The 72,089-nt window shown below is 40.6% G+C and overlaps 2 protein-coding genes across 2 annotated transcripts in view; both read left to right on the plus strand.

Moving 5' to 3' along the window:
* The first annotated feature begins 409 nt into the window (after nucleotides 1-409).
* ca8 (carbonic anhydrase VIII) lies at nucleotides 410-19,242 on the plus strand. Its single transcript, XM_070845591.1, has 9 exons — nucleotides 410-482; nucleotides 6,087-6,272; nucleotides 6,450-6,574; nucleotides 10,178-10,273; nucleotides 11,101-11,163; nucleotides 11,291-11,339; nucleotides 12,924-13,036; nucleotides 16,010-16,205; nucleotides 18,913-19,242. The coding sequence occupies exons 1-8, from the start codon at nucleotides 410-412 to the stop codon at nucleotides 16,142-16,144; spliced, it is 840 nt and encodes a 279-aa protein (XP_070701692.1). The 3' UTR covers nucleotides 16,145-16,205; nucleotides 18,913-19,242.
* A 27,328-nt stretch (nucleotides 19,243-46,570) lies between these two features.
* The window catches only part of tox (thymocyte selection-associated high mobility group box), a 34,001-nt gene continuing 8,482 nt past the window's right edge, over nucleotides 46,571-72,089 (plus strand). The window contains exons 1-4 of the mRNA XM_070845436.1: nucleotides 46,571-46,781; nucleotides 57,339-57,404; nucleotides 63,373-63,483; nucleotides 67,225-67,509. Of these exons, the coding sequence (XP_070701537.1) occupies nucleotides 46,677-46,781; nucleotides 57,339-57,404; nucleotides 63,373-63,483; nucleotides 67,225-67,509 (567 nt within the window). The 5' untranslated portion in view covers nucleotides 46,571-46,676. The remainder of the gene's footprint in view (nucleotides 46,782-57,338; nucleotides 57,405-63,372; nucleotides 63,484-67,224; nucleotides 67,510-72,089) is intronic.

Here is a 72,089-nt window from a genome sequence, read left to right on the forward strand (position 1 = left end):
AAGCGAGAGCGAGCGAGCACCTGAAGTCTGCAGAGTTGAAAAGAGAGAGAAGAAAGGAAGACAGAGAGGAAGAGGGAGCGAGGGGGAGAGATAACAGCAGAGCAAAGTGGAGAGGGAGGAAGAGGAGGAGCAACAGAGAGAAATAGAGAGAGGCAGAGAGTACCACACACATCATTTAGTAAGAAGACAAGAGCACGAGAGGACTTCAGAGGAGAAGTAGAGGGGAGGAAAAGACAAGGAGAAGCTAAGTCAAAGGAAAAGGCATAGCTAAAAACAAAGTAAAAGGCCGAGGGAGCCCTGCTTGGCTGGGAATCCATCCAGCAGTCTGCAGAGGCTTCAGTTTGTGTGACCGCATGAAACCAGTGTGACAGACTGGTTTCTACCCACAGTGAGCAGACTGCCAAGCACTATGGCTGACAACATGAATGAGGAGTCGGATTATATCCCGGGGAAAGATGAGCTGGACTGGGGCTACGAGGAAGGTAAGACGGTCTTCATCACTACGTGGAGGGATGCTGGCAAGTACGTGATATTAGCTGCAATAAAAGGTTGAGGCTCCAGATGGGCTTTAAAGGGAACGTCAAACTTCAAACTTTATACACTTACTGTGTCGGAGTTTCACATGCTGTTTTTGAGTGAGCGCACTGTCAAAAAAATGTGTGTCAAAACAAGATGCAAACATAGATACATAGATACATTTTTCAAAGAAACAAGTGACGGCGTGGGATAGTTGTTGACCTTTAGAGCTACAGTGAAGTGGGAGGCAGACTCAAGAGGCTGTGCTGAAGGTCCCATAAATGATCATTTATTTGCAGATGCTTTGAGGAAACATGCAAAACAAGAAAACTAAAAACAAAAACTATTGACGTAAGAAACTGAGGATAAATCAAAAAAGGCAAAGCCATCTGTCGAGCACGACCCTCCCCGTGACAACTGAATATACCCAGGCATACCTCTCAGTATGCTGTATCATGGCGTCACCATCCTCACTACAGGGGTGGGCACGCTAAATATCTCAGCCCCAGAACTTACAAACAGGCAGAATCATTCCTTACAGTTAGTCAAAATTCCCACAGTACATGAATGCACCACCAAATGCACTATTCTTCACCATCTCAAGAAACATATGGTTTATACACATTACCTATATCAGCAGATATCAGCAGCTTTCTGACAGCATTGCTCATGTCACTCAATGCTTTACAAGGTGGGAATTGCTGATTGCCCCCTCCCACGCCAACTTCCTGGGCCTTATAGGACACTCAGGAACTTTTCAGAAGTACCTGCAATAAGAACAATATTTGTCTGTCATTATGGTGTTATCCTAAGCACAAACAGGGGTAGTAATGTGTATCATGTGGAACTCATGGCTGACATAACAGGTGCTGAAACAAACAAAGGTGCGGCCTGTCATGGATGCACAGGTACATAAGTGTTTTAGGTGAGTGCACTTTGTCACAGTCTGAATAACTTTTTGCTCCACGTTTTTTTTTTCAGAAGTTGAATATTTAGCTTTCGTCCAACATCAGAGGCACATTTAACAGAAAAACAACATCCTCAAAATTAAATGATTGTGTTCTGAACCTTGATGACATCATCAAGGTTATTTTCTCAAAATTGCTGAAATGTCCCTTTGAGAAACTGCCAAATCAGTCGGTACATTTTTCAGCACGGGATCAAAGGGAGACGAGGCACCACGAAGCGATTGAGGAGAAACTGATCCGGAGTTGACTGATGTTAGCTCAAAGGAAACTTTTGATAAAGCCTTAGAATGATGCATCATTCTTCCAACTTTTTAGTGTCCTTCTTACAGTGTATGTTTTTGCACCCATTGTGGACACTGACCATGGCAGCTCCTACCCTTGGATTCATTATTCAGCAGATTTCAAACCCTGCTCAACCAATTATCCAATGAAAATGATGCACATGGTCTGATTGATTATCTACACTGTTGCCCATAAAGTTGGAATCAAATGTTTTTCACCTCTTCTCATGAAATGACTGTGACAATGTGACTTATTCTTGATAAATAAAGTGTATATCTTCTCAACTTTACTGATCAAACTCTTCCAAACATATCACAGTGAAACATAAACCACAATGAACCTTTGCAAACTGTGTATTCAGGCTTTAACTAAATTGGGGGTATTGAACAATTACTCCAACTTTATTGGCAACAGTGTATTATATGTTGTTTTCCTGCTGCCCTTGTCCATTTTGACTCTGACGCAGACACAGTAGTGTTGAAAGCCTGTTTGCACAATTAAAGCCTGTGAATAAAACCTTCATCCCCTTTGAGGTTTACCTGTAGAGTAGGTACATGCAGGCACAAGGGAGCAAGATGTGAAGTTAGGGAATGAGCGGGTAACAATGATGGAAGTCATTATTACTACTAATCTATATTTTAACGTGGTCTTGTGACAGGACAGAAAACCGAGCATCCTCCACAGCTGCCTTGGTTATGAGACGGTTTGCATTTACTCTAGAAACCTTATCCCAACAAAGCTTTTCTGCCCTGTGTACTCCATAACAACAATAAACTGCACCTTGTATAACTGCTGTGTCAATCCACACAAGCCTGAACCACTTCAAGCTTCTTAAGTCCCCTGTAAGTCCCCTGTTGTGCCCCATTAGTAGGTCTCCTTTACAACATGCTCAGGCTATGTGCCTACAGTATGTTCATGAGCATATTCTTTCCCCTTTTTAAGTACCTCACATTTAAAAACAGAACTTTGTAGTTTTTGTCTCCTTTGTATTATTACCTGTTTGTATGGGAATTTTCAAAATAAATCAGACAATTACTGCAGAACTCTTGACCCCATCTGCTCCCAAACTTCCAGCTTTCTTTCAGTCCTGGACTGTACTTTTTAATGTTCAAATAAATACCTGCTCGTTAAAAGTTAACATCAGATTGTTGTTCAACAGTTCATACTGTGTGATGTTATATTTCAATTATTTAATTAAAAAATACCCACAGTATAAATATCTAAAACATTTTCCAGGTCGTTACCCCCTTATTCTCTGACTTCCCATCTCATAAGTACAATACCCAAAGCAGTTCTGATTTAATGACTTTTCGATTTCGATCATGTTGTTTCACTCTGTCTTCTTTCCATTGCTGCCTTTACTGAGCATCGAGGGATGCACTGTGATACTGAACTTGAATCCTTAATGTAAGTATACTGAATGCTATGTGACACTTTGCACACGTGAATTAGACACTAATGTGTGACTTGTGAACACCATCTGTGTCCTTCTGTGAGGAAAAAGTCATGGATGCATCCCTTTTAAAACTTTTTAATCAGTTACTCATAACACACACTATCATGCAGAGAACAATTTTGTGCACGTGAGATGAAAGACTTTCTGTAGGACACCTGCGATGTTGTTAGTCTATATGGCCTTCATTAGAATGGACTGCACTAAAGAACTGGCATTGTAAGGATAGTAATGTAAGATCATGAATTGAAAAATAAAAGAACATAAAACTTTAAAAGCATTAACTGTAAAGCAAAGAATAAATTCTGATCCCAAAAGACCTCACTACTACTACTGCTTGTGGAGAAATAACACGTCTGTGGTAAGTAATAGTGAAAGCCTTACGCAAAACTTCATTCAAAATCCTACTCACAATTGCAATTATGCCAATAACTAAAAGTCCATCTCTGCAGCAGGACCTTTCTCAGCAGTACGTCGTGTGCGTATAGTATATCGTCATATGTTTAGACTGTAAACATGATTGTTGTCAGTTGACCAGAAGCACTGTTGGTTAGCAGTATTGCAGATGATTTAGCAGTACAATCTAGTACAATCTAGTGTGCACACACACACACACACACACACACACACACACACACACACACACACACACACACACACACAACAGTGCACAGCCCTTTTATGTGTATCGTAGATGCAATGAAACCATTGCTGCCTTTACTCAATTGTTGTCATGGCTTTAGTTGCTTAGGAAAGAGGGAATGTTATGGATCCCCCTCAGCCCTCACTGCTACAGAGTAAGTAGTCAGCCAGTGTGTGGAGTGTGTGTCTCTGCTCTAGCTGCAGTAGAAGTGCCCGCTGTGAGGAATTGAGTTCATTTTCTTGGAGGGCCATGGGTGCACTTGGCTTTTCTGGACATGACACTCACCAAATGTGCTTGTTTCCTCCTTTCAAAAATACACGTGGGTTCCACTCATCTTACAATGTTCTCATTGTGCCGTCAGATTGCGGTCAGCCAAGCAGAAGCGAATCTAGATCAGTGTGTATCTTTATACCTTTGGTGCCACTTAGTATCGCTTTCTCTGCTCAGTGTTTCTTCACTGTCTGCCAGTGTAACACAACATAAGTCTAGCAAAAGCACCGCTCTCTTCCCCTAAACACTTCTCATGGCATTTGGCACTGGCCTCAGTATAATTTTGTTGCTTGAGAGGATGATGAAAATGGCAAGAAAATGAAGAGAAGAGCAAAGCACTGTTTACCCTACCTGACCTCAAAGTCTACTTACTAACTTTTTCAACAGCTTTTAATCGCATCTCATTGTCTTAATCTCTTCTTCATGTCAAACATGATGAAGTCTTGTTTTCCAAGATCAAGAATAGAACATTATGGCAACTTAAAAGTGTTATTTTTGTCATTTGGCAACCTTGCCTGAACATGGACACACTTGGTCTCTTGGTATTTATTAACCTGTGAGGCCATATGGAAGACCAAAAATGAACATTAAGTTTGTACACTGATATTTCTACATACATACGTTTTCCTCTGATAAAGGCAGAGAAATATGTACACATTAAAGATTCTATAACATGGAAGAGATGTTCACACCTTAAGTACTTCTAAACAGACTCAGAACACATTCCAGGCAGTCACTGATCTCTTTGTCAAACACTATCCTGGCTTTTAGATTCTACACCTAATGGCAGCTTACAGGTGTGGCAGACTAATCTGTTGAGCCTGTCGGTCTGCGTTTGATTGCTATTGTTTTTTATCGAGGAGTGTCCATTTGTTTTACAGCCTCCACCAGGTTTATCTCTGTTTTGACAGATGGAAGTTTGGACAGGCACCTAGTGGAATTTATCTTGGCTCTTTTACCGTCTGGTGCAGTAGAAATGTGATTTTCTCATGTTCTAACTAAATTACTCACTTGAAGCCAGGCGGCTCACTCCTCTACGAAGGTTTCATTTAGCAGTGTCAATCATACATGAGATGCGCCTCAAACAAAAAGTACAATACAGATTTCACACAAATTCTGTATTTCCCCTCTTGTTTAAGATAAATCTTGCATTGGTTAGGGTGCACTAGTGACCTTTAACACGCTCATTCACTTGCATGCAGTGATGAAATGAAAGTACATTTACAAATATAATGCATTGTAATTAATTTCCATTTGTGACATATCACCATAGGAACAACAAAAGTGTACATGATAAAATTAATCATGTCTACTTCAGTTTCAGGCTCCTGGTATGATATGATCCTGGGCCATCTGAATAGAAAGGAGTCACCATTAAAGTTATTAGTAACACTTGTGCTTTTCCTCCTGTAACAAGTCAAAATGCCTGCTTTGAAAAAGGCTTATTGCTTCAATGTATTCCTATTTCATAACAGTTTATGTTTAAGCAACACCGTAAATTTCCATACTATAGTCTTACAAAAATGAACATTACATTTTGCCTCTGCTTGTAATTTGGCTCACTGTTTCATTGCTAATGGCTACGAATTGTATACATACTGTCAAAGCAAGACACTGCCACGCACTACCATCTAAATACAGATTGGAGACCTGACACATTATTCAGATAGCATGAGCCCACATAGACAGGTTCACAACTTGCATACGTGTGATGTGCAGATAAGATGAAATAAGCAACCGTTCACTCCTGATGGTGGCTCACCTGGCTTTTAAAGGGACGGGGAAATGACACTGATTGGTTTAGTTCGTGTTATGCCCAAAACACACCTATGAGAGGCTAAATACAATCCCTTTGTGCCTGTATAGGGGCCAAAGACACGTGTGTGTTTTGTGTAAGTGTGTGCATTTGTGTGCACATGTGTACGTGTCCCTGTTTTTTTATTCCTAGGTGTAGAATGGGGCCTCCATTTCCCAGAAGCCAACGGCGAGTACCAGTCTCCAATTAACCTAAACTCCAGGGAGGCTCAGTATGACCCGTCCCTCCTGGATGTTGGCTTATCACCAAACTACGTGGTTTGTCGAGACTGTGAGGTCATCAATGACGGACACACTGTCCGAATCATTCTCAAGTCCAAGTCAGGTGACATGTCAATACTCACCAGTCATTTATTTCATTATACTCACGTGAAAACAAATATATATCTTGCCCACTTTAAATGACCCCTTTTCCTTCAGCTTCACTTTCACTCTGACTGCTTTGATGTGTCTTTTATTTCCTGTGCATGCTTGGTCACAATGCCCCATGTTCCGGCTCCAGTGGTTACCGGGGGCCCGTTGCCCAGCGATCATGAGTATGAGCTTCATGAGGTACGATTCCACTGGGGCAAAGAGAACCAGAGAGGATCAGAGCACACTGTCAACTTCAAGGCTTTCCCTATGGAGGTAGTGCAAACACACATACACACACACACACACACACACACACACACACACACGACCATGGAGTGGGGGTGCACTAAAGGAACACAGTTTTCATATGTTTAGACTTCTAGCATTGACATTTGTCCTTCAGATAACATCGTAGCTTGCTGAGTCCTTGAACACAAAAAGTGTTTTATGTGTAACAGTGTAACCTGTAACACTTTCCACATCTGAGGCTGAAAATACTATTTTCACAGGCTGAAATCAATATGTTTGTGTTTAGGGAACCTTTAGTTTGGGTTGGGACGTGAGCATGAGCTGTCCTCAAAGTAATTGCTTATTCACTTTATTACTGAAAGTTCGAAGAAGAAGGTTGAGGGCAAAGCACTGACTGACTGGGAACAGTTTACTTTTAAAAAGTGACCTCAAAGTCCACTTACTAACTTTTAATCACACCTCATGGTCTCAATCACCTCATCATATCATCATCAGTCACTGATTTCTTTGTCAAACACTATCCTGGCTTTTAGATTGTACACCTAAAGACCTAATGGCAGCTTACAGGTGCGGCAGACTAATCTGTTGAGTGTGTCAGTCTTTTTCATTGAGGAGTGTCCATTTGTTTTACAGCCTCCACCAGGTTTGTGTCTGTTTTGACAGATGGAAGTTCGGATAGGCACCTAGTGGAATTTATCTTGGCTCTTTTACCGTCTGGTGCAGTAGAAATGTGAATTAGTGAGCTTTTTTGAACTGTTTCTTTGAAGATAAAATGTTGAACTCTCTCAGACTGCATGTCCTGACATTACTGTCTGATATTTAGCTGAAACATTGACAAAGGTCAAAACTCAAACCTTGGAAATGCCAAATGCTATGCCAGCTCTCTCAATTTAAAGATGTTTGTCTACAAGTTACCTGTTGTGGCCATGTGCCGCCCAGAGTCCCTTGGAACACTTCTGCCTGATTTACATCCAGTGCAACAATGTGATGTGATGTTTATGCAGTGGGGGTGGGGCAGTTTTTAATGCAGTGCTGCCTAAAGGATCATGGGTGTTCAATGTTGGTTTTTGGCCTCACTCCTTACAGTCAGGATTTCTCCAGATTCTCTGAATATTTTATTGAAGTTACTGTATGTAGATGGTGAAATCCTTTAATTCCTTACAATTGTTTGTTGTGAAACGTTGTTGCTGTTGGACTATTAGGCCAATGCAGTTTTTTCACAAAGTGGTCAACCATGCACCATTCTTGCTTGTAAATGACTGAGTATTTCAAGAATGCCCCTTTCATAGCCAATAATGATGCTATGATTTCTTATCAATTCATCTGTTTACACGTGGGATGCTCCAAACTGTTGATTTGGGGCCTTCCACAACTTTCCCATTTCATATATTTCATATAATCATTTGTTGTTGATGTAACGTTTGTGGAAATTCCAAATGAAATTACCTGTTTGGCCTTGTACACAAACTCTATCCCAGTTCTTGCTAATATTCAAACCATTATTGTTCCCATTGGCGTAAACGATAGTAGACTTAAGTAGTCAATTATGCTCCAACATGAGACACTGACCGATAATGTTCAATGCCTTGAAAACCTCTGTGCTCCATCAGGCCCGATTCCCTGGAGATTCCCAGAGGAGGATGTGAAAATTTCACTCATCTTGTCAGCGCTCATAGGACCTGTGCAAGAGAGATGACCTTTGTCCAAACCACAGAGGCACTAGACTGCTCACTAAAAACGTTGTCCTCAATTTAGAGAGATGGGCCGGGAGACTAGGTTCCACAAGTAATATAATAATAATAATAATAATAATAAATTTTATTTTTAGGGCGCCTTTCAAAGCTCACAAGGTCGCCATACAGAATACACAATATCCCCAACCCAATGATCCACAGACTATAGATATGTATCCCTATCCCAGCATGCCAGTAGGCGTTCTCATTTTATTACACAGAAAACTGGATGTAAGTCAGCGAACCATTAGATATGGCTCGTATTAAAGCCTCTCTCTCACTGACTACGGTATCAGCTACTGGGCTTACTTACTTACTTGCTTTATTAAATGTGAGATCTCTAAGTGGAAAGGCTACAACAGTTGAACAGTTGATTCTGGTGTCTGGTGACTTTAATACTCATGTAGAGACTATTATTCTAGAGAGCTAAATAACTCATGACACTATCGATCATGGTGTTTTAATGAGAAGGCACACGCATTGACCTCAAGGTGGCAATGTCACAATCGAGTTTAATATTTTCACATTTATCTTGAGAACGGCTCGGCCTAGAGTCAAATTTCTTCATTTCTTCATTTTAATCTCTCAAGTCTCCTGCATCTTTGCTTCATTGGTCCTCTGCTCTAAAAATGTCAGAGTACAGTGTGAGTACTATATTTCCCCAGTGGCGCACACAGAAGGCCACCTTCTCTGTGGCTACGAGGGTCCAGGGTTGGAGTCCCCAGTTGGCTCCAAGTCAAGTGGAGTGTTCTCATCATTTTAATCTTTAAAGTCATCTTTACTAAACTGGTTTCTTTTCTAAAACTGTAAAAAAAATCTTTAATCAAAATCTTTCTTTCAAAATGTCATCAGAAACTGCTGGGCCAGTTATTTAAGTCATCTATTTACTTCACTGATCTTTCTGTAAGTTTTTAGAGGGATTTTGATATGACGGTCCATTATAATTGTACAAACCAGTCACTTTTAATCAGAATAACTACAAATGTAGTCATCAATGATGGTCATAAGCTGCACGAAATGTTTCTGAAAGTATATTGATATACCTCAACAGAAAATCAGCATATAGTGATGACCAGCATGTCAATGTTGTTGTTTTGCTTCTTGACAATTAAATTAGAAACAAGCGTCCAAACGCTCTACAGCTGCTTGAACCCCGATCACTTGTGGCTGTATTTGATATTTTATTGGTCAACTGTTCATCTGAATTTTTATTTTACTCAGTTTAAATTTATTCTTACTTTTTAATGGTTTCAATTCATTTGCCTTTTTTTTGCTGATTGTTGCTGGTCTTAATTATTTTAATTTCCATTCTTACTTCTTAATGGCTTTAACTCACATGCATCATTAATTTGTCTGTTTGAATTGTGTTTACTTATGTCCGATGCTTTATATTTTTTACTATCCACAAAGTGTTGGTGTTTGCAGGTTCTGCGGTAGCTCACATATTGTGCAGCACATTGTGCTAATTACGTTTAAAAAGTTAAGACATTCAAGGTCATGTTACTTATTTCAATAGTATTCCAATTACTATATGTAGACGTCAAAACAGCTGTTGATGTCTTGTGCAACTCAAAAAACCAATGCTCAATGGGAAGTCTCAGCTAAAACTACTGATATATTGAGGTTTTCTGTATTTATTTTCCACTGTCTCTATATCACAGTAAGTAGTAGCTTTCAGTCTTATCGAGCACAAATCTGTTATCTAGTCTGGTATTAACCTGTTTCAGGGGAGCATTGTTCTTGTTCTTTTCAGACACAAGTGCCCAAACAGAAAGCCCTCAATCACCACCAGCTGATGGTTTCTCACCCTCTTACTTACTACTGCTCCTTTCACCTGTTTACAATGGCCTCTTAGATACAGGTTGTGTCTTGTTGTGTCTCCATCTGTCTGTAGCTCCACCTGATTCACTGGAACAGCACTCTCTTTAACACTTTGGAGGATGCTCTTGGGAAGAAGAATGGAGTCCTCATCATAGCTCTCTTCGTGCAGGTAACATTCGCATCAAGAACCAGACGTCTGCCGCCATGGTGGTGGGTTTTCCTCACAATGTCACACTGCCAATTCAAAAGAGATCAACCTTAGTATAATATTCACATTTGAAAGATTTGACTTTTATGGAAGAAATGTTGTGGTAGACAGTAATGGTAAAATGAATAAAGTGCACTGTTAACAGGATGTGCAGTAATGTGACAAATGTACAGGACATGTGTAATGAGAACCAGTTGTAGAAGTTGTGATACTTTGGAGCAGGACTAACTGTAATGTGTGATCTGCATTCATTTTCCCCTCCAAGGCCCTCATCTTTTTAAAATATTGACTTTACAGCACACCAGCAGCCTCAGAGGGTTTTTCCTTCCTGGGATTGTAAATGTTGCTTTTTCTTTTTAAATGAGCGAACGGGTTCCACACTAGCTTGAACCTTTCTGTTACTCAGAGTGAGTGTGGCGTAAGTTGGAAAACGCCTTCTGCTACATTCCTATGAAATCAGAGTTTCCCTGCTGGGAAATCTCCTAAAGTTGTGCAAAGATCTCAATCACACCAGCTGAGGAAACGCGCCCAGTGAAAAAATACCAGCTATCGGTGTGTTCCTTCTGGTTTCACCCCAGGTAACCCTGACCTCCTGAGGCCACAGTCTTAGCACAATCAGCCTCACACATCCTGTGTTTGGCAGCTCCTTTAGTTTCTACTTCCTGTAAGAAGTGAGAACTGAGATCTTCATAAAAGACATTGTTGACATCTGCAATTTATGATAAGAAATCTTCAGAAGAAACACTGATAAGTGAACTGAAACCCAACATGTGTTGTGTTTTCATTAGATTGGTAAGGAGCATCTGGGTCTTAAGGCCATCACTGAAGTTCTACAGGACCTGCAGTACAAGGTGACTGAAAAGATCAGATTAGACAATAATGTATTATATCACATAAAGACAACGGTCAAATAAAGCGTCACAGTGTTACTTTGGATACATGATAACAATCATTATTGTGTTGCTGAATTTCCATCAGGGGAAGAACAAGATAATTCCCTGCTTCAACCCCAACACTCTATTACCTGGTGAGCAGAAAACATTTTGATTTCAAATACATAATGGATACGAAGTCTAGTGAAAAATGACTGTAGTTTGAGTTTGAGGTTATGTCACCATAGTTGAGTCAAGATGGCAGCCTGCTGGGTCGCTATCATCCACACATCACTTCATTCATTCTATTTTTTTTTACATTCAAATTTTTATGTCACTTCTCACTGTGAGACAAATTGACATATAGGCAGTATAAAAATAAAATATGGTACAGAGTCATGCACACAAAACAGTAGAAAACAAGAGAAAGAAAACGCTATCTTGTACCAGGAGTGCCTTCTCACAGTCGTATTTCCATTTATAGTTATGTCTCAGAGAACAACAAGCAAGGGGAAAGAGGAACATAACTACATACATCCAGGGAGAGAATCATCTATATATGGATGCAAAGTAGTGTTGCACATACGTTAGTTTAAAGTGCACGGACCTTAAAGGGAGCACTTTATTCATTCTAGATGCCAGTTTATTCTCCAGCACGACTGCTAGTCTTCCAACAATGTTGGTGGAAAAAGTAGACGGTCAAGGATATGGTTGGGGTTTGATAGCATTTTATCAAATGTTTGTCCAGGTCTGAATCTGATTACGTAAACTGACTCCCTCATCAAATCTTTTTAGGTTGCTTGTTTGACATTTCTTAGTTATGAAACATGTACTTATTTTTTCTGGGATGGAAACTGTGATGTATCAAAGCCAGAACAGCGTAGAAAAAAAATATGTAAAATTTAACGGAAATAACAGAAGAAGAAATCAAAACTCAAGTAAAGCCAGGAAAGGCTGGTATGTTTTAAAAAGGGACTTATAGGAGATCACTGACTCAACTGACCTGATTTCAGGTTGTTCCAGAGCCTTGGGGCAGTGACTGCAAAAACTCTGTCCCCTCCAGTTTCCTCTAGTGGCCCCTGCTGACACAAGACCCAAGGCCTCTGCCCAAGCATCTCAGAGTTTGCAGCGGCACATATGGTATTAAGAGGTCAGACATATTGCAGGGAGAGAGGCCATGAGGAGGCTTGAAAGTAATCAGTTAACAAGCTATTCTAAAACATACTGGGAGCTGCTGAAGAGGCTAAAACAGGAGTCATATGGTCTCTTAGTCTCTTGGTTGTGCAAAATGGTGTTTGCTTGGTGCTACAGCAGCATAGGCCATAAAAGCTAGTTAAAGGTACAAAGAAAAAATAACTAATTACAATTTAAGATGAGATGTTGAAAGAAAGATTTGACAAGGGACTTGTTGTTTTAATGAATCTGGATAATTTACCAAGTAAAACTGTATTTAAAATAGCAGTTTTCTTTTAAATAGTTACTAGTAGAAGCCGTCCAGAGTCAGTGATGTCGTTATTGAAAAAGAACAGGAATACCTTGAGCTGCCCTACTCTCCTGGGAACATAACTGTAACTAAAATAATGCATTTCTGGACCTTCAATAATTTTTGAAGATCGTGAAGCACCCACTCAATCCACCTTTTATTTTTCCAATTCACCAGCGTCAATATGTTGCTTTCTCTGAAATGTATTTCAAAGCGTTTTAGTGCATCTAATGTCAAGTATTTGATCTGCCCTCAGATCCTTTACTGAGAGACTACTGGGTGTATGAGGGATCTCTGACTACGCCACCTTGTAGTGAAAATGTGACCTGGATCCTCTACCGGTATCCTCTCACCATCTCACAGTTACAGGTAAAACATGAATAAAAACCAAACCTGCAGACTTTTAAAGGCCGACTTCACAGATTTGACATCAAAGTCTGTTTATAGGTGTTGGGGAGCACTACTGCACTACTGGGAAAACGCTGAATAAAGCCTTTTTGTGAATCCAGAGGGCTCTGTATGAAGTCTGATAGATGTCTTAAGTCAGCATTGGTTGAGGCTCAGTACTACATGCTCACAAATGACAAAGATATGGGACTGTGGAGTTCGAAAAAGTGAGGTTACCAGACCTCAGTAGCCCACTCCTCAACTTTGCTTATGGTTGGATGTAGATTTCCTACATCGTTTTTCACCAAACTCTGGAATTCGGCATTGCAGAATGTTCCCGTGTCTCATTGGCAGCTGGTTTCAGGGAAAGCTCTAAAAATGTACAAGATGAAGATAAAATCCACAAACAGGATCCTGGCATATACTCCTCAGGAGTCCAGGAGGATGAAATAGAGGGCCATGTTTGATACATTGTCTACAGGGAGCGAAATCCTTTGGTCCGTGGATTCTTGGACATGGGCGTGATGGTGATGGTCTGAAAGCAGAAGGTGTCTCCAGTGAGGTGTTAAAGATTGGAGACCATTATTGGAGACAGCTGATCAGCACAGTGCTTCAGGGTGGAGTCTGCTCTGGCTGCTTTGCAGGAGTGCTGCCTGTTGAACAGGCTGTTGACGTCTGTGTCCAGGATAGAGAGAGTCATTGTGGTAGGGAAGGAGGGGGCCTTTTAGGAGGGCAGGTGTGGAAAGGCCCAGGTCCCTGTAGTGGTGGGGGAGGGGGAGCTGGTGGGCTGGAGGAGGTGGATGGAGTCAGTGCAGACAGTAGAATTCATTCAGGCTGTTGGTCAGGCAGAAGCTGCTAATGGATTGGGGAGCTTTAGGTTGGTGGTTGGCTGCCTTCCAGACAGATCCGGTCCCAGTGCAGCATGGGGGCAGTGTGATGGGCACTGCTCAGTGTGGTGTAACAGTGATTCAAAATATTTTCTTTTCTCTTTGGCATTCAATAAACTGGCTTTATTTAGGGAATTAATGGCTGAGATGAGTTTTGCTGCAGACAATTGCTCAGGAGTCTGGGCTTGTCCACTCAACACACAGCGTCTGGTCAGCAAACTGTGCCTCCTGCACATTGTTCTGCAGCTAAAGAGCAAGATGTTTCGTCTTAGGAGTTGGTAGAGACCAAACCAGAGCTAAAAGACACTGCATATTGAGACTTACCCATTCAAGATCTACAAATAATCAATGTTGAGCTCTTCTGTGAGGGCACAGGGCCACAGGACCACAAAACTGAGGCTCTCTGGCAGTCATCACAGTACAGGAAACCTTTACACTCAGTGCCAATCAATTAGATTGTCGCATTGTCTTTGACAGATATAAACTTTAATCCAGCCTTTGCCTGAATCATAGCTCTCGTCAAGCAGGTTGCTGTAAAAGAGGTTGTCCTCTGACATTTATTTCAGTCTTTTATCCTTGCTGGCCTCCGGCCTGCTGACCCTTTGAAATGCTAACAGAAAGAATGATGACTGGCTGTTGTCTTGCTTCAGGCGATGTCATACAGTTCTAATGTGGATGACGACAACATTTTGCTTTACAGGGACAATGTGCATTAAGCCACATCACTGTAACGATGTCAGTGTCAGCCACAAGGATCATTTTCAGCTGTTGTCCAGATACTTATTAGCCATCAAGAGCCTGAAATCATTGTCTGATTGGCTATATTTAGACACAATTGATGAACTTAAAGTAAATAGAGGATGTAAGAACTGAAAGTGAAAGTTACTCCCTTGGCAGCTATGCCATTTGTTAAAAATAAGTATATATACTGTATGTAGGAGCAGATTTTGGAAAAAGCTAGTTTTCCCACAGACAGTCAACGTTATATACTGTATATATTACCATATTTGTACGTAGCTTATTGTAGGAGCCCAATTTCTGTACCATGTTTCAGCAATGATCTGACTGCTGAATGCAAAAGTGTTTTAAAACAGCAGGCCATGTTTACCTAGACTGCACACCTCTAATGGACTGCTAAAAGACCAAGAGCATGTGTACACAGTGCATATGTACACGCAAAATTGTGTGTGTGTCATTCAACAGTTGCTATGTCTACAGAATCCTGCATCTGTAAGCCAACGGCACAGGAGCTGTTGTCATGTTTGTTTTGGGCCGAGGTAACCACATGTACTGTAATTATACAGTACTGTGACTACACAGGACATGTGAGTAAAGACGATAGTATCTGCAGTAGCCCCATTTACACAAGAACAGGAAGTAAGATTTTAGATCCTTTGTGTCACATCTCGGCGTGAGCAAGAAAACAACGAAAGATGTCCTCGCAGACAGATCTGTCAAAGCCTCGTGTTTAGTGCTGGAGAAGCAGGCAAACGTTGTGCTTGTTAGGAACAGAAATCACTGTAAAATAATAGCTAAGAATACTCTCACTGTTCTGCTGCAGTCTCGACAGCCATGAAAGCTCCCAGCTGTCTTCTGATTATCGTATTTCTTTCCCACACTATCATTATATCATTACGGGGTCTTTCTCTGTCATTGGGGACTCCACATGGGTCCCAGTCTTCTAATCTCTTCCAGCCAGGTTCCTTTTACTCAGCACTGAAAGCTTTGTCACCTGCATGTCTAACAGGCTGACCACTGGAGAGCAAATATTTGAGGTCACATGGAGTACTTCCATTTTCCTGTGTATCTATAGGAAGTCAAAGGGCAAAAGCGGTATGTCATGTTCTTAAGTAGGGAGCAGATTATATAAAAGCACTACCCAAAGTTCAGACACTCTCCTAAAAGGGCAGTGGATTCACTAGATGCCACGCAAACTATGATAGTAAATAATGGCCATCAGCCACTTCAGTCCACGGATATCAGTAATGTTTTTTTTCGTTTGAAGCCTTGAGATATACTGTATAATAGATGGGCCTCGGAAATGAAATCTTGTCTCTTTTGTCTGCAGATTGAAGAGTTTCGGAGGCTGCGGTCCCATGTCAAAGGGGCAGAGCTGCCAGAAGGAAACGACGGGTTGTTGGGTGACAATTTTCGTCCCACCCAACCACTCAGTGACCGGACGGTTCGTGCCGCCTTCCAGTGACTCCCACTTTTCTACTTCCAATTCAGAAAAACGATTCGACCTACAGATACAAGAATAGAAGGTAAGGGTGTTAAAATGAGTCCTTCTCTATCCATCATTTGTCCATTTACACGTCCACTGGAGACAGAGCAACCTTAGCAGTCATTTGGAGTCACTTTGCTCCACTGTGTTTAGCCAGCTAGTCTCTACCTGTGTTTGCTGGTGCTGGTGCTGAGCAGGTAATTTAGAGTTGGTTTATCAGATCTGCTGCCTTCTGCTGGATGCTGATGAGAGCGGTGAGAGGAGACTAAAACAGTTTGTGGATGTAAAACCAGCACAAAGAGCTGAGAGACACTAGATATAGTTGGTTAAGTTGAGGGGAAACCTCAGAGTTTGGTTCTGTGTGTTCGTTACTGTCATTATTAAACCTTTCACCCTTAATTCATTGTTGGTATAAAAACACTAAGTAGTGCAGCTTTAATTCTGCATGTACATGAAAAGTTAGACAGTAAGTAAAGATTACTGCAGGAATTAATAAAAACTAACCAGCTTTTGCTGAACTTCTCACCAAACACCATTTTCTGTACTTTTAGTTAGTTCAGCACATTCCCTCACAAAGGACAGACTTTTAATGGAAGTAGGCATGCTGTCCCTGAGGTATCTGGGTCCTCTGAAACCACAGTCTAGTGGATCAGGCCCTGGAAGAACTAACCCAGTTCAGTTACTAATCTGGGACTAGCCTATATACAGTATGCAGTGTATGAAGGGATCCCAGATTTAGCTCAGCAGCACAGTGGCAGGAGGACAGGGCCGAACTTTTGGAGCTCAGAGGGGGAGAAGAGGGTAAAAAAAGATAGATGAAACTTTCATACTGAAAATCTTGGCTTTGAACTGATGTGGCTGCAGGACCCTGAGCTTTCGACATTTTTAAGGACATCAAGTCTTTGTGTTTCTTCCTACATGTCAGCATGTGAATTTTGGTGTAACATTATCTTTTTAATAGGTTATACTTTTAGCGGAGTGACGCTTTCAGACTATTTCACCAATTTCAGTTAGTATACAACATAATGTAAGAGATGTAAGTCACAGCTGTGTCACTCTAGGGATGTTTAGGTGTGGCGCATAACAGCTGGTTCAATAAATCATTTCCACGTTCGGCTTTCTTTCTCTTAAAGGGGTATTTCAGCAATTTAGCAGCAGATGTGGAGACATCCTGACTCACTAGCGTCTTTTGTTAGACCTTCTATGACTGGTGAAAGCTGATGTGTTTCAAACACCACATTCCACTTCAACTCACAGACATCATCTTGGTTCGTTTTTCTCTGGTATTCCTTGTGACGAGTAAGCTGAACTTCATTTGTTAAACTTGTGGAGCACTCCTTTAAACAAATGACTCATTTGCTGAGAAGATCGATAACCTCACTGGAAACTTTACAACACCTCCTGTGGATGAATGGCCTTGCGAATGCGTGTTTTCATGCAGTCGAGGTATTATAGGGAGTGATGATCCCATAATGACTAATGCAGCTGTTCAGTTTGCTGGATTTATTTTCATTAAGTAATCCCTGTTTCACTAAATACAGCTATTTTTTGCAGTTCCAACACCAAACTGTGAACTGCTAAACAGCGTTTACCCTCTGTAGGTCAGTTTGAGCTGTGCTAAAGTTAGTTTACAGAGCAAAACTTACCACAGTTCTTCACGAACAGTGAAGTTCTTCATCACCCTGTGGACCCACTGATTGCCTGTGACTCCGGTGCAGTTCATACTCAAAGAACAGAGACGAGAGTAACACGAAGCTTTGGCGGAATAGGGAAAACAGTGTGTAGGAAGAAGCGTGTTGAGAGGAGGGAGAGGGGAGGCGAAAGTGCCACAGGGATGAAAGAGGAGGAGATACAGGGAGCTCAGGGGAAAGGAGAGAAAGAACAGAGGACTATTGTTTATAGTGTAAATGAATACTGATTTGGTCCCACAGCACATATCCACCTGAGACAAACCCCAGGAGAGAAGAGGTAGAGAGGAGAGGTGGAGGTCTGAGAGAAAACCAACATGAAAGTGTCAGGGTGACATTTACCATGAGGTAAAAGTTTAGTGGTGCCAGAACATTCTCTCTTCTTTTCTTTTTTTTTTTTTTCACATGCCTGCCAAAACAGCCTGCACAGAAACAAAACCAGGGTACCCGCTACCTGCACGAATCTACGGCCACCTGCATGTACATAAGTAGGAAAATACAGCAAGCTATTAATTGCTGAGAAGAGCATATGTTGTTGGGGACATCAAGATCATTCTTTGTTCACGTTAAGAGTCTACAAATACAAATATTAGCATGCTAACATGCTCACAATGTCAATGCTAGTTGTCAAAATAGTAATGTTTACCATGTTCAACATTTGTGTGAGTTAGCATGCTGACACAAATAAAAGAAAGTTGTCAATCAGTATGACCAATAAGTAGATTTCCAGGCTCTTATTACAGTGATTTTCCTGTGAGGGTGAAAAGGTAATGGAACCTTATTTAAGTAGAGGATTTCTATAAAGCTTCAGTGCTGAGTTCATGTGAACGCCACATTTGGTTTTATATGTTACTACAGATGGAAATATCATCAACTTTTACAGAACAGCTTCATCATCTCTCTCTGGAGGAGCTCTGTTGCAGTCTGAAGGAAAGGGGGAAAGTTATAAAAGCACAGAGCACAGAACACCAAAACACAGGAGCAATAAAAGTTCCGTCTCGCTACGCCTACTTTTACTAGTTTTCGTTTAATCAGAACCACATTTCTCTTTCTTTGCAGGAGAGAAGAAAGAAGAGGTGTGCAGAGACGAATGGAAACAGAGGGAGAGAGGGGAAGTTGGTGTGGTTGTGGATCAGCTGCAGACTGTGGGTGGACAAAGAAAGTATTGATCTTACACCTTTACTGTGTACTGCCTGTGTGTGTAGGTGTTCTGCAGAACCTCTCCCCCTCTCATTCTTACTGTGTGTGTGTGTGTGTGCACTGTACGTACGTCTCAAGTGATGTGTCTGTCTGCGTCGTGCGTCCTGATTACGTATGATTACAGGAGGCTTTACAATTGGCCCATCTCTGCTGTCAAAACAAGAGGAAACTGATGTACTGAAAGTCAACGTGAAAGAAGCCAGTGAGCCAGATTTCCACAGACAAATCGGAGCTTGTAGGTGGAAGTAGAGAAGCTGTGGTGGCACCTCACTGTAATATATGTAAACAGTTCCACTTTTTAAGTACATATGTCAGGAAATCTGTCCAAGAGATGCTTTACAACCTGTTAACTGTTGAGAAGAATGCCATTAGAGTAAAGCTTAAGGTTTTCAATGAACTGAAGGTGAGCTGTACATTGATTCCCATCTATAGAGTGCATAATATGCTATGATATTTACCTTTTAATTAGTTTATCAAGACTCTTCAGGTTGTAAACTCAAACTACAGTCTATGTTGAATGTCAGTATCTTTACAGTGTCTTTATTTTCTCTTGGACCCTTGAGTCCCCCCGTCGTATTGTCCATCAAAGTGTTGATTACAGTCAAATGTGACATGGTCTGGACGTTCTTAACCGTATTATTATCAGTGTTAGTGTTGCCATTTCTACTCTCTGTGTCAATACCGCTTTTGGGACATTGTCGTTGTCTGAACAATGTAATTCTGAACACTTTTCACAATTGTTTTTTTTTTTATCATATTTTTTTCAAATAAATAAGGTCAAATGTAGATGACAGTAAATGCCTTCACAAAATGTGCACTGTTGGTGGCTTTAATCCCCAATAATGTTTCATCTCTCCCATCCTGTCATTTTAGAATAACATCCGATATTAGAATATGATCAAGGGTGTGTGGGAATAAAGAAGACATGTTCATGCCAGCTGTAAAAACATACAGAACACACCGGAATCAGAATGGGATTGGATCAGCCAGACCACATCGAGCGTGGCACAAGCTGCAACTAGCAGAGGTACTTAGCAAGTCTTCCTTCGCTAAAAGCCAGTTTAAACTTAACACCATCCATTTGTTCCCTCGAGCAGGGCTGCTGGTCCCTTAGAACTAATTTGCATAATTAGATATGAAAATGCCAAAAAGCTTCTCAAAGCACAATGTGGACAACAAGAACACATTTTAACACCAGGTGTGAATCAAAGACCCAGATGAAGTAATCAGACATAGATCATGTGTGTGTGTGTGTGTGTGTGTGTGTGCAGTCTTTAAAGGTACTGTGTCTGACAAACGGAGCTGTTATAAACTGTGAGAACTAATGACTGTTACTCTAAAGCTACAATAAACTACAAGACTGACTTACTACAAGAGTGGATTGAAAGTTTTCTTTCTACTTCTATGAAAAGAATGAATGTATCTTAGTAACAAGTAGTGTGTGCGTATTTAGATCCTGACATGTTATATTCTTCTGTGCCGTATAGATCCATTGTCATCTAAAAACGACAAAAACTGCAGTGACCAGCTGTTTTAGGAAATCCCTGAACCATTAACAAAAAAAAAAAAAAAAGATCTATCTTTGAGCTTCTTTTACATCTTCAGTGCCTGCTGGGGGCCGCAGACAGTGGGAAGTGAGAGAGTATAAATCTATCTAATACTAAAAATGTGCTGAAATGGTATGTAGCACTAGCACAGGACACCATGCTAAGATGTAAATTGGAGGCATTAGGAGGCTGATCGTATCTGGTTCAACATGACGTCCACTCTGAACCTTTGACTAATGAGACAGAAGTTTCCATGAAAGCTGATAAGTGTGAACAGCTATTGAAGCAGCAGAAGACTCCTCAGGGGTCGACTGTGAAGTGTAGTTCACATCCAGCGAGAAAAGCTTTCAGTGATCCTACTGAGCCATGCCAGGAGAGCTAGTATGTTTTAATGTATATTTAATGGCTGAATGTCCCAAAAATATCAGAAAAGTAGGATTTGATGGGAAAATGGCCTGAAGATGACCTATAAACCCCCAAAACATGCTATAACAGTGATTCTACCCTCCCTAACTCCCCGAGGTAAGCAGGAGAAATAATGACTATGAACAGAAATGCCAGCACACCCCTATTACCTACAGCACATTACAGACTACGCCGCAACACTACACAGTTTGATAAGTTTGATAAGGGTCTGTGGCCGGTTGGGAGCAGAGCAGGATAAAGATCTCACAGCACCGGGCAGATGCCATCCTGATTTTTTTTTTTTTTTTTTAAATATAGGGCCATCCTCCAGGCAGCCAATCATCTCCTCGATCCACCTTAGACCTTTTGGCATACACACACCCACTCACACTGACACATTTCAGACAGAATCAGGGCCACAGCAACCACACGGCCGCAGGTCTAACAGGCCACGAGGGTAGATTCACATCACAGCAGCACACAGACAGGAAATATAGTGATGTAGAATATATATACTACAATACCTCACATTATGTAAGTGCAAATATTGTGACCTATATATGTAGTGTAGTGATATTCCATATAAAAAGTATGATATAATGTTCCGAATATTTGTGCAGTTTATGTAATATACACACTACAGAGTAAGAATACAATTATTTGAAATATACAGAACACAAAATCAAAGACAATACAATGTAGCATGAAATGTAACATAAAATAATAACAATATAGCAGTAATAGGGTATTGTTATATAGTGATATAAGTGATAAAATGTAATAAATGTACAATAGAATACCAAATATAAGGATCAGTATGTAACTATTCTGCCCTCTGCTGTTACAAAGAGGCATCACAGCACACGAATCGGCACACCTAAGATCAGATGAGACAGCGGTGACACTGATTATTTCTGACAAACATCAACTGGTGGACAAAAAACAAAACAAAAATGACATTTTTTAGAAGATCAATGCAAGAAAACGTGATCATTCCTCATCAGCTCGGACATGGAGACTGCAAATGTACAATAAACGTCTGTGTTATGAAACGTAGATGTGGAATTTGAAAGGCATGGGCATGGTTTAGGCTGTGAGAAACAGACGCTATCAAAGTGCATTATAGGAAATGTAGGCACCACAGATTGATTATGTCATTCTCTTGTCTCCACTGCAGTCAGTGACAGTTCCTCTGGTAGCCAACAGGGAGCTCTGTAATGACATGAAAGAAATGAACAAACCTGCTCGAAGACCTCAAGTAATGTGCACAGGAGAGTGTGAGAAAAGTGAGATTCATCAGTTTTTGCTTCCTATTGATTGAACATGATGTAATTTGATATAGCTCTTTCTGCTTTTGAGGAGGCCAGAAGACAAAACACAATAACGCTGATCCTTGGTTCCTGTGGTAGCCTTACTGTCCAGCTTATAGTACGGTATGGTAACCTTTGGTTCACTATTAGATTTGGACTATTGAGAGGAGTAAATTGAATGCAAACTGCAACAAATAACCATCTCAACAAAACCATGAAGCCTTTCAGTGTGAGACTTCACTTTCACAGCATCAAGCTTTCAAACTGGTTTTGCAGTGAAATGTCTGTAAAAGTGCAAGTCAAAATGTCAGTTATTTCCAATCCACATCAAAGTGGTCTAAGACCTTTCTTGAATTTCGTGTAATTTCTCTGCCGTCAGTATCCTGGTATATATGCTTCTGAATTGATTCAGCCTGACTTGAAATAGGTGTGGGTACCTCATCCCTCTGTTTTGTCTCTATTCACATGGTTTAATATGGAAACAAGCAGCCTTTGAATCATAGTATTGAAAAGAATAAATACACTTAATTAAATCATCTTAATTCAGGGTCATCTTCACAGATTTTTTTCTTTTTTGGTGATGACAACTGAACCAAATTTGTTACAGCTGAGAGAGTTCACCGGGTGTATTTTAAGGTTACAGAATAAAGCTTATAAGCAAATTAATCAATCATTAATCAATAGCATTTCCCAGGTCAACAATGAACTTTACTCTTAAATGTGTACAGTGCATGTCAGGGATGTCCAAACCACGGCCCGTGGGCCAACTGCGGCCGCGGTCCATTTTTAATCAGCCTGCAGCAAATTCTAAAAATAAAATGGAACACGGCTCACACTTAAAACTTACGCTTGACTGTATTGTACTTCTTCATTTTAACACTAGATGGAGCTACTGTCTTTAACAAAGCAGCTTCTCCATAAAACAAGATTCATCAAAGAAAACTTTTGCCATGGTTGACCAAAAACGACAGAACCAAAGAAACGCAAGATAGCAAGTAGAAAATTTCAGACATGTTGGTAAAATTAATATTTCTTCATAGAAGTGAAAGGGAAGTGTGTCTGTTTGATTTGCAATGAAACTGTTGCAGTGATATAATAGAATATAATGTACGGCGACACTATGAAACCAAACATCAGACCTACACATCCAACAGTATTTATTCTGTGCTAACAAATCACTAGAAAATGCCATTATATATGGCTATGAGGTAGCTCATTGAAGTCGCAGGAATAATGTGCCTGGAAAAAATGTAGGAACTTAACAATGTTAGCGTGTCCAGAAACTGTAGTAAACAGCTGTAACTTCAAACATCAACTATCAGATAAAGCTTGTGCTATTGAGTTTTACTCTGTTGCATGTAATGAGGGCACAGCTGTTCTTTTTTTTTTTTGCGGGAGTTGACGATAACTTTTGCACCACGAAGGAGCTGCTTCATCTTAGGAGTCTAAAGGGCACAACAACTGGCAGAGACATTTTTGAAGCTGTGTCAGATACAATTGATGGGACTTAAATGGGACAAGCTGCGTGCAGTTACAATGGATGGTTCTCCAGCTAGGTGAGGAGGTGAGGCCGGTAAAATGCACTGACTACCAATCTACCAAGAAGCCCTCTGTGCCAAGACTGTCCAGCTTGGCGAAGTGATGAACTCTGATGTGAAAACCGTCAACATAGCGGCTCTACCACAGAGAATTTCAAGCTTTCCTATCTAATGTCGATGCTGACTACAAGGAGCTACTCTACCACGCTGATGTCGTGACTCTGTGGTGCAGCGGTTTTATTCCCTGAGATCAGAAACCGACCAGTTTTTGAAAGAGAAGGACCAAGGACCAAACTCTTCACGAGCTGAGTGACCCTCTATGGTTGGCAGACCTGGCGTTTTTATGTGATCTTACTGATCATCTTAACACACTGAACAAGAGCCTGTGTGCATATGAAAGCATCAGCAGCAGTGAAGATCTGTCTCTCTCAACCTCAATGCAATGCACTTCCCCACCCTGTCTGAAATCAAATGTGCTTTTCCAAAGACCAATCTTTCTGCTAAAAAGGGGAAATATGTGTCTGTGGTCACATATCTCCTGACAGAATTCAGTCAGCGCTTCCAAAATGTTTCTATCATGAGAAAAAAATCAAGCTGTTCTCAACTCCCCTCCTTAAAAATATATTACACAGTATTCAAGTGTTAACAAGACCAATAATGTATTTGCATAACAAGCTATCTTTTCCCCTTTAAACAGGGTTGTGAAGTGACATCACCATCCTGACTAAAAACCCATTAATGGAAAACTGTGATGTAGCTGTTTTTTTCTTGAAACATATTCAGTTATCAAGCATAATTTACCTACATTTGATTGATTGTGCTAACAACACACAAGAGGAGAGGCGATATAACTTACCTCCAGTGAGTGACCCAGCCCTTCGTATATTTTTCCATATGTGGCCCTCAGTGAAAACAGTTTGGGCACCCCTGGTGTATGTAATATCTGACAAGAATATTTCAGTGCTTTTAAGAATTACAGGAATGTTATAATGATAAAATTGTATCTGTGCTAGTATGGGAAACCGCAGAATATACTGTGTGTCTGCTTTTTGTGGAGGATTTTTAAGTCTTGGTGAGACAATTGTTAATTTCCATAATAACTGATGAATTAATGAGTAGGTGGATAAGAGAATAGGAAGGATGCAAGATGGCTTGTCCAAAACTTAACAGGACCAAATGACCTCATAAAGGTATAAAGATGAGGACCCCTGTGACCCTGGGAGCTGTGTTGCTAGGGGCGATAGCCCCTGGTAGATTCCCCTAAGGCAAAGCAGTTTCAGGAGGGTGGCCAGACAACATTTCAAAAAGTGAATCAAGGAGAACTCTGTTGCCTTGAGATTAGAGAAACATCCCAAAAGAACAACGTGGAGGCACTGCCCTGTGGGACCACTATGCACAGAGAGTGTCTTAAGTGTCATGTGCTTTGTGAGCCAGGTGATGGGTGGTCCTAGGTGTGCAATTCCTCAGCATCACAGACTGGCTCTAGGGATGTAGACTATCACCTCAGGCGTGGAAGGAACCAGAGCTGGTGCCAGAGGTTGAGCTGTACCAACAAGATATGGTTGGGCTCACTTCTATTCACAGCACCAGTTCTTCAACCAAACTCCTGGAGAAAGGCTGGACTCTTTCCTTTTCCAGAGTTACTCAGGGTGAGTGGAGACGTGTGGTTGTGGGGATAATTACAAGCCCCTGGCCAAGTGCTGTGTTGGAGGGCCGCCTCTATTCGAAGTACAATTTGTTGGGGTGTCTGATGTTGTGTATGCTTATGCACCAAACAAGAGTTCGGAGTAGCTGGCCCTCTATGAGTCTCTGGATGGCATCCTGGAGGGGGTTCTGACTTGGGACCCCATAGCTCTGCTGGGGGCAGTACCATTGGGTACTGCAGGAGTATGGGCCATTGCAATAAGCCATCCGGTCCCTGTATAACCAAAGTTAGAGCAGTGTCCTCATTCTCAGCACAAAGTCAAACATGTTCTCAGTGAGTGTTGGACTCCACCACAATGTTGTGATTTGTGAGTGTTGAACTCCACCACGATGTTGTGTTTAGTTTGCGATATTCATGGAAAGTATCTCATGGTGCAGCCGAGGTCTCAGATAAGGAACCTCAGAATTGCTTATGTGTTTTTTGCAGATGATGTGGTCTTGTTTGCTTCTTCAGGCCGTGATCTCCAGCAGGCCTTGGAGTGGTTTGCAGCTGAGTGCGAAGCAAACATGATGAGAGTAAGCACCTCCAAATCAGAGGCCATGGCTCAGGAACCCCCCAGAAGTGAAGGGAAAGGAAGTGTTGCTTGGGGACGTCTGGCCTGCAATGCTTAGCCTGTTGCCACCATGACCCGGCACTGGATAAACAGAAGAAAATAGATGGATGGATGGATGGATGGATGGACAACTGTAATGATGTGTGTGTGCACATTAGAGTTTGAATTCCCCTGCTATTTGTTAACTTGATTATCTATCTGACCCTTTCATACAGTACTATTGAGATACAGTGTGTGTGGGAAAAGATGGAGAGAAAGAAGGAAGGACACAGAGATGTGGAAGAGGGGCGTAAAATCAAAACATAGACTGACCCTGCCATTGTATGAAATGTTTGATCATAGAAGCTTTACAATTGTCAATACATCGGATCTGTCATAAATTCTACATTTAATTAACTTTATGGTTTGGGTGACATTGTTGGATATGTGTACATTCAATTATGGGTTTATTGGTTTATTACTGAGGTCATACAGAAGTGGTGTTGTACTGTTGGACTGCATTGAGAGGTGTTTCTGATTTGTAGTCATCTCTATTCAAATACATGATGGGGTCAGAATATTCTAAACCCTTGAATATAATGCAGTCTAGTACAACTATCGATGGCCTCAATTCTGAAACATAAAATTGAATAAAACACTTCTATGACTATATGATTTTACACTGTTGTTTAATACATTTAAAAAGTTTTTTTTAATAGGTCTTATCAGGTCATACAATCATAGTGTAAATGGATGTTTGTTGCACCTTATGTAGCATGTTTGTATGGCAGAGTTTTGTACAAATTAACCGACACGTGCTTTAAGCACCTTAGAATAACCAGAACCTTTACATATATGAGAACTTTTGAGAAAGTGGGCACACAATAGTTAGGTCACCAGTCTATCAGACTATGAAACCTTTCAGATCCTGTGTAAGTATTATACTGAGATGTGGTTTAATTGTTTTTTGTAGCTGGAAATTGAGTGTGTGACCTAAATATGATACGTGTTTAGGTATATTTGTTTAGACAAATGATAAGTTGTATGGATGAAAATTATCTTTAGTTGGTCATGGTTTCATATTTATTTACCTTCATTAAGTAATTTCCCTACAATGTCCAGAGCCTTCAGCATCTCAGGGCACATTTCGTCCATCCCTGGCACCTTGCCACAAAGGAGCTTATTAACTACCTCGGAGACCTCTGCCAAGGTTATGATCAATATGATTATGATCGTGTCCCTCGGCAAATCCTGTGGGAGGTACTGCAGGAGCATGGGGTACCGAGTTCGTTTCTACAAGCCATGCGGTCCCTGTATAATCAACGTGAGAGCTGTGTCCGCATTCTCAACACATAGTCAAGCACATTCTCAGTGGGTGTTGGATTCGGCCAAGGCTTCCCCTTGTCACCGATCCTGTTTGCGATTTTCACGGACAGGATCTCAAGGCGCAGCCTAGGAGAACGTTTGGTTTGGGGACCTCAGAATTTCATCTGTGCTTTTTGCAGACGATGTGGTTCTGTTGGCTTCCTCAGACCATGACCTGAAGCTGAGTATTAAGCAGTCGGGATGAAAGATGGTGAGATGGTGGATTGCCCCCTCTGGGTTGGGAGCGAGTTGGTTGGGAGTTGAGTTTAAGTATCTCAGGGTCTTGTTCACCCAGTGAGGGTGAATGGATGGAGTCATTTCCAGTGTGCCAGTGTCATTAAAGTTTCACTTCATTTTGTCGAGATTTATGATGCCAAGTCTATCTTCAGTCTAAAGAATGGCAGAATAAACTAAACATTGAGTAATAAACAAAAATTCCACTCTAGTAAATAAATTCCACCTTAGCAAAAGAAAGACTGTGTATGTGTGACCTTGTATTACAAACTTAATGGCATCAGACAACTGGGGAAAAAAACACAGTTTGGGGCCAACAGTGTTTTGTGGGGTCATTTCATGATCCCACAACATTTTCCTGAACAATGTTGTTGTTATTGACAAACCTAAAAGTGTCAAAATATTTGTTTGGTGGTGGTTAAGGTCAGGGTTAGGGTCAGGGTCAGGGATAGGTCAGTGCTTATTAGTTACAGTATACATTGTGTCTAGGGAAGTCCCCACAAAGATAGTAACACATACTTCTGTTTATGTGTGTGTGTTCGTGTGTGTGTCCATTCCTGTGGTGCAGTGGAGCATCCAGGGAGCTGATAGGAGCTGAAGTGTAATTGTGTCAGAGCAAAGACCCAGAAAATATAGAGAGACAGACAGACAGATAGAGACAGGAAGAGAGAGAGAGAGTCTCCCCCATCATCCTCAACTTAGCTAAATGTCATCCATCAAGGCATTTTACTATATTGTAGTTCAGTCTGCTGCACACAGAATGCTGCAGAATATTTGTGTTTGACTCACCAGCCTCCCACCTGCTTCCCATGTTCCATTATCAAAGCTGCAGCTGGTGCTGCGCAGACTAATAACAGTTATCATTACCAGTCATGCATTTGTTTGTTTAAATGATAAAATGAAGATGAAATAATAATACTATCACCATAAAGACTGAGAAAGAACTATTTGGCTATGTTATTCTTAGAGCTAAATATAGTTGGTGGGGACCAAAACAGAGCTGAAACAGAAAATGAAAACGATTAACGCAGCTTTAAGATGCTGTTATGGTGTCAGTCCTAATGTTTCAATCTAGTTCCTCTTTATTTATCTTTTAACGGTGCCCCAGTTGTAAATGAGGATGTTATCTAGATGTAATTGCTCAGGTGACACAGATGAGGGCCCCTCTGTTCGTCAAGGTGTTAATGGATGTTCATTCGTCAGAGTCAGCGCTGCATTAACAGGCTGGTTGACCTGCTTATCTCTTGAGGTATCCAGCTTTGTGAATATTTTCGGTTTTATTTGCCCAGTTTTGCCCTTCATGTACAGCAAAGGAATTGATATTCTCGAGAATAGATGGATCTCTCTATCAATTGTTTTATTTATCAATACTATATATAGAAACTGTTGACAGAGCGTTCTGGGGTTATTCATAGTATAATGAATAACTCATTGGGGATGCTGATTTTTAAATGTTATTTGAAACTTTTTTTTTTTTATCCATCTTAGCACAACAAACAATTTTACTGTGCTGCAGGTCGAACTCTCAGAGGTTTACATCTCAAAATCTGGACAAATAAAAAAATAAAGCCAAGAGAAAGTATACTTAATATTTTATTTGTAATTTGGGTGCACCAGTCCTTGAATGTGTAGCAGGGCAATAAAAAAAACAAACAAACCCCCCCCCCCCCCCCCCCAAAAAAACAAATGTTTTTTCATGTAAGAGGATACACAAAAGAGAACAATAGCAATCTTCACTCTAACACACTCTCATTGATTCATATGTTCCTAAAACTGATCTCTACCTTGGCCTTATCAAGGGAAACCTGCAGGTTTTTCAAGTTGCATGAGAAAGCCCTGTTTTTAAATAACAAACACACACACTTTCTAATGGTGTCATTACATGTTCCCATTAGACTGCATCGATCCTCTCATGTCATGAGAAAATAGAAAATATTAGATGGAGTGGGGGGGGGGGGGGGGGGGGGGAAGAGAGGGAAGCTAATTCTTTCTTCCTCCATTTTTTCTGCAGATGTGTAGTGAATCGATACAGTATACGAATACAGCCTCTCTGTGTTTTGATACAAGAGAGACTAGAGGGAGAAAGGAGATGATAACATATTAATGGAATGACAAAAATGAGACTAATGAGCTGATTTAATGTGCTTGACTTTTTTTTTTTCATACTGACTTTAATGATGATAATAACAGCTTGGTATAATAATGAGACAGCAGAAAATGTGATGTGATGTGAAAATGTGCTTTCAGTTTCGACAAAATTTAGTAGGGTGTCATGTTAAAGCAAGAAAAAGCCAAAGTCCCCATGCAAGGACATGCGAACATGATACTTCTGTTAGATCCGACTTCCTCCAGTTTGAGCACCGGTGTCAGACATGTCAGTGTGACATAGCAGCTATCTGCTAGCTGTGTTTCCACGTTGGTCTCCTTGTTCTTTATGGTCGCTCTGTGTTTTGTCCGTCCACGTTTGAAGAGCTCAGACCTTCTATGAAATCTGCCTCTGAGAGCTGTGATGGTTCTGGGAAAAAGTCCAGGACTAAAAGGTTGGAGTGGTGTTATTTCCAGAAAGCTTAAGGAGTTTCCTTGAAACTGTTAAAAACAGATTTGTCCAGATTTGATTATCAAAAATAGTCAAATAGTATTTGTTTCCATCAAGTTCCACATCAGTTACTAAATCCTCCTACTCACTTACAAATGCCTCCGTGCCCTCACACGCCTGTTTACCACAGCCTGCGACCTCTCCTGACTCTTGCTTTTCTATTTGTTTGTGCTCTAAAGCATCCTTGGGATTCTTGAAAGGCGCTACATACATCCAAGCTATTATATTATTATTATTAGAACAGCTGACTGTGTGTTAAATGATTAAAAGGTCTTTGATGTATTGATTATGACTTCTTCTTGTCAATATCATGGTCACTGACTTCAACCCAATCATAAGTGAAATTTCACACATTTTAAATACATTTTCTCATATTTTTCTTCATATTATGGTCAAAACTGTTCATAAACCGCATTTCTATAATTTGTAATGTTATCATCATAAATATGAATTTTTGAATGTCGAATGTGATGTACAAATTATGTGAGCTGGAGGTATTCTTGGAAGATTCTTCTTCTGACTGAAACAGTCTCTTTGCCAGTGAATTGTTTTTGTACTTGTGCTGAACCAGCTCTGTAGCCAGAAGTAACCTCTTGGGCAAGCAACTGATTTCTCCCGGACATTCATAAATGATCAAAAACAATAATGTAAAGCAATGAAAATATAAAATATAAAATATTTTTCCAATGTGACTTTCTTACTAAACCAGTTTCTTCATGCAGCACAGTTGGAATTTAGCCATTAAAACCACAGCATTTCTGCTACACTTTGTTAGATCTAGAAAGAAAGCCCAGTGCAGACTCACAACTCCCCTTGCAACACAGTAAATCACATCTTGAAAGCAACATTATGTCAGAAAAACAACATGACAGTATAAAAAACAACGGTAGTCATCACGGCACTGTCACCCATGATATAACCACACGTTCAAGTACCGCAGATGGTTGACAGCTGCATTTAAGTTTATTTTGTACGTGCTATATAGAGCCCGGCTGAATCTAGTCCAAACCTTCCTGCCCCGACAGATCGATACAGACAAATTACCGCAGGAGACGGGGAACCGCCAGGAAACCTTATGCTGTTCTATATTATCATCAAAGCAGAATGGTGAGTGACTGTGACCAGGAGAGGTTTGGTGTACCGACAGAAAAATAAGAAAGCAATACCTATGATATACCATAGCCACATGGAGCTGAAAACAGTGTGTGTGGAATCTCCTCAGGACCAGTTGCACCTCACATGCATGGCCCAACACTTAGACGCTACGGGTGATGTGCACCATGGGACCAGCATGGAGGTGTGTCTGATCAAATTCTGTTTTATTACAACTTCGCTAGTACTTTGGGCCACCCCCCTATTAGGTACTGAGACCTGGGAACACAGTGACACCACTACAATGGGGTCTCATGGGGGTCTGATCTGATCAGACAGTTGACAACAAGCCAACATTTAATCCAGAATGTTTCAACCACTTTATTTGGAGGTAAACTCTTAATAATAATAATAATAATTTTACACTTCACCTTAATTTTGTCTTCCAAGTACTTCCGACAAACCTGTCAAGAACCTGTCTGATCATCTAACTGCTTGTTTTTCTCGACATCTTTTTAATGTTGCCATGTTCCCAGATCTAACCAATTCCAGTTTCATCACAGCTGACAGAATGAATGGCTAAAATGACGTGAATGACACCCGAGTTGTGATGAACTAGAACTATTTCTTGAAGACACACAGTTGTCACCGCAGAGGGTTCGGTCTCTCCCTGCTCCTCACATCAGTGGTATCACAACTGCAGGGACTTTGTAGAGATAGGTGCACATTTCCCATAAACCCTTAGTCCTTCCACCATCTGTCATCACCAGAAACAGGGTTTAGCTTCGGTTGTGCTGGGAGAACAGCTCCCTTCTCCTGCTGTTTGTCATCACAAGCCACCACATTTCTGTCTGCGATGTGGTAAAATATCACTGTCATGTACAAAATACTGGACAGTGGAGATGTTTTATCTGTTCATGGGAACCACTTCACAATAATGTTCCAGGGAAATGTGATTCCGACATACGGCACCTTAAATAAACAGCATGAAATTACTTTTTTTAAATACCCGTTTTAGTCTTTTTGTTTTGCCGTATGCTTTACGCTCCTCTTCTCTGTATTCTCTCATATTCATCTACACTTACAGTATCTGTACTTTGCCTACTGTGGCATTTAAGTGCATTTGAATTGATTTGAGAGAGAAAGAGAAAGAGAGGGAGGGAGGGGAGAGGAGGGAGAGGGGGATGGGAGAATGTTGCCATGACGACTGCCATAATAATCACCCTAATGATTGATGTGCTGCACTCCATTTCTCCCTGTTTAGACTCTCTCTCTCTCTCTCTCTCTGTTTTTCTCTTTTTTTCTGGAAGTCTGTCTGTCTCTCTGTGTGTCTGTTGTAGTCCACGCTCCTCTCTCTCCTCCGTGCATTACAACAAGAGGTACTCATGTGGAAATGAACGAAAATCTTGGTGGAACAACAAGAGATCATTTTAACAAATGAACATCAACATTTCTTCTTCTGTACAGTAATGGATATTTTAAAATTGAAGAGAAGAGAAGAGAAGAGAAGAGAAGAGAAGAGAAGAGAAGAGAAGAGAAGAGAAGATTATTTTATATGATGGGATGTGGCCTGTTTAGGAGCCTGAATCAATCTCTCTGTGTCATTGCATTAGACCATTCAGGCGTTCTGTGTGAATGAGTATGTGTGTGTCTGTGTGTGTGTGTGTGTGTGTGTGTGTGTAGATCGGTGTATACAGTGTCATGATGGATAGCCATGTAATACACTACACACAAATTGTTCTAAAAATGTTAAAATGGATTACTTTAGAGGTCTGGACAGTAAAGCCACACGACTTTGGACAAACTGGAATAAGAATGTAAAAATCAGCCTGCATCTGAAGCTAAATGCTCCATTTCTTGAACCTACCGGAGCAGGTTTGGCCTTTAGAATGGGAAGTCTTTGAAACACGATGATATCTCTCTAATAGCCTGGATTTTTGAAAGATAACTGGGACCCACCTCGGCTCCCTGGCAGAGATGATAGCACACGAATATCTTTGAATGCCCCTCCTGGAAGTTTTAGGTTTTTAATTACTGGATGTTCTCATTACCTGGCTACATAATTAACTGAAATACTACAAATGTATTACCAATGCAATGCATATAATATGAGTAGCGATATAATTTCATTAAGACGTCCTCTTATATCCTGTCAGATCATAACGGGCCCTTATACATTAAGTCATATGGGACATGTGCTATAAAGGTCATACCCCCGCCTTAATGCTGCAGCTTACATGTATGTACTCATTTTCACACTCTTGACTCTGAGTTCAGTTCTTTCACGGAGAGCTTTCCTCTTCTTTAAACCCTCTCTGGCTGTGCCTGTGGTTCTTTTTTAACCTTAGACCTCATTTTCAATGTGTTGCATTATTATAACACGTTGAAAATATTTTTAATCTTTGATTTTAATAAATAAGGCTTAAAGGAATAGTTCGACATCTTTGGAAATGCACTTATTTGCTTTCTTGACTAGTGACTTGACTAGATGAGAAGATCAATACCACTTTTATGTCTGTACCTAGAGCCAGTAAGGGATTAGCTTAGCTTAGCATAATGAGTGGAAGGGGGGTACAGCTAGCCTGGGTCAAAAGAAAAACTGTAGCATTCAGATTTTCCACATACACGATTCTTTATAAACGTGCCTGCACAGTGAGGGATGGTAACAAGACCAAAATTAACCAGCGCTGTTGCTAGTGCATTTTGTAATGCATAACATAACACTATTTTTTCTGTTCTGTAATTGTATCAGTTCATCATGCAAATTAGTTTAATATTCATCAATAGAGTATTCCACTGATTTAGCATTTCATTCATTCATTAAAAAGATATTTCAAAGAGAGGAATCTATTACTCAAAAAATATTGCTAACAAACAACCGGACCAACTGAGGCAGGAACCAAAATATGAGGACCTTTAATATGAGTGTGTATTCTTGTTCTGATGACTTCACTTCTTTCTCCTCATACTAATCATTTCAATCCCATACTCTACATAAATGTGCCCTCTGACCCATTTCTCTGTCACTTTGACAAATATAGCAATTACTTTGAACCCATGTGATCCAATTTATGTTTTATATTCTCTTTTTGTAGTGCACTTGTGTATGTGTGAGTGTGTGTGTGTGTGTGTGTGTGTGTAGGGCAACCTGTCAAAATGGAGTAGACCTCTTTGTCATATTGCACTCTATGCAAACTGACAGGCTGTCAGCAACACTATCTCTTCCTCTCTCTGTCTCTCTCTCTCTCTCTCTCTCTCTCTCTCTCTCTCACACACACACACACACACACACACTCAAACCAACACAAAATCAATTTATTATTTCTTTGTCACATTCTCCACTGTCCACTGTCCACTAAGACCCACTGTCTTAGGGCTTAAGTCCTGCAGTATGTGGCGATCACACAATCACATACAGCCAAAGTCCGATGAGAGGCTACAGTCTTCCTCTTTGCTTTTCTGTGAATCCAACACATACTCATGCACAGAGGATAGTGGACGTGAAAATGAGTCAAATCTGCTGCAATGGTTTTGCTAATGATGCACTTAAACATCAGCTTAAACATGAAATATTGACTGGTGCACCCCACTGTGTTGACCATCAGCGACTTCAGGCTGAAATCTGGAACTTCTTTTAGCGAAAGTAATGCCTATTTAAAGTACCTGGGAGCAAAACACGCTCAGGCATCATGTATGTCTATTCATGTATGTTCAACATTGTGGACATTGTGGGTGTGGTTTGGCCAGATTTGATTGACAGTTCTGCTAACAAACAAACAATTCCACAAGTCTTTCTGTGTCACTGTATGTGACGTCACCTTTTTACAGCTGAACCCTGCCACTTCAAACCAGTAAGGAGAGCAAGTAAAAACACAAGCAGAAATATTACCATCGTACTAAATTTAAAAAAAAATAGTTGCCTGTTGCTTGCTGATGTGAGGATTCCTGAATTCTTAATTTTAATTCTTGAATCGTTGAATCTCGGAAAGCATCTTGAGATAACACTTGTTGTCACTTGATTGATTGACTGATTATAGTAGCAGTTCACATGATACACAATGGTCACACACAGATTACATTGTGACTTTGTTTCGCCAATCTTGACCTAAATGCTAACTGATGTGCACAGTGATTCAGTATGAGTGACTGTGCAGTTAAATATACATGTTTGCTTAGTGAACAAGTACAATTGTGGCTATTTGGTGGGCTGCACAATGCTGGGTAACATGAGTAAATGTTTTTGGTACCAGTACCATGAGGGCATACATTTTTAAATGGCAGTTTTAGTACCCTACTTCCATATTCACTGAGCTTTACAGTATCTTTAGAGAAGCTAAGCAAAGTTCAGAGCTGGAATCATGTTATTTTTCTGCTCAGGCCACTTCAGAATGCTCCAGTACAAACTGTAACTGTCAAAAAGACTTCACTGTCAGCTATTTGTTTTAAAATGGAAATGGCAAATGACAGCCTGTACATGATATGATTTACAGTGAAAACTCTGGAGTGTGTTAAAAAATGCTGAGTGCCGTTTTGCAATTGATTTGTGAAGAACTCACATTTAAGTGCTGTCATATGCTGTTGTGTAATTTAAAGCAGAGTGTTGGGACTGCCAATAAACAAGAATATCATTAAACTAGTGTGTACAAATGTTAGGTGTCATTTAATCAATCAATGGGCCACCACATCAGTTCGCCTGAAAGAAGTCCAAGGCTGGTGGTCAGTGCTTGATTGGTTGCTCATTCAACAAGTCAAGGTGAAAGAAAGATAGAACGCCAGTGTTAGTGCATTATGCATGCTGTGGCAGAAAAAAAAATGCAATCCGATTTCAGTTCTGTCGTCATAAGACGCATGAATACCATGTTACATACATGATGTTACCGTGAGAAGACTTTTCTTTGCACAATACAAAAGTTGTACTGCATTTTTTGGTCGATCTTTTGCTCGAGTGCTCGATGGTATTGGCATAATCATTATCTTAGTATTGGCCTAACAGCCTGGTAACATTTGCCTATGAGCACTAAAAACAGCATGGCAGTATGAATGCTTGTACAAAACTAAAAATGTGACCTGATGATGGTGCTGATTATAAAAAAAGTTACAACACTACAATTGATAAAAAGATGACATGAGTAGCTGTTCAAATCCATTAATTCGCTCTTAAAATAGATTAGCTGGTGCAAGTGTGGCTAACACCCAGATTTAATTGTTTTAGAAAGGTTGTGAGGCTTACGAACCTCCAGATTAGCTTCAGGGCTCCTTGTCATAAATCCTCCAAGTGTGTGGAATTCTGGAGAGAATGACAGCATTCAAACTACATCCCCTCTTTTGGTGTTTTGTTGATTTTAGTGATCAGTTGGGTTGAGTTGGAGGCCACAGCATATAATCCACATCATTTTAATTCTCATCAAACTATTTACTGACTATAGATGCACCTGTTTCTCCAGTCATCTCCTCTGTCCACCTGCCTCCATTGCTGTTATACACACCACTTCATGTTATAAAATGTACAAATCAACTAGCAGGATAATATTATAGTATAACTGCATAGCTTCAAGTGGGGAATGGATTGATTTGCATATGATTTTGGTGCCTCTGGTCTTCTGGCCATTCATCATATATGTTATCTACATTGGTTCCAAACATTTGGTCTTGGTCTTGTTTTGTCTTGTTGTTATAACAGTGATTTCACCACTTGTCAGACGGCCCTCGATAGATTTGGACTTGTCAGGATAATATCCCATTTATGGTTTCCTTAGAAACTGTCAGGCAAAGGATACGTTCAACAAGTATGAATGATGATTGTGAATCTCCCATGATTTCTACATTTTTGTAAATAGTTTGTTTACCCATATTTTACCAATCCTTGATCCAGAACTACAGTATTAGCAGCATGAATACATGTATTACTTAGTCAGAGAGCACATGGAGGTTTTTTCAGTTAATGAGAGCCAAATGAATAGCTGATGACAACAAAGTCAATGGGTAATTAGACCAACCTCAGCTCACATGTGCATTGCATTTTTCTGCAGTGCATCTGCAGTGTGTGTGAGTGTCTGTGTGTGTGTGTGTACGAGCACTGTACAGTAGCATAATAAATAGCCCACTATGAAATAATGATGAGATTGGGTGTAAAACAGTGACAGCAGGAAAAAATGGGCCTGAATGATGCATCAACCCTCAGCTAAAAATGTGCAAATGAATTCAGGGGACTTGACATTCATTGAATATGACACTGTTAGATCAGAGGTTGCACCCGTGTGTATGTGTGTGTGTGTGTGTGTGTTAGATAAAAAAGCAGAAATGAGAGAGCAACAGAGAGAGATAGAGAGAGAGTAAGAGAGAATATGTTGGTTTGGACAAGGGTCATAAAAGTTAATAATAAATCTATGTTTGTCTAGATTGTTTTTCAAAATGACTTGAGCTTCTCCATTTTGTAATCTGGTTGAAAGCCTCCCACCTGTTGTCCTTTCCTAAATGAATTTGTTGATCTGGAGATGCTGGTCATGTTGCTTATATGCAGTCAAATATGGTCATGCTGTATGCTTTTGAATGTTGACAATTACTTGGCTAAGAAACAATTTAAAGGGATCCTTAAATATGGTTTTCAAAATCTGAGTAGAAGTAGAAGTTATGTCTGCACGAATATCCATAGTGAATGTAATGTAATGCAAAATATTGGAGGAAGGTTGGCTTGCTTCTCGTCTTTCTCTACTGATCATAGTTTATCTACTTTAAAATCTTCTGTATCGTTGAACTCACAGTTTGTCAAATCACCAAGTTCATGGCTGAGATCTGGGCTAGCTGATGTCTCTAAAATAGATCAAATAGACGAAAAACACAAGCAGTCAGACAATCTACAGGTTTTAAACAAATGCATTTGGAAGAGAAGTGAAGGTGAACAATAAAGTTATTATTCAACCTGTCTTTATGCCTAACAGCTCTTCATTGTGGCCTATCCAACTTTGTTGTACAATTTCATATTTCCAGACAGTTTTCAGAAAAGACCCTCATTTTAAGAAGCAAAAATATTGCTTTACGTTGTTGCTTCATAGCAGGAATGGGTTGTAGACTTGCTTTGGATACACAGAAGAAGAACAGAATAGAAGAAGTGATATAATAATAAAATAGAGAACAGGAATGTAGATGTCCTGATGTACACCATATTTTAGTAGTTCAGTTCAGTTCAGTTCAGAGGGAATCATTAAATTATTAATTGTTAAACATAACCATGATAAGACAGTTAAAGACAATTAAAAGCAAAAACTGTGCAAGAAATAAAGAATATAATAAAATGTTCTCGTAAAGAAAAAAGTAACAACGGGAATAGAAATAATGCTGTGTTCACAGCGACAGTGGTGCTCTTCCAGTTTGAGTCCGAGAGGCTGATACCCTCTCTGCATTTAAGAGTGGGCTAAAACTTTGCTTTTTGATAAAGCTTATGGGTAGGGCCTATAAGCCTATAAGCTTGCTGCTGCTATAGACTTAGACTTCCCATGATGCACTGAGCTCCTCTCTCCTCCTCTCCCTGTCCATCTGTATACATCATGTCCCTTTAATGTATGTTACGAACTTGGTATCTGCTTTCTCATCTCTCAGGTTCCTGCGCACCAGGTGGCAGTGCGCCTGGCTGCGGTTATAAGGCTTCCATTGATCACTACCGCAGATCACCTGCCAGCGTGCGCCTGCACGACTCCCACTGCTTCTATTACAATTATTCGTCATTATCCATTATCCATCTCTCTCTCCCCCCTTCTCCCCATCCCTCTCTCTCTCTCTCTCTCTCTCTCTGTTTTATTCTCTCCCACCCCCACCCAACAGAAAGCTGCCCACCTCTGAGATGGGTTCTGTCTGAGCTTTCTTCCTGTTAAAGGGGAGTTTTTCCTCATCATTGTCACCAAGTGCTTGCATATGGGAATTTCGCAATCCTTACTTTTGAACTCTTGAATCATTGGGTCACTCTTGGTTTGGTCTATATATAAAGACTCTAGAGATAAGATAGACAGCAACAGACAGGCCAGGTGGCCAGGACACAACACAGCCTATTGAGAGAGAGAGAGAGAGAGAGAGAGAGATATGGTGTAATCAGCTGTTTCTACGCACTTACAGATTTTAAACAAACATGTTTTCCCCTTTGCTTAAGACACTGTGGATTTTTGTTGGGCTCCATGACTTTCTCTTCCCCTTAGCTGCCAGCGCCCTCCTATCTGTGTCTGGGACTTCCCGATTTACAAATTAGGCAGTGGGTGTAACTTAACTTAAGTTATTCTGACTGATGAAGCTACCATCACTTTACCACTCAGTCAAGGGCATAGTTCCACAATTGCGATCCAGCCAAAAAGGTGGCGAAATAGAAGGTGATGTGTGACTAGGTACAGCCCAGGGGGACGATGGGAGGATTTACCCTGAGTACACACTGTACAGGTGGAAACAAAGATATGCCATTTGAGTAGAGTCAGGGTTCAATTGATTCCAGGATGACAGGCGAAATGGGGATTGTGGACCCATTGCAGCACCTGAGCGCTGATAGCATCGGGAACATAGAGACAGTTAGGTGGACAGTGACCTGTATCTGGGTGTATAATCTGGGCCCTCTTACCACTACCTCAATCTCCCAGGTCACTGCTGCCACTATGCATGGTGCTGGAACAATGGTTTCCGAGTTGGAGGAGTTCTCTTCTGGACAGAACTGACAGGAAAGGGCACCTGGCTTGATGTTACTGAATCCAAGGTGATAAATGAGGGAAACGTTAAACTGACCAAAAAAGAGCCCATTGTGCTTGGTGGGAGTTTAACCTCTTGACGGTCTGAATGTACACCAAGTTCTTGTGGTCTGTCCAAACAATAAACGGGTGCCCTGCTCCCTCAAGCCAGTGTCTCCATTCTCCAGGGCAAGCTTAACTGCAAGCAACGCAAAGCAATTAAGGAAGTCTCTCAAAACACCATTTACCAGGGCTTGGAAAGCGATGGGGGTGTTTGTGAGGCTGAACAGCGTCATCATGTATTCAAAGTGGCCCAGGGGTGTGTTGAACACCATCTTCCATTAATCACCTTACTTTACACTCAGATGGTAGGCATTCCACAGGTTCAGTTTTATGCAAGTTCCTTGGCGGGCATTGAATAGGCATGTATTTGCACTCCCACAGTGATCTGGATGGGCAAAACATTCCTTAATCTAATCTAATCAGTGAATGTCTCATATTTTAGTGGGAATACCGGCTGTCTGGAATTTTCTGCCTCAGCCCAAGCCAGAGCCTTGCCCCTCAATAGACCCTTGGGTCTATCTTGGGTTGTTCCGAGGAAAAAGTCAAGGGACATTGGTGAAACACCAGGGAATATTGGAAAAGAAAACCTCAGCACTTATCTAATTCTCAGGATCTGGAGCATATGCTTCTCTGGCGGACTGAGGAACTGGAGCTGGAGGAGGCAACAAGAGACTGGGAAGCAGTGAGGTGAGTTACCTGATTTGTTAGCTAGGAGATTTGGTTCATCATGGCCTGAGTATTGTCAGAGAGGGAGCGGAGTAAGTGATCATGTTGTCCAAGAGATTGCCTGATGCAATTTGGATTCTAGTTTTGAGTCTGCTGAGTCCACATTGGCCAGGTTGTACTGTTAAGTTCAGTTCTAAGGTTAGACTCAAATGCAGAGTTGTAAACGTTATTGTGAGAGAGTGGGTAGGGCTGTTTAGGAGATTCCTAGCAGCGGGAGACCGGGCAGGCAGTGAGAGGCAGGTAGAAGCTGGAGATCTAGGAGTCCAGACAGCAAGCGGAGGGAACAGAAGATAAAGACCTACAGAGATGTGTGCATGGCTGGTAGGGATGTGAGATCTGGAGCCCAGAAGAGTAAAGGTAAGTGCCTCAAGAAAATCACACAGGAACACGAGGAAACCAGAGAATTTGGCTATAGTACCTATACCACTGAGGGATGACGAAACACGGATGGGTGTGGTACTAGACTGTGTGGTTAGGTTGGTTGGATGGAATGTGCAACTGAATGGTTTGCAGGTGAATGATCGTCTGGAGAGGAGCGGGCACCTCCGTCCACACACTCACACAAAAACTGCCATTTTCATGTGGCACAGCTTTGCTTTGCTAGCTACTCATGACTTTGGCTGGTAAAATATGCTTTGCAGGTATTCTCTCTTCTTTCTTTTTATTAACTATTGGCAGATCAGCCAAGACTGGCTGCAGCACCGCGTTGTATAGCAATTGCCTCACCTGCACTATTTTATATATTTTAGCTTATCCTCTCATTTCTCTAATTCCCCATAACTGCAGTGTCTAACCTCTGACCAACCTTTCCCGCATCACCCCTACCACTTTTTGGTCAGGGAAACTGTCTAAATAGTATGAACACCATTCAAAATGTGCAAGCGCGATTCTATAATCTCAGTGTTCCAGTCACTGGCGTAAAAGATCTTGGATCCAATGTGTTCATAGTTTGAGGGTACTTGGTTGATTGTTGTTGATCCCTGCAACACGAATCGAATGTATTTTGCTGATAGATGATGGGGAGGTTTCTAGAGCTGAACTACTATCATCTTGATTGAAGTCAAACCTTAAAGCCACCTTTGTGAAATAACAGCTGAGCAAATGAATAGAAAAGCGTTCCTTGGGAGTATATGTGACCATGACTTGCATGGTCAGTCATCACGTTAGGCTAGTTTTGTTGCTGCTCTAGCTCCTCCTCCCTTCTCTCCTGCCTTTGACTGGCCAATCTGGGGGACCTTCAGCCAATCATGGTCCAGTAAGAGGTTTGTGAAGACTATGGAGCTGTTCTTCTGGCCCTCCTGGTCACCTGTGTTGCCTGCCTACACTGTGTCTGAGTGTTTGGGTATTTTTTCAGGATTTAGTCCATGCCTTGAAATTGTCAGATACAGATTAGGGAGGTAGTGGTGTTGTTGTTGCTACTGTTAGAATTTAGGTAACCCACTAAGTTTTCTCAGTTACTGTTACCTGATGTTTTCCAAGTTATAGCTATAGGAATAGAACTTATAAAAAACTATTTAATATAAACTATTGCTCCTTGTCATGCAAACGTAAGAAAAAATAACACAATATTTTTAATATTTCAGCTTTTTCCACCCAGCATTTTGCCAGATCAACTCATTTTTGCTGATTTCCTCACATTTTTTGCATCTTTGCTCTCATACTGGAAGGCTATAATGCCTTAAGGGCTGGCTGTTTTTACCCAGAGTGGATTGCTGTGCTATGAATCTATAATGTAATCCCCAACATGAAGAGGCACACATCATTCAAACGCTACAATACATACTCTAAGGACTGTATGAGGTAGGGAGAGGTACAGTGAAGGAGACAGTGTGTGTTCATCTGCACAGCTCACATATATATAGCATATACTCATATACTCACATATACATATCTCTCACTATAGAGAGAGAGAGAGAGAGACAGATTTATGTATACATATACATAAATATGCAAGCACAATATACAATTTGTGGTTGTGTGCTTGTGTGTGTGAGTATATAGACAAGTATTTTAATGTTGTATATGTGTGTTTGATTGGGTTGGCGCATATGTGCATGTTGTTTAGTGTGTATATAGTGTGTGTGTCTGTGTGTCTGTGTGTGGAGTTTTATAGAGAGGAGCTGTGTGTGGGGGAGGAGAATGTGGAAGTGAAGTGAATTATGCCCTTTTTCAGAGGGGAGGGTGCATATATGTATGTGTGTGTGTCTGTGTGTGTGTGTGTGTGTTTGGGGGATGGGCGGGTCATACACTGTATGTATGTTCGCTAAGTATGTGTGGGCTGGTTTGTGGTGTCTGTGTGTGTGTGAGTGTGAGAGAGAGAGAGAGAGGGAGAGAGAGAGAGAGAGAGAGAGAGAGAGAGAGAGAGAGAGAGAGTTAGAGAATGCACAAGAAAAACAAAATACATTTTATGATAGCTCTTTGTGTCTGTATAAACTCTGCAGTGTGTGTATGCATTTTTATGTACTTGTGTGTCATGCACGTGTGTTTGGACCATATACATATATGTATACGGTGTGTGTGAATGGGTGGGTATGTTGCTACTATAGAGAGTAAAATGATGTGTGTCTGCATGTGCTTTATGAGTGTGAGCGGATTTATATATTTGATATGCATGTGTAACCATCTGTTTAAGTGTACTGTGTGTGTGTGTGTGTGTGTGTGTGTGTGTGTGTGTGTGTGAATCAGACAGTGTTTGTGTGTGTGTGTGTGTTTGTGTGTGTGGGTGGCAGAGAATCTCTTTGTTTATGTGGCTGTGTACATGTATTTATCTCCAGATAATGGAAATGTGTTGTTCTGTCATTAAAAATCATCTGGACAGGCAGAAAACAACATTTGTCCTACTTTGGTTTGTTACGTTCCTGTTTCATTATTTCTTTCACTGCTTAACCCTGTACCATTCATGGATTCTCTTGTTGTCTAAATTCATCTGATGAATTAAATTACTTCTGAATAGTATAACTATTGATTTATTGTGTATTATTATTCATTTACTCTCAATAAAACATTATTTATCCATTCATTTTAAGAAACTGACTTAAGGTCTGTAGCAGATAGATTTTAATCAGAGTCAAGAGGGACACCCATCAAACAAAAGTAACTGTATAACTATAGTTTTGCTAGGATCACACTTTTACTAGGATTGCAGTATTACAATTTACTTTGATATTTTAAATGAAAAATAAATAGATGAATAAATATAGACTTTGGAGATATGGAGGTAACAGCATACATTTTCACACAGCCTCTCCTCGAGGACATTCACAGTGTTGCACTCCGTTTTGTCAGAAATGCAAAAGAGAAGCTAGAGAGAGTGGTTCAAACCTTGGCTCCCTTCTCAGTTTCACACAGCTCGCACATGATGGCGTGACGATGGTCAGAAATTTACAGAAATTGTAGGACACAGCCCTGCATAATATGAGCTGTGAAGGGAGGGTTTTTTATCCCAAAGATACTCGACAAGCAGTTCTGATGAAGCATATTGTCAGCTCCAGTGCTAAACGCAAAGCGGTGACTGCCTGAACTCTGCCTGATGAGATCCTGAACAACAATGTCTAGTGCAGATATTGTGGCATATAATCCTAGTCACCTAATTACACATCACAGAGTGCACACACTGTCCATCTATCGTGGTGGGCAACAGGGACTGCGGACAGGTGAGCAAATCTACACTAGTAGATACATGGAACTCCAGGTAAAGACGCATGAATAAGATAAATGCAAGACTGAAATGAATTATTTAGACATCTTAAAATGACTCATATCACAAGGCATCAACTTACAGCTTTTCCTCACTAGAACAGCGAGGACGATCAGCTCTAATCATGTCTTTACTGCTGGCAGTCCCTGAGCACTGTCAGTAGCAGTTGAGGGAACCCAATCTGGCAATGAAATAATGACATCCTACTATTAGAGAGCTTACGAGAGTGGTGGACCTACTCCAGTGAGACTGTTGCCCAAACCACAAATTGACACATACCTCATCACCAATCTCTTGTTGGAAGCATTAGATGCTCTTTGTGATGCCTGTGTTCATGGAAGCAGAATGTAGTTGGTTAGGTCCATTTATTAAGCACATATATCGTGCTTTTGTCAAGCTTAATATTGGAGCAAGCAAACATGTAGTCGAGAAAGGACACAACAGTGTGGAACTGCAGCTTGATGGACAAATGGGTGTTCGGCAGCCTCCTCAGAACTGAACTTCGGCGCTGCCTCCAGCTCTCGCGGACTCGGAAGAGATCTGTGGAGACGGGGCTGGAACATTGTCGATCATGGCTCCAGTGCCGCGGCCCAAGCAACACTCAGCCCAGACAGAAGAGAAACACAGCAAAGAGCAGAGGGTGAATCTATTGGATCTACTGGAGGTCAAATTACAGCTTGGACTGCACGAGGAACCATCAACAGGCAAGAAGATGTGGCTCAACAACCAGATGACAACATGACTGGAAAAATAAGAACCCCCAGTAGAAACTAGAAGAGCAGGGATTGAAAAGATGCTGAAAAGATGCTTTAAAGTGAATCACAAGACAGTATGAGCCTCAGCTGGATTAACCTGTTTGGCAGCACTGGGGAAAAATGCTGTTGGGCCTCTGTTGAGCCGCACACCTCCAGTTGTCAGTGTATAGTGTATGCACCCTGTTACCTCCAAATACAGTGACCACCGCACAAAAGATTCACTGCAATTTTTACCACAAATTTTGTCCTAATTTGCTTGAACACAACTTTTTCTTTCATTGCATTATGTAAGCACAATGTAAAATAACATTTTTTTTGCCTGTGATTAAAGTTGATGTACTGATTCATGTAGGGGGTTGAATAAGTTGTGTCTTTTCTCTTTCTTTCAAAGGTCATTTTGCCATTATTGCTTATCAATAATGGACGAAACAGTAACTATACAGGGAAAGGACATTTTTTGCTTTGCAAAACAACATTCACCCAAATCCTGACAACTTCTCATGCAACACCAAACATACAGACAAACATCACTGACAGTCTATTCTCAGGCATGGAATTAAAAATGATCATTACAAGAGATATAACTGGATACGGCTGTAGTAATAGGAAAGAAAAATGGATATGTCAAAAATAAATAAATGAAATAAATAAACACACTGACTAAAAAGCAACAACAACAAATACTCTAACTAGTTGTGTCTTTTCAGAACCCCCCCCCCCCCCCCCCCCTTTCGTGACAGAATCCGTGCTTTTATTTTGTAAGAAACCCTACATCCGGATTCGTAGCAGTTCTCTCCGGCTAACTTGACTCCCGGGCTCTTTGTACGGCTGCTCCGTGAGGCTCCGCAGCACCGAGCACACGCGCGGCACCAGCGGCAGAGGAGTGCTGAGAAACGGAGTCCCGACCGGGACACGCAGGGTCCAACAACAACAACGTCCCCCTGTCCGAGCCACACACCGCCACAGGTCACCTCCACCGTTCAACGGAGGGAGAGCAACCGTTTTAAAGTGCGCCATTCCGGTGAAGGTGTGTTTATAACGCAGCGTAGCAAAGAAGTTGGTTCACCGGGAAGTTTGCTGCCTGCAGCAGCAGTTACTGGAGACCGACAGCCGATGTGGACAGGACAGCGCCGGCCAAAACTTTCGGCTCATTTCGCCTACTTATTTACTTGAAAACCTCCAATTTGTTTTCCAAAAGAGGCTCATTTTAGTAGTTATTTTCTAGGGTTTGGTCGCCAGAAATCTCCCAGCTTTGTTAAAGCTTATTCTCGGTGCTTTCTGAGACACGAGAAGAAAGAATCTCGTGGGAGCGGACGGACGGACGGACGGACGGACGGAGAAGTGGATGTATTTTCAGCCATGGATGTAACAGTCTACCCGCATCCTCCTCAGCCTCTAGCCCCGCCAGACCACACCAGGCTGGGGCAGCTCTCCTACCCTGACCCGGCCTTTGGGACCAACAAGGTAAGCGAGGAGCCCACATCCAGCCTCCCGTGTTTCTCATGGCGTGGAGATAAACGCCATATTTGTGATGTCCTATTCTGACTATACTTCAGCTGTCTCTCTCTCTCTCTGCCCGTCTGTCTTCCGTGCCCAATTAAGTGTTAATTAATTTTTTTTTCAAGTTATTATCGCAGCCACTGAAGGTAACACCAACGTCCCAGTGTTCCTCATTTCTCCCCACTTCACTCGGGGTTTTGTTGTCAGCGACGCACTGACACCTTTAATTAAAACTTCGCCTCTGTAATTGAAAGGTAATTAAGTTTAAATACGCAAAGCATCAGAAGAAGCCCACGGAATGAAACACACGACGAGTAACAGTGGGAAGAGCTTTATATTTATGTTGTTATTTTTCGGAAGGCTTAGATTAGTTTGTGTTTCCAGGAGTTCACAGCAGTTGCCTCCTGTTTCTGCTGCACTTAATTGGAGCCTGTCCTTCTCCCTCCAAAGCAAGGTGAAGTGTCAGGGGCAGGCTCACCACTGGAGCTGCTGTGGATCCTGTGTCTCTTGTGCAGGATGGATGAACTAGGGTCATAATATTTGATTTAATCAATATAGGACTATCTATCTATCTATCTATCTATCTATCTATCTATCTATCTATCTATCTATCCACAAAGGGGTATTTGTCATACTAAGGTGTCTGGGTACCACACTGAGTCTATGCTCATTCGACAGTGATGGATTGCTTGATTATTAAAGTAGCTGCAGCTGATGACTGCAGCCGTTGAAGTTAACAACAGATTATTAACCTCTCTTCAGTGCCAGCACAATACAACACATGTTCATGTTGTTGTTTGATAGAAAAATGCAATTGAAAACACCCCCCCCCCCTCCCCCCGATTTTTAACATAGAAAATAAATAAAAATACATTTCTATTGTTAGAAAAACACACACAGTGTTTAGATATACTTGAAATAGCTAACAGCCATGTCACTAGTTTCCTGTCAAACTGTGGCAAGCTGCAGTCATGCTGTACGCATGTCTCTATCTCTTGATTGGATTTTCATTTAAATGTCTAGAATCTCTATTGACATGACATGTAAATACATTAGTATTGCTAAAGCACATACAGGAAAAAACAATCAGAATACTCTCACACGCACAGCAGGGTGCAGATTTATAGCAAATAAACTGCTTCTGAAGTCTTTCAGATCACTTTCTGCTGCTTTCACTGGCCGTTTTCTATTCTTGCCATGTCTGTGTCACGGACATAGCGGACTGGCTGCTGTACAATTTAATGATTGATCAGATTATTCACAGGCAGATAGTCTGATCCTGCCCGGCCTGCTCACATTTATTAACGGCATCACTCACAGGCTGCTCTAACCCCTCGGCAACAACCGTTTTATCACAAAAAAATGTGCTTTAACAAGAAATGCTGGCGTCAAACCCTTTGCTAGCAAGCATACGCCTAAGTGCCACCTTTGTACCGACTGAACTGCATCCAAGTTCCATATTACGTACTAATTACTCTCCATTTACCTCATTGAGTGAGGCAGCTTCATGTATATACGTTTAGCATGCAGTGTGGAATCGGATCATCTGATTCCCCACCAGTTTTGTGGCTGACTCTGACCTCTGACCCCTAATAAGTGCTGATTGGGCACGAAAGGAATATCACACTTAATGTTTTTATGAGCTAGACTGTAGTTATTTACTGACTTCTATCATTTTTTGTCATGTTTAGTGACTGAACTCACACTGTGCTACACAACCCCACTGCTTTTACGCTCAGGATCGAACATAATGTGTGGAAACGCTCTGCATACAGATTCATGTTAGTGAGTGCATTTGTTTCAGACAGAGGGAGGGAGAGATGGAAGATAGAGGCTGGGGATATAGGAGGAGAGTGAGCAATGTGGTTGGGGGTAGGGATTGAAGAGAGAGAGGGAGAGAGAAAGAGAGGAGGGTTGTTGGGGGTAGGGATGTTGTAGATATGAGAGAGAGAGAGAGAGAGAGAGAGAGAGAGAGTGTAGTGGGGGTGGGGCCACTGAGGTTTGTACTGTGTTTCTCCCTGTCTGTCTTTTGATTCACGGCTCTGTCAGGCCGATAGAAGAGATCATATTACTGTGTGAGGGAACAGAGAGAGAAAGAGAAAAAGAGAGAGGGTCTATAAAAAGGGGGAGAGAGAGGCATAGTGGAGGAAAGAGGGAGAGAAACAGGAAGTAGCAGATGAAAGCAGGAAGCACGGAAGAAACAAAATAAGAAACAAAATAGAAAAAAAAAAAAGAAAGAGAAGAGGAGAGCAGAGATAGGCTGTGTGGAAAAGAATGAAGATGTGAAGATTGTGTGTGTGTGTGTGTGTGAGTAAGAGAGAGAGGGGAGGGGCGTGTCCTAGAGATGTGTTAATGTAAAGGTGTAATAACAGCGATGGTCGACAATTTCCATTTCAATTAAACAGAGTAATTGTCTGCCCCTGGCCAGGCAGTATTTCACTACATATAATGCCCATGATTAGGAGGGTAAGCTAAAGATAAGCTAACCCTGTATGGAAAATCAGTTGAGGATCAATAAGCGTTTATCTTATCTTTACCTTATCTTAGCGTTAGCCTACGATAACTAGGTTATTTTTTTGGGGGGGGTTATGCATTAGTTTCTTGGATGGTTTTAAATCTGGAAATATCAAAATAGGTTATATTGCATTGCTAGTTTCAGTTTTCCACAGACGCGTCTGTCATATGACTTGTACCAATCTTATCTCATACACACTAGTTTTATTCTGACACAAGCACAAACACAAACACACACACACACACACACACACACACACACACACACACTCCACACCCTGTCAATTCGTCACAGAGCAATGGTGCACCGCAGCGCATCATATTCACACAGATGGCACAGAAACAATATAGTGCATAGTATTCACCATGAGGGGATGAAACTGTACATCAGCACACAACAAATATCACCGGGATTACTGAAGAAAATCTTCGATGAACATTTCAAGATAGCATTTGAATGAAACCTCAGAGGACAATCTGTCAGGGACAATCAACTCAGTGCAAAAAAGTCCAGACATAGTCTGAGGATGGTGGTAAAGGTGGTGGCATAATGAATCACTCAGTGGTTCCGCTGTACATCCTTTGTCCTACTACCTTCATAACAGGAATGAAATATGTGAACTTTCGGTTGATGGTGGCTGAGTGAGACACACTCGGCTCTGTTTAGATGAAAGTGCTCATTATGAGACTCCACTGTTGTAAATTAATTCATTTGATGCAGAACATTATAATTGTGACATTGCATTATCATGAAGTGATATCAGCAAGTATTTGTATTGGGACCCCTTAAAAATATAAACTTGTGGCTGTGTGAAAGAAAGAAAATGAGAAAGCGAGAAGAACAGAAATGGGATGAATCACAGAGAGAGAGAGGGAGAGAGAGAGAGAAAGAGAGAGAGAGAGAGACTAATGTAAACATGATGATTGTGAAAGCTGGTTGAGGTATTTCTAAAGCAAATAGAGAGGAAGAGAGCAGGGAGGAGAGAATTGGGCCCCAGTAAAGAACAGGAGAATATAGATTGATGGCAAACAGCACAAACATCGCAAAGTAGTCAGGGGACAGGTTGAGATTTGAAAAAATGTAGATGATAGAATTACGAAGCACATAGTAATAGCAAATAGAGGACAGCAGTCGAATGATGAAGGTCATGAAGAGCAGTAAGAAATATGATACTATGTGTGTGCTATTAGACTCATTAGGTAGAAGTTATGATAGGTCTGAAGTTAGGAGTTGTTGAATTGTTAATAACTGTATTAATTCAGCACGAAGGGCATTTAAACTGCACTCATATGTGCATGGCTCTGGTGTAGTATCATCTTCATTGCTTTAGATAATAGTCATTGCTGAAATGATGCTGGTTTACAGTGAAAACCCATCGGACACAGTGTGACACTAAACGAAGTGCTGTTCAATGTTAGTGTTGTGCTAGTGTTGTGGGATGGCGGGCATTGGGGGGAAAGGGAAGACGTTGAAAGTTCACAAACTAACTTTATACAAATTGATGCGGTGTTTACATGCAAGCTCCATTTTGCCAACATCTGACAAAGAAAATGTTATACAGTGGTGGGACAGGGAGTTCCGTCTTCTTTGCCCGGAGAAGATTGTTATTCACTTTAGTCCCAGAAGACAATCTGTCACAGCAAGAAAGTCACAGAATAAAATAATAAAATTCATGATGGCTGAATTCTGTGAAGCTGTGTCAGGGTCCTGTTATACATGCTGGCTCATGATCAGGACTCACTGGGATATTTGAACAGAACAAATTTCTTATAATTATTAGCAGCACCTGTGCTTTTTCTACCTTGGCAAGACTCAATGTCCCTTGCCTTCAAACTTCTAACAACTTGAAGTTATGTGTTGCTCACCCCAAAGTTACATAAATTGTTATTTATGTCTTTATTCACTGCCACATATAGTCAGTACCCTGTAAGCCAAAAGACACCATTGTAGCTTACACCCATTCCTGTTCTGCAGCTCATGTGGAAACACCTCTGAAATACCTCTACCGCTCATATAGCATGTCACAATCCCCACCTCCACCCCAGCATCCACCTATAGGCTGACAGTCTCTCACACTAGGCTACAGCTGGGCTTAGTGTATACCTGCAAGGTACATTGTCTGTGTTCATGTAATCATAAATCTGCTTCACATGAGTTGGCTGAGTGAGCTGAACTAAAATTATGATCACTGGCAAGTAGCCACGGCATAAACGGGATGATCCACTCTACTATTCCCTCAGGGCGATACTACCATTTTTAAAGAACAATTTCTGTCAGTCAGGATTACGAAAATGAATTAGAATGGATTTCTTGGTATATTTTAAATGGCCTTTCATGTATCTACACTAATGTCATTAGCTCAACTGCATGAACGCTTCTTGTGATGTATCAGCTGTAATTGGTAATTCAGTTACAGTTATTAAAAAGACATACAGCACATCTACAGTTATCTTCCTTCTTATCATTTGGCCCACTCGTTTTTTTTTCTGTATCACATACTTCCATTGTCCCCTCCTACAGTTTTCTAACCAGCTGAAGTGTCGGCATCTCATCTAATTATCTATCAAAACACAACCAATCTGTCTGTCCGTCTGTCCATGTTGGCTGTTATTCCTGCTACTGAACACCTTGCCAGAAACTACCCCCCCCGCCCCCTTAAGCTTGCTGATGATTAGGTGACTTTCAGCACTGTTGCTTGTGTGCCGATGTGTGTTTCAGTTGGTTGAATCATGGGGTCGTAGCGATGAGGGACTCCTGGTTGGTGGAGGGATGCCAAATGGAGCAGATGGGCGGAGATAGAGTTCTGCCAGAAGAGACTAATTATCAGGATTTCTTTTCCAAAACAAACATATTGCAATCAAACCACGTACTGCAATTTTTGCTGCATTGTTCTCTGTGTGTGTGCACTGTTTCAGTGACAATGACTTGGATCAATTAACTGGTGGTGGAAGAGATTGGATCAGTTCCTGCAATTGTTATTGCCGTTCATTTTTCTTTAGCACTCAGCTTTTGTTCACAGTCATACAATGATAGCCGTGATGGTATAGTGCTAATTACTTTGGGCAGATCAAAATAAATAAGTCACCTTTGAAATGTGCAAACTTGTGTCTGTTTTAACCCTAAAAGGTTTTGGTTCAAATCCACTGGCCGGCAGGTTCGTGGTTTGAGTTTGTGGTGAAGTGTGTGAAGTTTGCACGCCCACAGTCCAAAGACAGGCAAGTTAGGTTATTTGGTGACTCTAACTTGACTGTAGGTGTGAGTGTGAATGGTTGTCTGTCTGTGTCTGCCCTGTGATTGGCTGGTGGCCAGTCCAGGGTGTACCCCGCCTCTCGCCCAAAGTCAGCTGGGACCCTTAAGGATAAGCAGTATAGGCAATGAATAGATGGATGTCAACAAAAAAGTCATACAATCAAATAAATCTGTCCAATCATGTTGGCATATTGTGAGTTTGGCAAGGTTTGAGCTAAACTTCACAGGCTAAACTAAACAGGAGATTTTTTACACTTTGGCCCTCAACTTTTTTTAATACATGGCTGAAGCCTCAGCCCCTTGGGCCACTAATGCCACTTGGACTGCATTGCCTTCTGGGCCTGTTTTCTGATTGAATAAGTGGCATTTAGATTAGTAAGATAAGTAAATAAATAGGCCTCAGCGTGGTATTTGTCTAAAACAAACTAAGAAAATCCTGAGCAGACCCTCAGGATTGACTGGTTGGTTGAAAATATTTCAGGAACTCCAAATATAGATATTTTCACGCATAGTTCACCAAAATATAAATAAAACCCTGTCTGTCTTTACTGGAAGCTTAATGGAGAACTACTTACCTCATACATGTAGTGTACCACAAACACACAATTACAACAGCTGTTGCAAGAAATGTAGAATTGTTTAATTTCCCCGGCCTACTAAAGTGAAACCGCACGCACATACAACCTAGACTTATAGTCTGCTGAATACAGTTTAGCCAATAAAACTTAGTTTGTATTGTCGTCATAGAGACAGATAAGACTGATAAACACTTGCTGAGCAGAACAACCACAGCCTTGTGAATCTCTCTCCGTCTTATAAACAACACACACACACATGCACATGCACATGCACAGAGAGTCACCCATTAGTCTCCCCGCTCTCTCTTTCTCCATCTATCTCTCACTGTACAGATTTGTGAGTTGATTTATGTTAACTGAAGTCCATTCAATCCAGCCCAGTCAAATAGTTTCACACGCCACCCAAAGCCATCAGTGATAAAAACAGGTCTCCAGCAATTTAACACACATTTACACAAAGATAGCCCCACAATCTGAGATAACATGTTTCCATCTACGATGCTGGCTTTATTTGACGAGGAAAGCCACACCTAACAGTTTTATTATACAGAGGTGATGTATTTGGATTTTGAACTGTTCTAACAGAAATCAACTATGCTGCATGCAGTTTAAGTAAAAGTTTAATCAGATTCATCATTTTAACCACAGTGAGGTCAGATATTTGCACATTTTTCATGATTCTTCAGTACCTTACCTCACTGGCGGATTTCTTTCACTTAATAAAAAGATGCTCCCATTGAATACTGGGTGATTTACTTTACTTTTTGAATTAGTATTCTAAAAAAAACGTAATAAATACTCCCAGTTCAGTTAAACAGGATACCAGATGAAATTTAGGTCTGAAGGAAATGAAGTGAAATCACACACCTCTAATTAACCCCCCCCCACACACCTTACGCCAGATCAGTCTCTCTCCATTTAACTCCCTTTTACCACTTTCTCCATGTCTTTATCAGCTATACATTTCATTTCTCCCAACCTCTCCTTCTTTCTCCTCCTCGATCTGCTCCCTTTTTCCTTGATACACTGTATTTCTCTCTTTTCCTTTGTCCTTGTCTGTCATCCTAATAGTCTTTCTCCCCCTTTCTCCCCCTTCCTCGACCCTGACCCACTTAAGCTGGCTGCTTGTTATTCAAACCTTTGCTTTACCCACACACACACACACACACACACACACACACACACACACACACACAACACCACACACCACACACCACACACACACACACTCACACACACACACACACACACCACACACACACACACACACACACACACACACACACGCACACCACACACAACACACACACACACACAGGAGCAGCAGAGATGAGACACTGAGAGACAGAGGCATGTAGAGAGGGAGAGGGAGAGAGAGAGAGAAAGAGGGAGAGAGAGGGAGTGTAAGAGAGAGAGAGAGAGGGAGAGAGAGAGAGTGTGAGAGAGAGAGAGAGAGTTTAATTTGGTTTTGCCTGCAAACCTCACTGTTCTTTTTAACTCTCTCTGTACGGAGACACACATACATGCAGATACTGTAAAAGGACTTGAGAGGTTTGTCCAGTTTCTTTCATCGTCTCATATAATAGTTATTAGAACTGGAACTAAGGCTATCTAGATGACAGAATATGAAACAGGTATGTGTTACACACTTCACTCTGCTGATAAAATAGACGTTATCACTTTCCACGTCTTGGCTGAGCTTGTTGTCTCAGTTCTCTCCCTGGACATGCCCCTGTACGTTAGTGACAGTAAGTGGAAAAACACCATCTTCCATCCTACCAATTTTGGCTCTATCAGCATAGAAACCAAAATAAATGCAAATCACTATGTTGTATCTGGGATCCTGGTAGGGCCCCTGACCAAAGATTTTCCTACAGTCGACTGTCTGTCTGTCACTGACTTAATGACGTGCGCCATCACTTCCTGTGCCCGTTGTTTAAAATGAAATGCTTCATACCCGGCCCAGCAATATAGATTTTGACCTAATGTTGAGAAGGCGCAGCTCTCTTTGGTCCTGCAGCAAACCAACCAAGGAAAACTTGGCCGACCAAGACTCTTCTCACCCACTGTTTGACAACTATTATGGGGCAGTCCTGCTCCCTGGTGGTGCCCTCAACATCAACTCTCGACATTTAAGAAGTTTTGGTTGAAGCTGCATAATGTCATACCAACTGCATCATAACTGTGGATAGCTGAGTGACCATATACAGCCACTGAGATCCCTCCATAGAGTCTCTCTGTCTGTCTGTCCCTCCCAAGACTGTTGAGGAGTGTAAAAGGTTCCACTATGCCTCTCATGCTGAGTGCCTCCTGAAAAGAAATCATCACTATTTTGCCCTTAGAGCTTTTTTTCCTGCCCTCTGTCCCTCTTGCCTGTCCTCCTCTGATCATATTACTATAGCCCGAGAGCTGTGGACACATTAACAACTTAGCTTACCATCTACAGACGACTCTGTTTTGTAGCCTTGTTCAGTTTAAGGAGACACATGTTGGTGCATTTGCCAATATATATCAGAGTAGTTCTGAAACTACAAACTTCTTGGTTATGTGTAACCTTTGAGTTTGGGTGTTTTCTAATTTGCAGTTATTGATGCATAGCATACAACTTTAGAAGTGGACTTGATCCATAATCCACAGTCTTTGGTCATTCACCATCAGGCTGAGGTTAGACCATAGACTTAAGCAGGTTAAGCTCATTTAGACAAGGGTAGGGGCTGTGTAGGTGGTCACACTAGCTGTGCTCTGTTAGATTGTGATGTATAAAGGATGATGTGGTGAACAACGGTAGGAAACCCCTCTGAAATCACCTGTGTGGTCCTGTCAAAGGTAAATGGGTGTACGTTTCCTCTTATTTATTTATTTCTTCAGCTAGTTATTGCTTTAACTGTTTCACGTAGACACACACAGCCGGTGTGTGTTTGTGTGTGTGTGTTAGCGTGCATGTGCATTTTATGCCTATCACAACACTGTTTTGGTTTCTGTTGACTCTGTAAACCTATACTTTATTTGCATAATACCTAACAGCTGGCAAATGGATAGGGTAGTTACACCTGTCTGCTGTGTGTGTGCGTGTGTGTGTATGTGTGTGTGCTTTGCTTTTACACCTGCTCAAACGTTCTTCTGTGTGTGTGTGTCAGCCAAGACAATGTTTACCAGGATACCAAAAGAATATTTGAATATAGTTTATGGATTCAGATAGGTATTTGTCTGTTTTGTTATCCTGGTGTGGGATCTAAGCTTTGACCAATAATGGTCCTCTCCTCATTTTTAAATTTGGGCTCTCAGTAGATCATATTATTAACCAGTCAATCAGAAAGACTATCAATTTATCTAAGTAGCCCTAAATTGGACTGTTTTATGGTGACGCTTTGCAGAAATTGATGATAAAATGGATTAATTATTAGCATTAATAAATAAGCTGGTCAACAGAAGACTAACCAGCAGATGCAACTAACTACTATTTGCTTGATTATTTTATTGATTAGTCAAATATTTGTCTCTCTGTGTAAAAACAAATCATACCAAATCCTCAGCACCAGCAGCAAGTGATGTTTGAAGTGATGATTTAGTCAATTTAGTAATTATTTGAGCTTTTTTTTTTCAAAAAGGGATAACGGTGCCAGAGAGTAATGTGCAAAAGAGATGTGGTTCTAAGTTTTTATGTGTGTGAAATCAAACAGTCTCTTCATAGTATGGAGTTAGACTGACCAGCTACTATGATCAGTGGCATTAAAAGTCTGCAGCATGTTATTGTTTTTATGAGTGTTCACATGGAAAAAAAGAACTATTTAGAAATGTGTTTCCTAACGGTAAATAATGTAACAACCTTCATCATATCAGAAGGTGACAACACAGACTGTTTGTAGGCACTTGAAATGAATATGTGATGTGGCGATGTGAGCAGCTGTGACTTAAAAACAGTCTCATCTCAGCCAGTATGTGATTGACGTGGACAAGAAGACAAGTTAAGTGTGTTTACGAGACTAACTGTGGGTGGAAAGCAGGGAGCAGGTGTTTACTAGTACTCACGCATACAGATAATGGACTAATCTTTGATAATGGCACCAAGTAATTTGTTACCTCCATCTCATCTCTTTCATCTCTTTGCTGGCTGTCTCTGTTTGCTGTGTTTGATTGTAGTTTGTTGACACTGTTGCTCTTGCTTTTTGTCCTCTCCAGCTGGATGGGGACACCATGTTCCTGGGCATGCCAGAAGCAGGCCTTGACTATGCCTCGAGCAATCAGGTTAGTGTGGTGCGTGCGTGTGTGTGTGTGTGTGAGAGAGAGACAAAATGCCCTGTGAAGTTGTTTCTCTGACAGTTCTTAGGCTGTTTGGGTTGGGTTGCTGATCCAGTCCAGTGTACAAGCCTGGTGTGATTGTATGCGGACCGACTGAACCAGCATTTGCCATTATTTGTTCTGGCAACTTAAAAAGTAGCCTACATCAGCAATCTGCGATAGGGCTAAATTAAACTTGTGTTAAATCAGTAATAAACAATATGACAATGTGATTAACATATGGTGTTTGTCAAGGCTATACACAGAAGCGCTATTGTCCGAGTGCTGACCTTTGTTTTCAGTGTCAAAGCTGTGTACACAGTCTGGCCTGGTAACAACAGAGGTTTTTACTGATTAAAAACAAGCACACACGCGAGAGAGAAGGAGCTCCATAGAAACTTTTACCTGGTAAAAATCTACATTGTTACCCAACTGGACTTTAGACGCGGTGTGCACATGACTGGAGCTGAACGTTAGCCCTGTTGCTTTAACTTCCATCACAACCCTAATTGTCTCCTGTGGGCCTAATTCCTAGTTCCCTCTAAGTTCAACATCATTTTTTTTTATTTGATGTCATTTGATTTGCTCAGTGGATACCAAACATGCTACACTGCACCTTTTGGACAAAAGATTCAGTCAGATTTTTGAATGATCAAAAATGGAGCGCACAGCCAATTAAAACATTTTATTTTAAACGGTTCTGTAAACGGCTGCAGCAAATTCTAGCTAAATACATTCCCAACTGAATTTTTTTGACTGTTATTGCCTACTCAGACATTGTGCTGTGTCAATTAGAGACACACGACTTCAGTTTTAATGATAATGTTTCTCTGGACAGTCCTGCTGATGGACAGTGGACCCTGTATTTCTCCTTCCTAGTTTTTTATCTCTGCCCTCCTACTTTGTATCCTCAGAATGTTTTGCCCCATCTCACTGTTGTGCAGCAGTTCTAATTGTGCTTGCCATTCAGACTTGTTTGTATTTAGGAAAGCTAGCTGACAATATTTTACAGCAGAGTTCTGTCGATTCTTTCTTCAAGATCATCATGGCCCACTTTGTCTATGAGCTCTCCATTACCTATTTCAGTTTTCAGTTATTTTCAGTTGCACCAAACCAACTTTTTCTTTCTTCCTGTTCCCCAAATCAGCATCACTAACTGCACTCAACCACGGAAGGCACATAAAGCATTACAATGATTTTCTATCTTGACGCTCACTCCTATACATAGAGAAAACTACTGCAGTACTGGGTAGGATTATTGAGCAGTATGTGTGCATTGCAGTTAAATGCAATTCTGGCTTTGAGAGTAGTTCTTCTGTTGAGGATGATTGCATAGTTATATTTGCATATTTGCAGAGATGATGTTAGACCCAGCCAGAATTTTAGTTTAAACTATCAATTTCGGTAGAATGTCAAAATAACAGTATTCGTATAATCATACGATCATACATGCATGTATGTATGTATGTATGTATATATGTACACATACATGTGTGTGTGACATGAGGGGGCTATAACTTTCATTTTGTTGAGCAACCCTGTGTAGTAAAATGACAAATAAATGAACCCTGAACCTTGAATCGCTTTACATTTATGAGGACATTGCAAGGTTATTTGGGGAGGATGAGGTTGGACGGAGGAGGTGTAATGCCGCCCCCTATTGATTTGGAACAGATTATTAAATTAACAGATTACAAATTGCACTTTTTATCTTGACTAAAATTTATGTCATTCAGACTTTTAGTTTTTGTTGATTAACTTTACAATCACAACAGAAATATGGTTGGAATGAATAAATATGCTCTTCGATTTGCTCTGTTTTTGACAAAAGCATGAAGAACAATTTAAAATAAGTCAACTAATTTTTTTACATTGATCTTGATTTGATAACAATCCTGTCATTCAGTGTTCATACTTGACCATTTAGTATTTTAGTCAGATTTCATGTCTATAACTCTTCTTCATCTTCGTCTGACTCTGACCCCATTTACACTTGTGTCACTTCATGGTTCTTGAAATATCCAGTCACTGTCTGATTTTCTGAATACACCTCTGCTTTGTCTCTTCTGTCTTAAAAAAGGTACTTTTACAAGTGAAGTTTGCTGTGTGTTCTCTGTCTCATTAAAGCAAGGATTAGATATCTTGGTGTCCACTTTGATCCGGAGGTCTCTTTTGGAAAGCATGTTCACAATATTACAAAGACTGCTAGCTACGATTCGTCCCATTCTTCATGACTTAAAACACTTATTCATGTGCTTGTCTCATCTCGGCTCGGCTATTGTATTACCATTTTCTCTGGCTTACCCAAAACAACTATTGGCAACTAGTGTAAAATACTGTTGCTGGAGTCTTAACCAAGACGAGAAAATGTGACCATATTATCCATGTTCTTATTTCATTACAGTGGCTACATGCTAGAGTTGACTTCAAGATTCTACTTGTAACTTAAAACATATTACACAGTCTTGCTCCATTGTACTTGTCACCTCTAGTCACTCCTCTTATAACCACTAAAGCACTACGGTCACAGAATGCCGGTGTTCTGACTATTCTAAAAACTCATCAGTAGGTGACAGGACTTTTTCTTCCCAAACATCTTTTCTCTTCCAATCAAAATTCGAGAGGCTAGCTCGGTTGACTTTTTCAAAAGTAAACTCAAAGCACATCTATTTTTATCAGCCTTTAAGCTCATTTAGTCTGCCTCAAGTTCTAAATTACGGTTATCGAAGTTTTTTGTATGCATGTTTTGGTCTGAAGCCCATGTATGAATGCACAGAAGCTCTATTTGTAAGTATTATATAGTTGTACTATTTTTATTTTCTTTATTTTATTTGTTTTAATGCATTTTTATAATTGTAAAACATTACATTACTCACTACAGCTTGAACTTTTTCTCTTGTGAACTAGAACAAACTGAAAAGAAGAATGTTCAATGACCTTTCACTGTTTAGGTCCCAAACATGTAAAACCTCGACAGCGAGCTCGGTTTTACACTGGTTGGACTTCTCTGTCATTATTTGCTTTTAAGTCAGCATTGGAAATGTACAGTGACCATAAGTGGCCAAGCTGGACATGATCTGGTCATGAAGTATTTTAGGCTTCTTCAGTTCTGCCTCTTGGATGGGAGGCGGAACATTCAAGTACCTTCAACAAGTCCAGTTGACTTTTGCTCAACTCCTAAGGAATAACTATGACCTGGATGACTGCGAATCTTCACAGACATGCAGTTTAAGTTAATTGTTGAAACTGTGAAAACAGTGACCCATGAATTATATGTAAAGTAGTGGAAGGCTGCAACCACACTTGGCCCAGTGCTGTCACTAGGACTGAAATGGTTATTCAGCTCATCAATTAGTCAGTCAATCTATAGAAAATTAATTGGCAATTATGTTGATAATCACATATTAATCTGAGTCATCCTTCAAGTAAAATGCCACAACACTTGCTGGTTACAGCTTGTCAATGGTTACAGTAGAATGTCTGTGAGGTGTGGATCATATATAACATATATAATAAAACATAATAACGTGAATAAAATGTGCAGAAGAAAAAAAGTCACTTTCAGCTGCTGAAAACTGTGGTTGGCATGTTCCACAATCTTATGACATCATATAGTTAAAATGATTCATTGATGAATTGAGAAGATAATTAGTAGATAAATCTGCAGTATAATCAGGGTAATTATTAATCGGAGCTAGCTTTCCATTTCAGCTCCCTGAGATGCCAAACAGAATAGGAAGTGTACTGAATGGAGAGATGGATGGAAATTTCCACAAGGGAACACTGCGTCCATTGCATCAAATCAGATATAGGTTTAAGGGTAGTCGATGGTGTATGTACAGCTGTCCTGTTACGTCACCTCAGCGTGATGACCAACCTATCAAACATCAGCTGTTTTTATGTTACCAAGCAACAGTCATAGAACAGCACTTTGCAGCAAACACTGTTTATATGACTCTGGGTGTAACTGCATTCACAAAGTAGTTTCCAGAGGCCTAGTGAGGCCTCTAGAGAATAAAGTGTGTGTTTGTTTGTTAGTAGAGAATTAACTCACAATTACCCCACAACAAAGTGAAGCCCACATTAATAAAAAGCTCTATAGAGCTACATTATTCATAGAGTACACTAGAGGAAATTGTGTGGTATGGAAATGTATGATTTGATGTTTAATTCATAGTGTTGTGCCATAAGAAGATGAGGAGTGGCGTGTAGAATAAAAAGGTATGGCTTTATTATTAAAGTACCATTGCATCTATAAAGCCTGAGGTTGTTGTCAGATTTTAGTCCAGTTTGACCCTCACCCTTTTCATTTTTTGAGCAGCAGTGTGGTGGTCCTGTATTAAACACATTTAACACTGTGTGTTCATGTATTAAGTCAACTTTGGTCTGCTGTCACAAATCCCCGACTCAGTCTATGACAAAGATGCTGTTTGTCCCTTTAAAACCGGCGACTGGCTGTGAATAAGGCCGCCACTTCACCAATTATTTGCATTTGAGCAAGGCACTGAACTCACACTACACACAGGATCAAAATGCACAACTTCTGTGCTGACACTGTGGTTCGGTCGACTAGTCACATGGGCGCTGACTCTGAACACAAACATGGAACTCCTGAGCATGTTTGTCAAATGATAAATCCAATTTGACTTTTTCAACACCCCTGAAAATGCTGACTAAAAAGCTACAGGCAGGGCTATTCAATGAAAGCCTACTTTGAAAGGAAAGTAATCAGAAACAAGATAGAACAAGTGGCTATTTGAGGCTAACTAAATGCTAACGTCAGCATGCCAAGACGCTCAGATTGGCGATGCTAACATGCTAAAGTTTAGCAGGTATAATATTTAACATGTTCTTTCTGCTTTGGTTAGTGTGTCAGCATGCTAACATTTGCTAATTAACACTAAACACAAGGTAGAGCTGGGAGTAAAGGGGATGTCACTTGCTTTTTTTGCTGCTCATCCTGAGGGGAACATGAATGCCAAAACCAATTTCCATGGCAATCTGTCCCATAGTTGAGATATTTCACTTAAAACCACTAATGTCAATCTCTGAAATGCCGGGTGCTCGCCAAAGTCATTAGGATTGATCCTCTGGGAACCATGAATGTCAACAGAAAGGTAACAGAGTAAACACCTCTGAAGCCCACTACTTAACACGCTGTATTTGTTTAATGTAAATGGGAAAAATGCAAACAGGCTGTGGATGAATGAGCTGGACTATATTTGTGTCCACTGCTTCCTGGAGCATCATTACCCACACAAAGCCTGTTTCCAGTCTTAATGCTAAGCTTAGCTAACCAGCTGCTGGCTCCAGGGTCATATTTAATGGCCAGATATGAGAATAGTATTGACCTTGTAATCTAACTGTCAACACTACAGCAAGTGAGCACATTTTCCAAAATATTAAACAATTCCTTGAAGCAACATAATGCCAGCTCCAACTCCAACAAACTAGCCTGTTTGTGCCAATGTTGTTATCTGTGTATGATGTTTTCATGTGTTTGTCTTTCTTCCCTCACTGCAGCTGTGCAGCACTCCATCTAACCTTTCCTTATCAGGGATTAGCTGTGGAGGGAATAACTAGCAATTTATTTACAGCCTCCATCGCTCTCTCTCTTTTTCCCCCGAAATAGCTCTCAGTATATCTCTCTTTCTTTGTATCGACTCAGTTCAGTTGTAGCTGTTAGTTGGTGTAATTAGAAGCAATATTACTCAACTATGAAGCCAGAACGTGACTTTGACCAGTGGATACTGTTTGTGTGTGTGTTTGTGTGTGAGTGAGGGCTTGTCGAGAAACTTAATATTTTTTTCTCTCTCTCTCCCTCCCTCTTGCTTTGTCCTTGCTCCTCATGATGACCTTTTCATGCGACCTCTGACCTTTTCCTGGCCTCTGCGTCCGTTTGAACCTTTGTTTGTCTTTGTGATTTATCCCACAGTTTCGTGTGCCACAGCCCCCTCACCCTATCAGCAAGGTGACACCACCCAACCCAACCTCACAACATTGGAGGAGGGACACACACATGGCCGACACACACCGTCTGCCTTGGGTGAATACACGCATGAACACACACACACACACACACACACACACACATTGCTGATGCAGCACTCCAGCCTTTCAGATGATTGTATAACTTCTCTCAAGCAGGTCGCTTCACTCACTGTTCACAGCTTCAGAAATTGCATTCTTCCAGTTAAACTTTACTAAATACCATACAAACTTTGCATTGTGCACATTTCCCTTGTCTGAGCATGGGGAAAACAAGCACATTTATCACTTACATAAAACATGAATGTGCTCAAGCTTTGGAACTCTCACGTAAATCCAATGACCAAAATACCAAAGTCGGATGCAGTCAAGCAAAACTCTGTACATCTCACATAAATACCATTAGACTAGTACTAGTACACATGTACCTCATACAGAGCCTAGAAATCCTGTACTTCACTGAAGGCTATTACATGTTATATTAGGGGTTCAGGTTCAGGATTGAGCTGTCTATGGCAGTTTGGAAAATTCTGACACATAAGTGGATCAGCTGTGTGAGTGGGTGCTACATGAGGCCACTAAAATGTTTGTGGGGAATCTCCCAGCTCTCACCCACACATATCAACACGTGCTGCTCTCTGTCTGCCTCCCAAACACACACACACACGATTCCTATCAGACTTTATTATATGATCGCAGAGAGCAGTGATGAAAAGAGTAAGATGTCAGTCAGGCTTTCATCAAACATACACTGAACCTTCTGGGTGTGTGTGTGTAGCGCTCAAAAGATGCCTATAATAATCCATGCCTGGCTACTCAGCATCTGCAGTCTATTCAGAATCTCTGATAAAGAAAAGGGAAGGCTTACATTATTGGAGCTGCAGTTTTTAAGTAAACAGACATTGCACTACAACATATTCAAATCATCAAAGCTAGATACTATGTACTAATGTGCAGTAACACAATATGATATGACACAAATACAGCATATGGAGAAATTGACTCAGATTTCTCAAATGACCTCTTTTCCACCTAAAACAAAATTGCAGATGCAGGTAAAAGCATAAGAACATTTAAGTATACCAGCCATCCTTATTACAAGTTAATACTGGCCGATTGACCAAAATCATGTACGTGAATGCACAGATAGTCACAGATCAGTTATCTACCCCTCCTAGACCCATTTAATCACCTCTCTGATAATAGAAACTGATGATGGTGGTCACACATTATTCTTGTACAACAGATATATGTGCTTTTTCATGTTATACCAAAACATCCATGAACATGGAGCTGGGAGAAGTGTGTAATGTGAACACAACATGTGTGAAGGGACTTAATCCTGACTACATTAGTCTTTCAAGAAGCTCCAAGTGCACAGGGAACAGACTATTGTACTGACATGAATGGAAGAGCAGAGAGGGGGAAGAGTAATTTATGCAGAACTTGAAGAAATGAGAGTGAGAGAGAGGGGGGGGGGGGGTAATTTATGTAGAGCTCTGAGTTCCAACAGGACACTGTGTTTAAGAGTGACCGTGAAACTGACCTGATAAACACAGTGTAAGTATATATTAGATAAACGTGACGAGACGTCCACACTCACAATTACAACACACACAAGGGTTAACTTTTTGAAACTAACTGGCTTGATAGAGGATTTTAGAGAGAAACTTAAAGGTTCTCTTTACAAAACAGCATACAGCATTAAACAACTATTTGCTATTCAAAGTTGCAGTGGAGTAACGTCGGCCTGAGCAGAGGAAGTCGCACTCATTGTGTGTGTGATGCAATATGAGCTTCTCTATCCTTTGTTTTGGTTGCGCGTGCATGCTAGTGCACGGGAGCCTGTGGATTGTCCAGCGAGCAGACTGCTAGCACAGTCAAACTGAGCTCCGAAGCGAAGAGAGCTTGTCAGTCAGCAGTTGTGTACAGAACCAGCACGTATGAACAGGAGACCCAGCCGCGGAGCAGAGGCGGAGCGTGGGGGGAGGAGGGAGGGTTTTGGTCTGAAATGCTGAGATATCCTATAAAGACCGTTAACTGATTAAATTCTTGAGTGCAGTACAGGACGAGAGGACTTAGTGGCTGATCGAACAAGAATGCAAACAAAGAAACTACTCCATTTATCTGATCTTTGGTGATACAGTAATATTGAGATATGTAATCATGTATGTGCTTTCAGATCAGACTCATAGAAAAGCACCACATCAGGTTGGTATTCAGTAGTTCTAAACCTCAAACATATTTAGGGCTGATTGTGAAACCACCGACTCAGATGACTAGACTTGGTCAGATCTCAGAGGGGAGTTTAAGAAGAGAACTGTACAGACTCAGAAGCATTCTCAGGATGAAATAGTTTGTGCAGTATGTATACTGTATGTGGGATCTGTTCAGCACTATATATACTGCAGGTTCATGGAAAGTGCAGGATCCAGTGTTTAGTTGCGCCCATACATGGAGCTAAAAGTCAGGATATCTTGGCCTCTGCTACTCCAATGCTTGCCCCACTTTTGGAAATGCAATGCTCAATGTCTGAACTGTCCATTTAATATATTGCAAAGTTGTCTTTGCTTGTAATTGGTGTCTTTGCATTATCTAATGGTTGCTTTATCAAAATTAGAACCCTGTGAATTAACACTGGAAACAGTTTTTAGTTGCTGGGTACAAGGTATTAATCATTTTTCATATTCCCAAGTCGCACACTTTCCGTTTCCCACATTGTATTTCTAAGTGGTGACCCTATCAACTTAAACCTTTGCTCTTACCACTGTGGCTGTTAATCACATCACATAATTCTACCCCTAACTCACCACCACAAGCCATGCAACTCATAACTCAACACTGCATGATGGGCTTGAGATAGAGGAGAAAAGAGTGACAGAGAACGAAAGAGTGAGAGAGATGAAAGAGAAATTGAGGATGAGATTAGAAGAGCGAGAGAGCTAAAGAGGGGTGGAAGACGGAGGATGGTGGGAGATGAAGAGCAGAAGAGTACGAGAGAGAGAGACTGGTGTGGCTAGCCAAGCAGAAAAGGCTGTCAGTCTCTATAAAAGATCTCCTCTGTCAGATTAGTATGAGAGGGCTTCTCCAACACAGCCTCTCTCTCTTTCTCTCTCACTCCATTTCCCTCTTCATGTCTCCCTCTTATTTTACTTTGCTCTCAGAATAATTCATTATCATATAGGGAACTGCTACTGTTTTTCTTTTTCCATGTTAGATTAACACTGTTATAGTTTTACACACAGCCTGTGTTTTATATGTGTGTGTATATATATATATCACTGCTTTGTGCTGTTGCTGAATGAGTGAGTATTTGCTCACAAGGCTTTTTTTTCATGACTGGGTATATCATTAGTGATAATTAGTCTGTGATAAGAGCTCCGGCTGTGGAAGAATGACTACATGACACAACACAGAGCCGTAGTTCAGACTGGATTCAGCGTTCGGGGGTAATGGTGATGGGCAGTTTTTCCTTCTCTTCCATCTATTATCTCTGACAGTAATGCCTCATGACAGTTTGGTCTCTTACAGTCCCCTATACAATTCTCATTGATTTTCTCTAAGTTGTCACTCTGCTGAAGGCACGATTGCCCACCCACCCGAGCTCTATCCTGATATGTCAGCTTACCCAAACATGACTTTGTCCCACATCAGTGAAGAGCAGTAAATAAAACAACAATGTGATGAATAAGATTACAGCTACAGATATGCAATACAGTGTGATATAGTATATTGGAATAAAAGTATAGTTTTAGAGGTGTCTAATTGTGTTTTTGCTAATCTCTCTTTCTCTATATAGTCATACGCAGTGGGCGGTTTGGGTGATGAGGACTTCAACATCCCGCCCATCACTCCCCCCACCCTGCCAGATCACATGCTGCCCCACCATCTCCCCCATGATCCCCCCTCTGGACCATACCACACTCTGGACCCCCCTCCCAGCTCTGCTCCACACCACCCCTACCAGCTGCAGGGCATGGATCTGCCTGGCATACCCGGTAGCCAAGATGGAGCTGCAATGTTGAACCAAAATGGTGGCATGTTTAGTCCAAGTGGCGGCCCAATGACCAGTACACTGTCTGTGGTAAGCGCTCATAAATAAATCACACATTAACAGCAGTTCTACTGACTGACAGGGAAATGGAGGCAGGATGGTGTGCAGCACAATTTGAAAGTTGCATTTCTATACATGACATTAGAAAACATGACCTTTCCTCTGATAGACCACTACCACCACTATGAGTGAGGGCAACTTTGCAGAAGTTTAAATGAATTGTTTTCAGACTCTAGCAGAGTGTATACATGCCCACATAGCCAGGAGGTTCAACACACCTGTGCTGGTGTGTAGAAGCTTTCAAATTTTGGATAGTGGAAAACATTGAAGCACGTTTAGCGTTCCTCTTACTCTACTTTGGATGTTTGTCTTTCATTGATTTATCTCTTTTTATAATTTATTCAAAAAAGTATTTCATTCAATGAAATCTATATAATTGATGAATTCAAAATTCTTCACAGTCTCCAGTCACTAAGTGTTTATAAATCTTTGCTTAGATGAGAGACAAGTAATGAGAATGTGCTTTGAGATGTGAATGAGGACAGTAAAAGTAAGTCACCAGTTGTGAATGGTTACGTTTTACATGCTTGCCGTTGAATATTGATTAAACTTGTCGTTATCCAACAACGCCCCATTTCACACTTTAGCTGGGAGTTACTCAGTACTCTACTATCTGAGGTCAAAAATCAGCTCTGATACCCCAGAGGATCAACTGCAGAGGACCGCAGAGCTGTGCACGATGTTGTAGGAATGATTTTAGACATTTTTGTAAAATACAATACTTTTATCAATGTAAAAAAGGTTCACGAGGGAAATCATTTCATTCATCAAGATTAATTCAAGCAGATCAGCTGCTCCACAACATGAGGAAACTATACTTTCAACAGTCACCTTGGATTGTGCTTGATACTCAAAGGACATATTTGAAGTGGACTTTGACTTTGCTAGTGGGAACTCATTGTCTCATTGAGTCTTATGATTTGAACTTACAGCCAACTGGTATATTTTAACGATATTCTTTCATATTTTATTCAGTTTAACTTTGTTAAATAGAATACTGCCTGGGGCAGTGTTATTTGAATCATGATAGCTGGTTGATGTGACATTTTCTCCATATTTTAAGTCTTCATTTCACAGTAAAGTGAGAATCACGCTTTTAGCTGTGACATTCAGATGTGGCTGACTGTGTCATACAGTAAAGAGACGAAAACTTCACCTTAAACTCGTAGACTGTCATAGAAACTGAGCATTCAGTGGGATGAAAGAGGCATATGTGTCAGTGTTTGTAATAAGGATTTCTCTCTTTTTATTAAGAATGAAACTTTCTCACCTCCCTCTCTTGATCTTTCTATCTGCTGTCTCCATCTCCATATTAAATCGACCTGTTATAATATGAAGTGTCAGTTTGAAACCTCATGATAAGCTTTCAACCCTGACTTCAGTTGAATTAGAATGACTATAAAACCACATAGATGTTTCTCAAATAAGTTTTAATTAAATTCAGATTGTGACTAACTTGTGTGTTAACTGTGACAGTGGAGGTAATTATTTTAGTCTGAAGGGTCTATTTTCCATCTCTGTCTGTCTCAGTCCTACCTTTTCTCTGTCTCCTCTCTACCCTTGCTTTTACATTCTCATACTAACATTCATCTACTGCCAGTCTATGAATGATGGTTGCTTAGCAACCGTGCCTGGCACAGCCTAATCAGGGTGGGTGGGGGGGCTTGAGAGATTCAAGTCAATGTGTGTTATTCAGAGAGTCGGCAAGACGACTCTGTTGCAGTTAAAATTGAGATCTTGACTGTTCTGTTTTTTACTTTTGGCTGCCACCTGACAGAAGGTTAATGTTTTAGCTGGTGACTTTATTCCAACTGGGTCAAAATCATCATCTATGTTACAAGGTGTTTTCTGATCTAAACATGCAATTTTTAGATTTTAGAACACTTTGTTTGAAACAAACAACAGTGAGCTATGGGATGGATGAACGAAGAACACCACCCTACAGTAACTCAAAAGTGGTAACCTACATTTAGGCAAAATGGCCATTAAATGCTACTGTAAGAGAATTCACAATACATGTTTATAATTCTTTAATATATCTAATGTTAGGAGGCCAATGTTGGTTATATTGCAAATAAAAGAGCTGCTTTATGGAAACATTGAATTTTAGGACTTTGTATCAATCTAATGAAGTGCCTTCATATTACAGTTATTTAATGAAGTAGCAGAAAACAGTTAGGCAATTATATTTCTATAAATGCACAATATGGCGATATTCATCAGTATCGTGACACAAGATTTCATACAATGAGATACCAGATTATCATTCTTTCACCATAGTTCTGACACATTATAGTTGTTATCATTATAGACACATTATATAGAATCAAATATCTGTGAGATAAGTTAACCCACTCATCTTCATAATTAGACCTACAACTATTAGTCATTTGGATAAAAATTAGTTGGTAATTATTACAGTAATTGATTAATCATTTCATTTTTTTCAAGCTAATATGCCAAATATTTGCTGACTCCAGGACAGTGCGTTGCTTCTGTTGGTCTCACATTATGGCAAATTGAATATTTTTGTGTTTAGACTGTCGCTTTGACAAAACAAGACATTTGTAGCTGTAAGAAGGAGATGTAAGATTTGTTGGACATTTTTCAGTGTTTTCTGATGTTTTACAGACCAACTGATAAACAGAGGGAATACAGTAGTTTATCAATAATGAAAATAATTATTAGTTGCAGTCCTAATATTAAGACTTTTGAATAACTATTATAGTTTGTCTGCGAGTTTGAATACTTCAAAATCTGTTTTGAAACTTTCTGACATTTAATGTAATTATGGAGTTTTAATTTTAGAAAATATAACTGAAGACCATTGGAAAAAATATCTATTCAAAGAATAGGAAATTAATAATAATATAATGCTAAAAATGTTTATTGTTTTTTTACATTTTGATTTAGCAATAATAACAATTATTATTAATTGTTACATTTTGTCTTCTTGTTGCTCAGTCTGATGGATCGTAATCAGAAGTAACCTCCTTGGCATCATAATCATGATCAGATGGATTTTTATGGAAAGATCTCAGAATAAAAATGGAAACTTTAACATCATGTAATTTCATTACAACTGGGCAGAAGATCATTTGATACAATCAAAAGCCTCAGACTAAATGACCATGTGATTATTTATTCTATAAAAATAAATCCTTTGAAATGCTGAGATGAAAATTTACATTCAAAGTTTGTATTGATCATAGGAAAATAGTAATACTACAAATATTGTATATTGAAGTATCTCATTTTAATGACTAATGACATTTTAATGATACATTTAACAATTAGGCTGCTCAGTTAATAATAGCTAAGCTGTGATTTTGACATTTCTAACTTAGTTAGTTAGTAATTCAATGTGATTCGTAATAGAAATTACATGTTTTTTTAGGTGAAAGACTTTACCATATGTTCTTGTGCAATACAAAAAAACTGCTGCACTTTGCATTTTGAAATCCCCTGATGAACCACACCTGGGTGAAGATGTGAGCATTCTGTGTATAGCTGAAGCTTTTTCCTTCTCATGGCATGAGTCAGCCATGAGGCCCCACTTTCATTGGGGGTTCCCCCGCTGTTATTTTTTCTATTCAGCCCATCATCAGAAAAGGAAAATCCGATTGTGTTTTCCATCACTTATGCTTTTATTCGACCTTCTGACCTCCTGTCTCGGTCAGCAGACACTACTAATGAGGGTAAAACGAAACTAACTGCTCAAAACTACAGATGAGATACCTCCTTTCTGTTTTTCAAATATCCTACTTTACATTTTGCTTTGGTGGATTTTAATTTATTTAAGTAAACTTTTTTTATCATTCAAAATCCATCATCCTCATTATACATACAGTCATAAGAGTAACAGTAATAAAATAACGTATGATGAAATCGTTATCAAGAATTGTCAGTAATTACATTTGATCAGAAAGAATATATTTCCACAAACTCAATGTTTTTCAGTAAAAAGGAAAAGGTTTTGATTTATTACATGTATTTCTTTTTTGTATTTTAACAATGCATCATCAGTAGTTATTTTGGTCCTCAGGTCTTCGAACAGTTCCTGTTTAAACATTCTTATGTACATCAGGCACAATGTCAAATTAATGTTACGTAAAACGAAACGTAAAAGCTCTGTGGAGGATTATGACAGCAGAAGATTTTGACCGTTAACCAGATTGACATTTACTTAAGGCTCAACACAACCACTGCCAAACCGCAGTCATCATTTTTCGGTATTTCTACAAGCACGTACGCCAATATGAAAACCTCTTCCCGTGTTAAAGAAATGTCACTTGCTGTTCCATCTAACTACTACAGCAGTATTCAGAGTCTGTTGCCAGTAATCGAGTAATGTGTTTCCAAAAGGGGCATAGTGTGCCAGACCACATCCGTTATTATTCAGTGCTTACTAAGGGGAAACTCTAAATACACCTCACCAACAGAGTCTCATCCTCACATTTGTGAATTTGTGTCAAAGTTCCCATGCTGAGGGTGTTGGCAATGCTAACTTTTGTTTTCCTGAGAAATGGACTGAATAACATTGGTGACTG

The sequence above is a fragment of the Pempheris klunzingeri genome, chromosome 15 (assembly GCF_042242105.1).
Source record: "Pempheris klunzingeri isolate RE-2024b chromosome 15, fPemKlu1.hap1, whole genome shotgun sequence".
In the NCBI taxonomy this organism is placed as follows: Eukaryota; Metazoa; Chordata; class Actinopteri; order Acropomatiformes; family Pempheridae; genus Pempheris; species Pempheris klunzingeri.

Excerpts from the sequence above, each read along its gene's own strand:
- ca8 (XM_070845591.1), top strand. The coding sequence starts at position 410 with ATGGCTGACAACATGAATGAGGAGTCGGATTATATCCCGGGGAAAGAT. Across the intron at positions 6,575-10,177 it reads TCAAGGCTTTCCCTATGGAG|CTCCACCTGATTCACTGGAA; the intron begins GTAGTGCAAACA and ends ATCTGTCTGTAG. Across the intron at positions 13,037-16,009 it reads TCACCATCTCACAGTTACAG|ATTGAAGAGTTTCGGAGGCT; the intron begins GTAAAACATGAA and ends TTTTGTCTGCAG.